We start from the raw sequence: 72,089 nt of genomic DNA on the forward strand, positions 1-72,089 counted from the left end.
TGCTTTCATTTTGTCTTCATTTTTGAAATATTTATATACATATATAGAATGCTAGGTTGACAGTGATTTATTTTTCCCTCTCAGCATTTTCAAGATGGCATATCATTAGGTTTTAACATCCTTTTTTGTACAATTAAATGCCAACCTTCATTATTATTATCATTCTCCTATATATAATATCTCATTTCTTCTCTGGCTTTTAATACTTTTTCCTTTTCTTTCTTTTCTTTTTATTTTTTTTAGACAAATCCTGCCAGTTTCTTCATGGTTTTGACTGCTTTCAAGTGTCCTGAAATCATGATTTTTTTCTAGTTTTTATCATTGTTATCATATGGATAGTTAGTCTTATACAAGGCACTCTGTCATTACCAGAATACAGAACTCAAGTTTTTGTTGTTGTTGTTGTTTGTCTGTTTTTTGTTTGTTTGCTTGTTTGTTTCTAATATTTACCTATTTATTTGTTATTTCTGGTAAGCTTCATTCTTTTGTGTGAACCATGTTTTTGTCATATCATTTTCCTTCTGGCTAAAAAACATCTTTAATATATCTTTTAGAAAATGTTAGCTGATGATAACATGTTCTCAGTTTCCCTTGTTTGAAAAAGGCATTTCACCTTCATTTTGAGAGATGTCCTCATTGGGTATTGAATTCTTCATCAACATATATATTTTCTTTCACACTTCAAAGTCTGTGGGCATTCTTATATTTGTAATGTGTGCTTTTCTCTGGTTAATTTTAAGAATTTTCTTCTCATTGCTGGCTTTCCGAAATTTGGTAATGATTGCCTTGGTGTGGTTTTGTGTCTAACCTTCTAAAGCTTTCAAGCACTTTGAATATGCCATTTTATAGTTTTCTTAAAATTCTGAAAACCTTTATCCATTATTTCTTCAAATATTTTTTTCTGAATCTTTCTCTCTTTCATTTTGATGTGTGTATTAGAGTGTTTGAGGTATTCCAACAGTATTCCAGTGATTTTGACACTGTGCATTTTTACTTGGGTTTTTTCCCCTCTCTGTGCTGAAGTTTTGATGGTTTCTATTCCCTGAATTCAAGTTCTTTGATTTTATTTTGTCTCCTCCTCCCCATAATATTTAATATTTTATTAACCCCATTAGGGATTACATTATTTTTTGTTTTAATTATACTTTATTTTTCATCTCTAGAATTCCCATTTAATTCTTTTTTGTTGTTATTGTTGTTAACTTTAAAAAAAATTAAAGTTCGATTAGCCAATGTATAGTGCATCTTTAGTTTTTTTTTTTTATTTATTTTTTATTTATTTTCAGCATAGCAGTATTCATTATTTTTGCACCACACCCAGTGCTCCATGCAATCGTGCCCTCTCTAATACCCACCACCTGGTACCCGAACCTCCCACCCCCCCGCCACTTCAAACCCCTCAGACTGTTTTTCAGAGTCCATAGTCTCTCATGGTTCACCTTCCCTTCCAATTTCCCCCAACTCCCTTCTCCTCTCTATTTGTTATGCTCCACAAATAAGTGAAACCATATGATAATTGACTCTCTCTGCTTGACTTATTTCACTCAGCATCTTTAGTTTTTGATATAATGTTCAATGATTCTTTAGTTGCATACAACACCCAGAGCTCATCACAACATGTACCCTTCTTATTGCCCATCACTGAGTTGCTACATCCCCCACCTACCTCCCTTTCTGCAAACCTCAGTTTGTTTCTCGGAGTCAAGAGTCTTATATGGTTTGTCTCCCTCTCTTATTTCTTCCCCTTGGGTTTCCCCTCCCTTCCCCTATTGTCCTCTGCACTATTCCTTATGTTCCATATATGAGTGAAACCATAAGATAACTGCCTTTCTCTGACTGACTTATTCACTTAGAATAATTCCTTCCAGTTCCATCCATGTCAATATAAATGGTGGATATTCATCTTTTCTGATGGCTGAGTAATATTTCATTGTATATGAAACACATCTTCTTTAACCATTCATCTGTTGAAAGACTTCTTGGCTCTTTCCACAGTTTCGTTATTGTAAACATTGCTGCTATGAACATTGGGGTGCATGTGCCCTTTTTTTCACTAATCTGTATCTTTGAGGTAAACATCCAGTAGTGCAATTGCTGGGTCATAGAGCAGCTCTATTTTTAATGTCCTGAGGAACCTCCATACTGTTTTTTATATCTTTCATTTCCCTCAAAATTTTGTCCATATTGTCCTTTAAGTCATTGAGCACATAGAATGGATTTATAATAGCTGTTTAAAATCCTGGTCTGTTAATCATTTCATTCATTTGTGGATGTGTTTCTATTTGCTGATCTTTCTCCATTTTAATGTGTCACATTTTCTTGTTTCTTAACCATAATGCATGTTGGGCACTGTGAAGCTTATACCAAAAAATGCTGGATTTTGTAGGGTTCTTTTAAGCAGTACTGGACTTCATTCTTCCAAGAAGTTAAGTTACTCATGGAATAGACAGATTTTTTTGACTGAGGCATTTCTTAAGTTTTGTTTTGTTTTTTTAATTTGGGGATACAATAGCTTTCCACTCTGGGGCTAGTATAGCCACACTACTAATTTGTTTTCTGTCTGGATTATTTAGTAAATGACAATATATTTGATCCTATTATTTATCCTGGCTGTTTAGAATTTAAACATCTCTTATTCTTTTGTAAGCTCCAGGAACTTTTCACCATACAGCACCCATTCATTCTTTGCTTAGACATTTGTAGTTTCACCCTTTGCAGGCATGCCTTACTATTCAACATAAGACTCATGCTCCTATGCAGGTATTTTTTTTTTCCCTCCAAATGGAAAACATGGCTGCACCGCCATATGCTGACGAACACACTTCTTTCTTTCTCTTTTTAAAGCAATAATATGAATACTTAAATCACAATACATGATAGGGTCCGATTTTATAGATTTTTTTTAAGATTTTATTTATTTGACAGAGATCACAAGTAGGCAGAGAGGCAGGCAGAGAGAGAGAGGAAGGGAAGCAGGCTCCCCACTGAGCAGAGAGCCCGATGCGGGGCTCTATCCCAGGACCCTAAGATCATGACCTGAACCAAAGGCAGAGGCTTTAATCCACTGAGCCACCTAGGCACTCTGACATTATAGTTTTTAAATTTCTTTCTCTTTTTGTCTGCCCATATTGTGTTACCAAAAACACATAATTTTTCTTGATGTTGCTCTGAGTTTGTTTTTTGTTTTGTTTTTGTTTCTTAAGCAGGTGCAACCTAGGGCTTGAACTCACAATTCTGAGGTCGAGACCCAAGCCGAGATCAAGAGTCTGACGCTTAACTGACTGAGCTACCCAGGCATCACTGAAATATTTTTAATATCCACAAGATGTAACTCCTTTCTAAGTATTCTAATATTCTTTAAATATTCTAATATTCATTAAAAAATAACAGAATCAGTATTGCAAATTTAATCTTCTCAATGATTTTTAGAATAATTTTATTAAGGCCTTCCCCAATTTCTTTGTAATCAATAGTAAAATCTAAAATCTAGGAAGACTTGACAGTTTTTAAATAGTGTCTTGCCATTCAAAAAGAAGAAGACGGGACGCCTGGGTGGCTCAGTTGGTTGGACGACTGCCTTCGGCTCAGGTCTTGATCCTGGAATCTGGGGATCGAGTCCCGCATCAGGCTCCCAGCTCCACGGGGAGTCTGCTTCTCTCTCTGAACTTCTCCTCGCTCATGCTCTCTCTCACTGTCTCTCCCAAATAAATAAATAAAATTTAAAAAAAAAAAAAAGAAGAAGAAAAAATTTATGTATATCCATTTTTTTTTTTGTTATGCTTGTTCTTCTTTGGTTATTTGTATTATTTAGAGTTTTATTTGTTCTTATATCTTTCAATGTTTATATCACAATTATAAGTGCTATCCTTTCTTTAAGCATATTTCTGTGCTATTAATTTTATATGTGAGTGGTTGATTTTATATGTTAATTTTTATTTCTATAGTTTATCACTTGATTAATATTTATGAATTAATGAATGAATCTAAATTAAATAAAATAATCATCTTGAACCCTATTGAATTTATTGAATGATAATCTACCCAAAATATCAATGGTATATTTTCTCACCTCTCATGACAACAACTGCTTGTTGGCATGATTTTCAAAGTAGAATACTTTTGCATCATTTGCCCCAGCCAATCTGTAATTTCATTTCAGAGAGATGAAATCTGAGACTCAGAGAGGTGACACAACTTACCCAGGAGCAACAGGGGCAGAAAGGATGAACTTGGATGTATACCAAGGTCTCCCAACTCTAAACATAGTGTCCTTCCTAACACATGTCACTGTTTCTCATCAGATGTCTGCCTCCTTTGAAGATTTATCCAAGCATTATCCAACTAAGAATTGTAATAATGCATTTGAGTTCTCTTTGAGATTGTGCCAATGATGTTTTTCAGAGGTGGGACAAAGACAGTCTTGAAAGTGCTGGCTGAGTTGATATTCAGCCTCTAGAGAAGGAAAAAGAAGGATCTGGGAGTATAGTGAGATAGAGTATGACAGACCTACATAAACTGGTGGAGATGAGTTGCATCTCATGTGTCCAGGTGTATTGAAGGAACTGTCACTCATGCATTGGTTTATGAGGTAGAGGTAAGTTAATTCAAGTTAATATGCAGAAATGTTTCTAATAACAACCTGTCAAGAGTGAAGAGGGACATTTCAGGTGAGAGAAATGAAAAGAGAAAAAGAATACTAGAAAAGAACTGAAAAATCAGTCAAGGGAACAGAACATTTCTCCATTATAATCATAAAAGAGATGACTAGAATTACTTTCTCACTAGCTATTCATCTTAGAGTTAATAATGTTCTGTGTTTAAGAAACTGAACTATAAAATCAAATATACCTGGGTTCAGATCCCACTTAAACTACTTAACATTTCCAAGTAGCAATTTCTTTTCCTTTCAGGTGGAAATAATGATATCTAATATAATTGAAAGGGTATGAGGATTACCTGAGATAATATATGCATTGAAAACAAGTATAAAAATACAATATGATCTTTAAAGGGCTAGAGTGGTAGATGTTATCTATATAATCTATAATAATTAAAAAAAACTCAATTATTCTATAAAGAAGTTATTGTGGCCTTAAAATTAGATGGAGAGCCAATGTGATAATAAATAATAATGACGGAGAGGGTATAGGAACATCATTCATTCATTTACTCAACAAACGTATTTTAGTTACCTATCCTATACTATTCACTTCTAGGGATATGTAGAAAAAATTAAGTTTTTGACAAAAATAACTAATAATCTTTAAAGTGTAACACTTAAAGTGAAGTTGGAAGAAGTGGAAGATAAGTATGTGTACAAGAAGACTGAAAGGGAGCAAGTGTTTGGCTTTAAAAACTCAAGGAGGACATGGCTGTTCTCCAAATGTCCCATAGGCATAGAAACCTAAGAACTTTAATTCAGATTCTTCTTTAGATGAGAGCTTTCCAAAAATGAGATAAAACTCAATACTAGTATATATCTACTCCTAACTATATGCCAGATCTGTGCTAGGGAAGAGTCTGTCATTACCTTATTTGATCCTCAAAATACACCCGTGAAATAGATTTTTTTTTCATTAAAACTAATAAATAAACTGAAATTCAAAAATGCTATTTAGATGCTTACTCAATGACACAGAGTTAATTGTAATAGAGCCAGTTCTCATACCTATGTTAAGCAGAGATCGAGCTCTTAATTTCCAAGTTACATATATGTTTTTTGGGAAGATAGCAACATGTCACTCACGTATTCCAAGTATACTTTTGAAATACCTCTTGACCACCTGGGGTGGTGTGGATGACTGAAAGTGACTTAACAGAGTAGACTTTAGAGCTTTTTCCAAACCTAAATCTTAACATGCTATGCCGAAAACACATAATTTATTTTATTTTTTTATTAAAAAAAAAAAACTTTTTTTGGAAGATTTCATTTATTTATTTATTTGAGAGAGAGATAGTGAAAGAGAGACCAGGAGCAGGGGCAGAGGGAAAAGCAGGCCTCCAGCTGAGCAGGGAGCCCGTTGTGGGGTTTGATCCCAGGACCCAGGGATCATGACCTGAGCTGAAGGCAGACACTTAACCAACTGAGCCACCCAGGTGCCCCAACACATAATTTACTAACATTTAGTGCTATACAAACTGAGGGAAATAATTCTATCTTTCTGAGACTGGTCATCCGTTACTAAAGTGAAGGTAATATTGGTAAAATGAGGAATATGTTGATAGGACAGGTAAATGGAATGAGGACTATTATGTGTTCATATGCATTTAAATTGTGAACTTGTGCGGAGGGAGCCCTGGTTCACCCTGAACACCATGTGTTTCCGCACAGTGGAATACTCAGTGAATGTCAGTATTTGTCACTTTTTTTTTTATTATTAGGAAATCCATTTCCTAAGACTAAGGAAAGTACAAAATAAGTCTATTAAAATGTGTAGGAAAAGAATGCAGAAAAGAACCCCAAGTCAATTTTCTGTGGTCTCAATTCTCCATAAATATAAAATGATTGGGTTTGAATGTACATCATCAATGGGATTATAATTAGAATTATTAATCACTCCAGGCTTAGAACCAAGACTCTAACAAAAGAGAAAGACCAATACAGTTGGTGTTATAAATTAATCCATTATCTTATCTAGAAAGAATTTATTTTTAAAAATTATACCCACAAGTATATGGTTATTTGATTTAAAAAAAAAAATACGGCACATTCAATTCAATTAGAAAAAGGTGGTCTTTCCAAAAAGTAGTGTGTGAACAATTAGCTATCTATAAATAATGAGCCCTGACCTCTAATTCACATAATGTATAAAAATTAATTTGAGATAAATCACAGGCCTAAATGTGAAAGGCATAAGCTTCTAGAATTTGTAGATTATTTTTAAACTTATATATTTTAGAGAGAGAAAGAGAAAGAGAGAGTCTTGCAGAAATCAAACTTCAGACAGTTAACCAACTGTGCCACCTAGGTGCCCCAAAGATGTAGATATTTTTAAAATTAATATTATTAGGTAGGCAAAAAGGTCTTAAGTAGGACTTGAACAGCGCTGACCATAAAATTGATTCTTTTTAAAAAAAGGGGAAAAGACTTTTTTTTAAGACTAAAAACCGGTTTATTAGACAGTATCATTAAGGAATTAAAAAGACAAATCACAGACTAGAAGTAACTATTTTCAATAAATATATCTGATGGAGGATATACATCCAAGTTATACAACAGACTCTCAAACTTTTAAATATCAAAAATGAAATTATAAATCCAGTTTAAGAAATAAACAAATGACTCAAGCACTACACAAAAGAAGACGCGTGAAAGGACAATAAACATGAAAAGTCATTTACGACCATTAGCTATCACTAAAATGCAAATTAAACCATCGTGAGGTGTCTCTTTAGATCAGAAAGTTACCTCTTATCAGGCATGATAACTGATTTGAAAAAGATGGGTAATATGAAGTCTGAGCTAGGCTAAAGAATAACTGGAACTCACTTACATTACTGGTGGGAGTGTAAAATGGTAAAACCATCTTGGAAAACTGCACAGCAGTTCCCACTGATGTTCAATATAAATGTGTACCTTAAAACTAAGTATTACCAATCTTTGGCACATCCCTAGAGAAATGAGTACAGATAGTCACACAACCTTGTTCAAAAATCCTTGTATATTTATTTTTTTAGACAATTGTCTAAACAACCCAAATGTCCACTGATAGCAGAATGGACAAATGAACTGTGATATACTTATTTAAATAAATATTACAGAACAGGAAAAAAAAACTATTGATAATAGAGTTAAAACCTCAGACATGTTGAGTGAAAAAAGACAACAGAAGAATATATAATGTACACTTCATGTATCTTTAAAAGACAAATAAAAATAAAGACAGAGGTAATTTATGAAGCCAGAAATCAAAATAATGACTACCTCTTGTGATAGGCAGAATTATGGCTCCCAGCAATAGTCATGTACTAATCCCAAGAACCTGTAAATATGTCAGGTTACATGGCAAAGGGGAATTGAAGTTGTAGATGGAATTAAGCTCTAATTGGAACTAACTTTTAAGGTCACTAATTAGCTGACTTTAAAATAGGGAGATCATCCTAGATGATCCAGCAGGACCCATGGTACCTACAAAGGTCATTATCAATGGAAGAAAAGCAGCAAAGAGTCAGGGAAAGAGAGGACAATGGAAATAGTGCCAGAGAAATGAAATGTTGCTGGTTTTGAAGACAGAAGGAGGCCATGACCCAAGCAACGCTGCAGCCTCTAGAATCTGGAAAAATCAAGGAAACAGATTCTCTACTAAGGCCATCAGAGAGAAATAAAGTTCTGCCAACACCTTTATCACGGTCTAGTGTGACTGGTATGGAAATTCTGACAGTAGGAAAAAAAGGTGTATTGTTTAAGTCACTAAGTTTGAGATAATACGTTATGGCAACAATAAGATACCAGGTGGTTATATGGGTACACTTCCATATAAAAATTGTTAAACTGCACATTATGATCAGTGATATTTATGCCTATACTCTATACATGTCAGCCCTCAGTTAAAGAAATCAGTTATCATTTAGGCATTTTTTAAATAACTGGCATTAACTTATATTGCCAAAAATTTGGGGATATGGTCATTTTAATTCACTACTGAATGGAAGTGTCAATTTGGTGACTCACTTTGGTAGGCAATTGTATAGTAAATGTGAAGATGCACAATCTTTCCCATCTAGCTGATCTATTCCTAGTATTATCACTTATAGAAATTATTTTGCTTACATAAGGAAGACACATACACCTATTACACATAGGCTGCAACAGTGTTTCTAAAGATAAAATAAGGAAAACAAATTACTTAAAAAGAGGGAAATGACTTACTAGAATTTAATGTGTTTAAATGAATAAAACAGAACTGCATGCATCATAACAGAAAAGGGAACTCAGTATATAAAATGTTGAATGAAAAACAAGCAATTTGCAGTATGATATATGTAATTTAGTAGCACTTATAAAACACATAAAGCACACTTTCATTGTTACATACATACTAGTAAAAATATAAAAACTATGTACAGGAAGAAAACATATATATCTAAGATAAAATTGAACTCTGAGGAAGAGAAGAAAATGGGATGAAGGAGGTTAATGAAGAGAACTTCAAGTTTTGTTAGGTTATTTTCTTAAAAACATATTCTTAGGACACCTGGGTGGCTCATTCAGTTAAGCCGCTAACTCTGGATTTCTGCTCAGGTCATGATCTCATAAAGGAGTTTGCTTATCCCTCTCCCTCTGCTCATCCCCCTACTCATGCTCTATCTCTAAAATAAATAAATAAATAAATAAATAAATAAATAAATAAATAAAATATTTAAAAAATATTCTTACATATTTTCTTTAAAATATATAAGGCAGAAGGAGGTAACGACTATGGGAGGGAATAGAGTAGAGAACAATGGAAAAAGATGGACAGGTCTTTCCTTGCAATAGGAAGTATCAAGTCTGAAGACCTCTGTAGGAATGGTTGCCAACCAGAGGGATTTAGTAATATCTGGAAACACAGTAGTATCTGGAGACATTTTTTTATTGACATTTTATTGACTGGAGGAGATGTTATTAACTCCTAGTTGATAGTGACCAGGGATGCTGATAAACATCCTACAATGTAAAAGGACACCTCTACACAGAAAAAAATTATCCAGCCCAAAATAGCAGAAAGGTTTGAAAAAACAGCTCTAAATCTTTTTCTGGTGGTAACCACAGTAGATGAGACAAATTTTGGAGAAGGATACTAGCTTAGCTTTTGTTTGAAGCTAATACTCACTGCTTTTTGGATTGGGGTGGTTGAAATGGATGGGATAAGAATTGGTGGTTGTGGAATAGGGAAAGTATTTGGAATAATTTCTTAAGAAAATGAACCACAGAGTCAATAAGAGGTAAGGAGATGAAGTGACAAGCAGTGGGCAGAGGGCCCAGTCAGCTCAGTCTTGTCATCTAGGTCCATCTAAACTTGTGATTAATTAACCATGCTAAGTGTACAATCAACTCTGAAGACTCAGCACACACGACCAGAATTATGTTGGCTTTAAATTCTCTGAAGGTGAAGTTAAGAAGGGTGAGTAGATCAGTAAGCACTTATTTGGAAGCATGAAGCCCTGGATTCTAGTCCTAGTCTACCCAAGAATTGTTTATTGCTAGATATATCAATTTATATCCAACCTTTATTGTCATACTACAAAGACCAAGACTGGTGAATTGGACAATTCAATGGTATTGCAAAGAGCTGTTCAGATTCCTCCCCTTTGAGGAGAAAAGGAGTTAATCTCTTAGCTTCTGGAGAACAAGATGACTGCCCTCAGCTTCTAGCTACATTTCGACTTTCCTCACCAAAGTCTGTACCCAGCTCCTGGAATTGTCAATATCCAATAACTGGCTGGTTCTTGGGAATATAAAGACCTGGCTCTCTTGTTCCCACTCGAGAAAGATATGAAGACCATGCCATCTTCATAATGTCCTGTAGTATTGGTTAACATGTTCCATTGACACTGAACCACATGTTGACTTTTCCAACTCTTCACAATGCAACCCGATTTTCTTTTCTTCAACAGTTACTGATAAGAGCAACTTTCTAATTGACCTTGCCCATGCTAATCTTCATTTTGGTATCTGCTTCTTGGAAACCCAACCTGTAATAAATGACCTCCTGGTTCTCTTCCATTTATCCCATTTCATTAATTTCATGCCTACATCTCCAGTCTTAGTGTAAAATCTGCATCAGCATGTGTTTGAATATGGGTATGGTGTGTATGCCTAAAAAGTCATCATACATAACCTCTCTTGTCCCTACCGTCTTGAAAATAAAGTGGCCATAATTTTAAACCAAATAAATAATTATGGTATTCTTTGGCAAAAAAAAAAACCACCTACACTACCTAAAATACTAAATAGCCATACTCACCACCAGCACATTCATAGTATTTTCCCCTTAGTTAAGTACTTCTCTGCCATTAATTTATTGCTAGAGAAATGGATATGCTAGATCACGTAATCCTCCATATTTTACAGATGGAGAAACTGAGGCCCCGATACTCTGAGTGGCTGCTGATTTTGCATAGTGAATAACTACAAGAGCTGGGACTAGCCTATGGTTATTCTGCTTTTAATGACATAGTTCCTTCCATGATGTGGTAGAAACAGATTCAAAGCTAATTAGGCAAGTTCATAAATGATCAAATCATCATCGTTATTTCATCTTGGCTTCAGGAAGAACAACCATATCCTTTTTACGTAAGATTCTATTCCTCAAGATGCAAGGAAATTCTGACCCAACCAAATAATTTGGAATTAGAAAAGAATGTGGAGGCTATTTAGCATAGAAAATGCACATAAGCTCTTTCTCACTGCCAACTGTACTCATTTGGCAAGTGCTTGCTGGAACATCATATGGATGATGATATTAATCCCACATCTGTCTCGGTGGTAAAGAAGTGTGTTGATTTAATTCGTGATGTCAGCCATGAGCATGGGAATCAGCATCAGTGACTTTGATACCATGTGTCTACAGACCTAGCACTAGTGAGACTCTTTTATTCTATGAATAGAGATACTTAGTCCCAGACAGAGGAGACATTGCAGGAAGAGTATACAACACACACACACACACACACACACACGCACATGCACATACACACACACATGCACACACACACACCCCATAGTGGTCAACACTAGAATCCAAGTTACTTGACTCTGAGAACAGTTTCTTTTTCCTACTATCTGTGTTATTCAAAACAATGTCTCCTAGCCTAGCCACATGTAGCTATTTAAATTGAACTCAAATAAAATTAAATAAAATGCTAAAATTAATTTTTCAGTTACACAGACTATATTCAGTATGGGACTTACAGAATGCCATCATCAGCAAGAATTCTATTGGACACTACAATACCAATGGGCCTCTGAAATAATTATGTTCATATATTCCCATGACTTAGTGAATACTCAACAAAAATTAATTGAGGGTGATAACTGATGTTAGGAGAAATCTACAAGTTCTTTAGCTTATGCAATAGGCTGCATCAAAATTATATATCCCCTGGGACAAGTTCTGTCCAAAGTTAACATTGTACCTTCTGAAAGTACATAGGTATAAAAGCTAGTTTTGAACTTCATGCATACCATGTGCCTTGAAATACATCCTGTGCCTTTCTATGTTAGACTCATACTGTTAGATTCTGAGGTAAAACCTTCATGGGACATTCCCCACACATAACGTAAGAAAAATGTCAACCAATATGTTACTTGGGGTATAAGAGGAACATATATTTAATGAATTAATTTTTCCTTATTGCTTTCAGTGTTGACCATAACTATCTGTCTAGGAAACATTTCTATATAAAAGAACATACACAAAGGAATTTGAGCAGGTTCAAATCCTCAATGTAAAGCCCACTTTCTTTTGTTGAAGCTACCATGTAGTAAATAAGCACTGTTACCTCCAATTACATGATTAATCCTCACAGTGCCCCCTGAGAGCTAGTATTGTTTTTCTTTCACAGAAGAGAAAATTGAACTTTAAAAGGTAATTTTTTCCCCAAGACACTAAAGTGGTAAATGCCATGGAATTTGATCTCAGCTCTGTGTGTCTCTGTCTTCAAAGCTCATGGTATACGTCACGAGCATATACTTAATGCTGTCTTGTCTGATACGGTCTCTATAAACCAACTCATTTGACCAATTCTTTATCTTCAAATAATTTTGGAGAAAACTATCTTTGAGAATTACTACTAGAGATCTTAGCTGTGATTTGGATGCATTATTGAAACTATAAGGTCCTCATCTTCTAATGCATCCTTTAAATTTGTCTATATTGTCACCAAAACCCATGTAATGGATTAATTATATGATTAGGGAAGCACTTGGACTAAGATGGAAAGAAAACTGGACTTGATGTCGCAGAATCTGATTCAAACCCTCAGTTCTTTCCCCCAGTGGTTATTCACTGCTGTTTTCCCTAAACCTCAGTTATCTTCATATAAGCAAGACTATATCATCAAGCTGCCTTGTGGATTAAGAGTCTGTACTGAAGCACAAAACAGACTATGGCACATTACTGGTGCTCAACATATGTTTACTCATTTGCTGACCTATGAGACAGGTGACGTTTTGCTCTTGCCCCAACTTAAGAACCTATCTGACTTCAAATACCACTGAACTGTGGGTTTTTTGTGTGTAGCATGGTGATGATTCCTATACTGCATCAGCGTGTTTTGTGAGGTTTAAATGGAATGGTGTGAGAGAAACATGTAAATAATTGTGAAGGATTAAACTGTGAAGGTAAAAACCAGCTTCATAGAGGCTTAGTATAAACCAGGTCCTATGGTGAATCACTCTATGGGCATTACCCTGTCAAATGATCACAATGATCCTATCAAATAGGCACTATTGTTATCTCCAATTTTTATAAGAAACAACTGGATAGTACAGTTAGAAAGTAGTGAAGACAAGATTCAAAGCCAGACTGAGTGCACAGCCAGCACTCTAACCATTACACTTGTTCATTCATTCATTCATTCATTCATTCATTACAAGCATTCACTGCATGGGGTGGTATGCGTGAAGGTAAGAATAACAAAGTGTCCTCAATTTTCTGCTGAGAATTTTAAAATATTCTCCAGAGACAATGGGTCAGGCTACTTCAAGCCATGCTCCAACTTCCATGCCAAACCCATACCTCTTTCAGCATGCAGGAGCTTGATGTTCTCATCCATCATTCCCTTTTTAATAACACCCTCCCATTCATCTACCTTTACTTCTTCACACCCCCTGGCATGTTGACAGTGGCTGGAGTTTCCCATTAAAGCAGTCACTCTTGTAGAAAAGGGAGCTGACAAGATTAATGTCAGTCAGTGACTAAAGGCAGCATCATGCATCTCTGCACTCAGGTAATTGGGAGAATGGCATGTCCCAAATATATCTGGAATACTTTCCAAAAGTTTGCTGTAAAACTGAGAGATCAAATTCTATCATTTCAGCATTTCTTTCACATACTTTGATGTTCAGGAAATCTGGAATCCGCAGGTGATAAAATGGATGATGGCACTTGATATTGTCTAGTCATTTAATATGCAGAGAAAAATTAGTTATAGAGAGGTACCATAACCTGCCCAAGGTTGCTCAGATATTTCAGTGCAACAGGCAAGATAAAATGTGTTTCTCATGACTTCAACCATTGCCTTCCAGATTTTTCTTATAAATCTTATCCATCTGCCTCCAACGTCTTATTCTTCCATCTGCCTCCACTGGGGCCAGTAATGAAGCTGAATTGACTTCCGTAAGTGAGTTCCCCATTTTCCCCTAGAGTGAAGCTTTTTAGGTATCTTGCTGACAGAATTTTTAATAAGTATCTTTCCTTTTAAAAAGACCCACTTCTTTCCTTTGCCCATCTTCCTGCTGCTCCCTCAAGAACAGACCATTCCAACTGGCCCTACAGTCTCTCTCTCTGCCTCGTTGCTTCACTGCATTCTTTAACTTCATCCTTCCAAAAGCACACGGCAGCCCTTGTGCCCTGAATTTAGAATGGAAAGTGGGAACTATCTGGACAAAATGACAAGGAGGGGGGGAAAAAAAAGAAAGAAAGGAACTTCTGCCACACATGCCTTTTCAGAGACAAAATGAAAAATCATCCTTGTATTCCCTGGGAATTAAATTCACAAAGTAGGTAGAGTTCTTTAGGATCCCTTCTGTCTAATAATTGTAAATGTAGTCTTATTATATAAAAGTTAAAACAAACAATGGACAGTTTTCAGAACAGAACAAAACCAAGTGTCCGATACTTAACTGAGCCACCTAGACACACCCATCTCCCCTTATGTTCTAATAACTTAGTTTAGCTTAGGCTAACTAAGGACTCAAGTGTTTAAAGGAGGAATAAGAGGAGAAAGGAAAGTTGGGGGAGCATGAAGGAGATGGCAGGGAGAAGGAAAAGCATAACTCCACGTTAATAGGTTAAAAGCCAATATAAAAGAGTAGGCACTTGTCTCCTATGCATTCCTTCACCATTCAAACACAGATTTGTTTTCTCTTATGCAGCCCCAAGAGATTGATCTAGGATAAGGGTTGAGTTGGTTCAAGGGGATATACTTTAGATTAATATATGCATAACTTTTCTAGCTTTCACAGCTATCCAAAGAAAAACTGGATGCCCCAAGAGATAAAATGCATTCTGGTCAAGAAAACATTCAAGTTGAAATAAGTCTGTCTTTTGCCAGCTATATTCAGTGGGAACTTGGTGATTTCAAGAGTTGATTCTTATAGCTATTGAGTGAAGTTGTAACTTAATGGCTTATAAGTTTGTGAGTCTTTGATTCCAAAATATATATGAGTCCCTAAGTCCATGATCCTCTGAATCAATAACTATGGTTCCCATGCTGGTGTCCCATGGAGCGTGTACCCAAACCAAATCAATTTTCATTGTGTTATGTTTTCCTTTTGTTTTCCCCAACCCTTGCCTAAGGAACATTAAAGTGGATTTTCTGAATAGCTGCCTACATCGTATATGCTTGGTTCTGATTTTGTCTTTGAAAATAGAATAATGGTAACAATAACTGTTAACTTTTATTAAATGCTTAATATATACTCAATATATGGCAATGCATTATATATGCATGATGCAACTGATTATAATAACCCATTGAAGATAATGCTACTGTATCATTATCTACATTATAAATGGGGTCTCTGAGCATTATGTAGGTCACAGAGCTCAGCAGAAATAAAGAGAGTTATAGAGGGCTCTATAATAATAAGTTATTTATAACAGTCTTATCAAATCACATTCACATACACATTTATGGGAAGTATTGTGACATGATTTAAAAAAAAAACTTTAGACATAAATGTAAGTCTTGGTTCTGCCACTGAGAATCAGCATTGACATTTACTTTATCTCTCTTAACCTCAGCTTCCCTATTTGTAAAGTGAAAATAATCATATTTTCTCATTTACAATGATTATAATAATAATAAAAGTGAAAGTCAATGAAAAGGTTAGACATATCTAACTTATTATCATATAACATATTAATGGCTTAAAAATGCCTTATTCCATTTAATTTGACACATGTCCTCTGCTCACACTGCTAAGTCTCTTGTTTAAAAATCATATCGATTTTTTAAATGTGGTCAACATGGTATTTTTGAATGCACATTTTGGGGCAGACTATCCAGGTTTAAATCTCTTTGCTACAATTTATCAAATGATTGGTCAAATCTTGGTCAAATGATTTAAAAATATAAAAGCCATAATTTTTGTTCATTTCTAAAAAGAATAATAGTAAAATTACATTAAGAATTTAAATAAAATTAAATTAGTTTACATATGCAACTATTAGTCATGCTATGTGGGATGGAACAAATGTTCAATTGTCTTGATCATAATCATTATAATCACCAACAGCATTTTTCATGCATATATTATAAAAGTAGTTTTGGCCCAATAATACACGATCTGTATCTTTTTGTCTTTGTCTCATATAAAGTATGACTCTTATATAGTGTGATCAGTAACATTTTGCTTAAACTTTTCTTAACACTCCATAAATTCTGTATCATAGAGTCTCAGAATTGGAAGCAATCTTGGTCATTGTTGTTTTGTTTTGTTTTTCCTGATTTTCAATCTAGCACTTGAATTTCTTTACAGAAATATTACCTACAACTTTCTCTCTTAAGGATGACCTTTGAGGGCCTATAGGTCCTGAAAATCCTAAAACAAACTATTTGTTTAACCTGTATATTCCTACATTGAGTAAATGAACTATTTCCATTACTGTTGTTTGTTTGGGTGTGTACTTAAGTGTTGGAAATAGCTCTAGATACTCCAGTGATACAGGAAATTGCAGTTTCACTGAGTCAAGGATGGTGAATTTCTTCTGTATAGTATCCTTACCAATTAGTTGTCACATTGATAATTGAACATATTCAGTGACTAGAATTTCATCACCCTTCAAAGGATGGACCCATTCTCTATTAGTCAAGGGCTCTTAATCTGAATACCATAGACTTTCTAGATCTTTAAATAAAATATTACATGCTACATCATACACACACACACACACACATATATTTATTTCCATTTCATGGTAACATATATAAACATATATATGTGTATGTATGTAAACATATATGTATCTTTATATATGTGAATAGCAGAAGATATATACAGAGATACATGTATAAAGCTACAGAATATATGTATGTGTATGTGTAATTCAGAATGAGAAGATGATATAATTGCTCTATTCTGACTCTTCAAACCACATCTAGATACTTCAATTTGTTTCTGATTATATTTAAGAGAGAAACATGGGATACCTGGGTGGCTCAGTTGGTTAAGTGCCTGCCTTTGGTTCAGGTCACTGGGTCCTGGATCAAACCCTACTTTGGGTTTCTCTGCTTCTCCATCTCCCTATAGGTGTTTTCTCTCTCTTTCTCTAATAAATAAATAAAATTTTAAAAAAATAAGAGAGAAACAAACTAGAATCTGACTATAGAACACTGGTCAAAATATTTAATGGTCTCGAACTGAGCACTATTATAGGTTAGCTAATTTAATTAGCTAACATTTATAATGTATTTACTATGTACCCAGCTCTTTTCATGGATTAAATAACTGAAATAGAAAGAGACAGAGATATAAATAAGAGGGAGACTATATTGGAGATATATATATATATATATATATATATATATATACACACACACACTCATACATATGTATAATGCCTATCTCTCTATATATGTGTGCATGTACATATACAGATACATACATACATACATACTTTGCGTATATATGTATGTTGTGGGTTTTAGAATCATAAACAGTTCCATAACTCCTAAAATAACTAATAGCATTATCTTAAATAATCTAATATTTGTAAGATACATAAAATAAATGCACATATACATCTTTGGGAATGATGGGATATCATTCAATTATTCAGTTAATTGTTTGAGCTTAATTATCCTAACCATCTTTTGGGTTTGCATACTCCATTAACACAGTAATCACACATCACTAAAATTATTTTCTAAGAACAACTCTGAGGCCAAATCACTCAGCTACAGTCCAGCATGTAAGCGTAGGTACCGTTAATAAGATGTGTATGTGTATGTGGGGGAAAGGGGTGGGGCAGCAGGCTACAGGGTCCAAAAATCAAGTGAATCTGGAATATAATAATGGATGCTTGGAAGCATAGAAATTTCTTATTTTAAAACTCTGTATCATAAGCACTATGATAAGTTTAGCTTTGGAACAATTTACATGGATCTCAAGCATGAAGCATAGTAAATAATCAGTAGGTTTTACCATTGTAATTCAACTCAGGAAGAGGCATAACAATGACACGGATCTGAGACTAGAACAAAAGTGAGAAACATATCAAATCTAACCTTTCTAACATAAACATTGTCTATATCATAATAATCCCCGTACCATTAGCTAAGTATTTGGGATAAAATTATTACTTTGCCAAATTTGATTCCATTGTTGAGACTCAGGATCAGTACATCTAAGATTTAAAAAGAACTATATCTAATTGAATATTTTATTAACAGAGTGTATTTGTTAGAGAAGTTTTAGACTTACAGAAAAAACGAGCAGAAAATACAGACAGCTCCCATATACTCCTTTTCCCCCAGTTTCCCCTTATATTTTTTTCTTGCCCTAAGTGATCTGTCCACAGCCTGAAGATGGATTAATCTCCTTTAGGTTTTAATTCCCTATTATTAACATCTTATATTGAGGTGGTGCATTTCTTATCATTGATTAATATTAACACATTTATTATCATTATTGTTTTACATTTTATTTTGATAAATACATATAACATAAATGTGCCATCTTAACCATTTTTTTAAAGACTTTATTTATTTATTTGATAGAGATCACAAGTAGGCAGAGAGACAGGCACAGAGAGAGGAGGAAGCAGGCTCCTTGTTGAGCAGAGAGCCCGATGCGGGGCTCGATCCCAGAACCCTGAGATCATGACCTGAGTCGAAGGCAGAGGCTTTAACCCACTGAGCCACCCAGGTGTCCCCATCTTAACCATTTTTAAGGGTACAATTCACGATGTTGTGCAACCATCACCACTATGTATTTCTAAAACTTCATCACTCCAAACAGAAAAACTCTGTATCTACTGAGCAATAACTTCTCATTCCTCCCTTCCTGGTAACATTTAATATATTTTTCCATCTTTGTGAACTTCCCTATTCTAAATATTTCACATAAATGGAATCATACACTTATGTATTATTTCATTTCTGCTTCTTTCACTTAGTATAACGTTTTCAAAGTTCATCCAAATGTAGCATGTATCAGAAATTCATTCAGTTATATGGTTGTATAAAAATTCTGTTATATAGACACACCACATTTTGCTTATCCATTGATCTATCGAGGGAACTTGAGTTGTTTCCACCTTTTAGCTATTGAAAATCATGCAGAAATTAACACTGGCATATAGGTAAATGTTTGCATCCCTGTTTTCCATTCTTCTTGATGTATACCTAGAAGTGGAATTTCTGAGTCAAATGGCAATCTATATTTAGCTTTTTGAGGAGTAACAAAACTCCTTTTCAAAGTGGCTGCACTAAAAAATAATGATAATAATAATTAAAAAACAAAATGGTGGCACTATTTATATTCCCCCAGAAATGTAAAAGAGATCCAATTCTCCACATTTGCATCAGTACTGTTATTATTTTTGTCATTCCAGGAGGTGTAAAGTAGTATCTCATTGTACTCTGAACCTGCATTTCCCTAATGAATGATGCTGAGGATCTTTCCATGTGTTTATCAGTCATTGGTGTATCTTCATTGGAGAAATGTCTATTCAAGTTCTTTGCCTGTTTTTGAATTGAATTGATTAATTTATTGTTGTTGCGTTACAAGAGTTCTTTATATAGATATTCTGGATACTGGACCCTTAAGAGATCTTCAAAAACTTTTTCCTATTCTGTGAGCTCTTAATTATCTTGTTTGTACCACTGATGTATAAAAGTTTTTCTTTCTGGTGAAATGGCACCATATATGGGACACCAATTTAGAGCATACACAGCCTTCTGGAGAAACTTGCCCCAGTTCTACAAGGTATTACTACCCAACTGGCATTGTAATTAAGTCTTCAAAAGGCCATTCCATGCTTCTATCAGGATAGTGGGAAACATGGTAAGAACAGTGAATTCCATGAGCACGGGCACATTGCCACAGTTCATTTTTTTTTTTAATTAATTTTTTTTTTATTTTTTATAAACATATATTTTTATCCCCAGGGGTACAGGTCTGTGAATCACCAGGTTTACACACTTCACAGCACTCACCAAAGCACATACCCTCCCCAATGTCCATAATCCCACCCCCTTCTCCCAAACCCCCTCCCCCCAGCAACCCTCAGTTTGTTTTGTGAGATTAAGAGTCACTTATGGTTTGTCTCCCTCCCAATCCCATCTTGTTTCATTTACAGTTCATTTTCCGTGAACTGAGTTTCTTTATTAAAAGCAATGCTCTGTAGAAAACCATGGCAGCAGCTAAGATAGTGTATAGTCCACAGATAATAGGTAGGCAGAAGCACTGCCTGCTGGGAAGGCAAATCTCCATCCAAACTAAGTATCTCTTCCATTAAGGACCGAACACTGACCCTTCCATGATGGAAGGGCTCTAGTGTATTAAACCTGTCGCCAGGTAGTTGGCTGATCACCCTAGGGAAAGATGCCGTACTGGGAACTCGGTTTTGGTCTCTGCTGCTATCAGATTGGACTCTCAACAGTTGCCCTAGCAAAGAAGGCCTTGATAAATGGAAGTCCATGTTTATGAGTTCAAGCATACCTCCATTCCTGTCACCATGGCACTTTGTTCATGAGCCAGTTGGGTGAGGATGACAAAAGAGGCCATGAAAAGAGGCTGGCTGGTATCCATAGAATGGGTCATTCTAACTGGTTATCAAAATTCTCCTCTGCTAAGGTCACCCTTTGGTAAACGTTTAACATAAAGCAAAAATATCTTCATAATTTTTTTTCTAGAGAGGTCTATCCATATAACTCTTCCCCAAATTTCCTTGTCACCAATTCTCCAATCAAATTTCTGACCATCCAGCCAAACCACTGACAACCACCCATGAACTGGCATGTAATCACATATTTGGCTGTTTCTCCTTTCAAGCAAATTAAATACCAGGTTGTTCTGTTCAAATATGACCACTGATGGGATTTCTTTTCGCCACTGTCCTTCAGGGATGTCCTCGAGAGAGGCTACAGAGTATAGCTGTCTACTTTCAGATAACACCTGCATATTGTGCATGAATCTCTGTAAATCAGGTCTGAGCCTTCTCTTCCTCTACATACTGATTGTAGACAACACGAGGTCATAGGTGTAGGCTGGGAGAAAATAGTGTGACTGAGTAGAGGGACTATCAACATTTGGGCCACTTCTTTGTGTACCTCACTTTTGCCTTCAGGGACTGCTTGGGCCCAATCAAGTATTTTACACTTTCATTCAATGATTGAGTGCTGCTGTACACACCAAGCTTATGGTTTGATGGGTCAAATAACACCCATCAAGTGATGGGAAGCTCAGGTAGCAGAACTTTGGCCCACAATTAAACACTTAGTCTCCAGTAAGGCCCAGTATTCAGGCCAAGAGCTGTTTTTCAAAAGGAGAGTATATTTGATCCTTGAACCCAGACTTGAAGGTACAAGTCCACTTATATACAGATTTCTTTTTATAAAAAACAGTATAGTTGTTATAGATGTATTTTCCTTATAATTTTCTTTTTTTAAGATTTTATTTATTTATTTGACAGAGTTCACAAGTAGGCAGAGAGGCAGGCAGAGAGAGAGAGAAGAGGAAGCAGGCTCCCTGCCAAACAGAGAGCCCTATGCGGGGCTCGATCCCAGGACCTGGGATCATGACCCGAGCCGAAGGCAGAGGCTTTAACCCACTGAGCCACCCAAGCACCCCCCTTATAATTTTCTTAATAATGCTTTATTTTCTCTAGCTTACTGTATTACAGGAATACAGTATAGAGTACATATAACATACAAAACATGTGTTAATCAACTATATTATCAGTAAGGCCTCCAGTCAACAGTACTGGCTATAATTTTATAGGCTATGTGTCAGGAAGCAAACTGTTTCTTCTGGTAATTTAGAGATATGGAGAAGAAAGCATTTGCCAGATTAATAACTATACACCAGGTCCTAACGAATGTGACAATTTGTTCATACCATGAAACCACATCTGCAGCCCCTGCAATTAGAGTCACCACCTGGTTAATTTTACAATAATCCACTGCAATTTTCCAAAATCCATCTGTCTTATGCACAGGCCAAATAGACAAGTTGAATGGGAATGTGGTGGGAATTACCACCTCCACATTATTCAGGTCATTGACGGTAGCAAAAGGAGGTAGCCACCTTTTGATCCAAGTGATTCTAGGTCTATTCACAATAGTATTATTTATATATAATGGAAAACAATCTCAATGCCCCCAAAGTAGGAAAATTATGTTACATCTATAGAATGGAATACTATAAAATCATTAAATTCATGCTTTCAAAGAACAATTACCATTGTGGAAGAGGCTGATAATGTCAAATGAGAAAAACAGTTGAGGTCAACCTACATATAAAAGCATACACACATATATAAACATAGTATATTTAAATATACATAAAATATCTATGCACAATTTTTTAATTTTTATTTTATTTTTATTTTTTTAGTGCATAGAAAAAGAGTTTTTTTCTCCCAGTGTGGTTTGCTACCCATATATCTCAGAACCACCCAGACGGAGGGTTTGCTAAAAATGCAGATCCTTGGTTTCCACCCCTGACCAACTGAATTAGAGGTTTTGGAATCACAGCCCAAGTATTTTTGCCTACCTACACACCCTTGTCCACCCACGTACTACCTTGTCCGCCTACGTACTACCTTGACTGATACTGACTCACACCTTCATTTGAACACCACTGAGCAAGAAGTAGTTGCTCTCAGGGTGGTGGAATGATGAGTAATCATCTTCTTTCTGGAATCCTTAAAAAAGATTATTTACCAAGCATATGCTGCTTTTTATAGACTAAAGCTCATTAGAAGTATATTAATGAAGCGTGAGTATTAGAAAAATAGAGCAGATCTGGGGTCCACTTGGGCAAGTCTAAACACCTTGAGAATTGGAAATCTAGAGTAAGCAGGTACTTCTAGATTCCTGACAACTGAAGAGCCAGTTTATGATAAGGAAAACACTAAGCACAGATATGGAATTCATTATCTCAATAAATTGTACAGGTAATGATTCTAGGTCTAAAAACAGGTTCAAGTCCAGGAATTATTTAAAGGGCTATGACTCTGATTTTATGATTCAGATTATACTTTTGTTCACTTGACCTAGAACTCTTCTGTTTAAACATATCAGGTAAGAATTTAGCTGGTTTTCTATCCATTTCACATCTAGGAATACCATGATCAATGAGCCAAAATTATAGGTCTGAACAAGTCAGACTGTTCTGATTACTGCCTTGACTCTGTTGTCCACCAAAGTAACCAAATCCACCTTATTTTTGGTGGTTGAGTTGATACTACCTACCCTCGGCAATGCTCCAAGTACACCCATTGCATTTAGATTTCCCAAATCAGTGATCATATCTCCCACTGTAAGATCTCACAAATTTACTTATCAGGCTGAAAGGCATGTCTTCTGTACCCTCCCAAGGTGGGTGAGTAGGTCTTAAATGACAAATCTGCTCTAACACTCCCATCTCTCCAAGTCTTTTGTTCCCTTCCTCTGCATTAAACCAAGGCAGATCCAACATTATTAGTTCACTCACTGTGGGATCTTTTTTATCCATGTTTCAGGAAACTGACAAACTGTGAGAACCTTTTCTAAGTTCTCAAAATGCAATATTATATGCTTAGTAAACCTATATCAAGAACCAACTTTATATACCTTCCACCATTATCCCACACCATCAGTATCCATCCCCAGGTTTCTGTCTAAATAAATTAGAAAACTGAGGTAGTTCTTTTGGAGTGTAGAAAACTTCTTCATGGGTCAAACCTTATATCTCACTTTTAGGGGTCTGATGGAACTTGAGTGTAGTTATAGGTCTAGAAGCCAAGAAAAATGGTTGGATGCGTCCTGAGGAGAATTATCATTTTCTTATATAGTAACTGCTTCAAGGGAGATCTTCACAGTTTTCTTAAGTAATGTAGGGTTAATCCCCTCAGAGATGGAAAGTCCCTTTCCACTGAGAGTGGAGAGGATGATGCTTCCACTGACAAAGAAGACTCATCAAAATTTAGGAGATCAATGTTTCCAGTTCATCATAGTCTTTTCCCACATGTCTCCATTCTAACTTTCAAGAGTCCATCCTTCCGAGTCAATGCCCTCACTTTAATAGGAGACAACCTCTGCAACAGCATCTGTTTAATACAGCTAGTTTAAAGATGAGATTCTGTTTGAACATCAGCAGTCTCAGGAGATAAGTGTCTCCTTTAGGGCACACATAGCAGCCTTCAGGTAATTTATGTAACACTTGAATAGTGAATTTGACTCTCTGGGCTCAGCTCTTCATATCTTTATTTTGTCCAGCAATAATATTAGGAGTAACTAACCAATCTCATCATATTTGTTAGTTTAAAAATTGTTTTTGTTTGTTTTTGTTTGTTTTTTGTTTGTTTTTGAAAATATTGTATGCATAGTCATCCAAGTCCTTGCTTCTTTTAAGTGGTTGATAAGGAGTATCCAGTGGTGACATTTTGAATATCCCTATTGCCAAATCACATAATGGACATTATGCTCTTTACTACTGGAAATAGAGTCATTAACATCTTTAAATCAATCACATTACAGTGGCAATCTAGAAACCTGAGAACCAATTCAGAAAACTTAAAATCCTGTTCCTCCCTCCATACCAAAATCAGGGTATTGCAGAGAAAAAGAATTGATAACAATTGGTTCATGTAATTATAGAGGCTATGTACAAAGAGCTTCAGTTAGCAAGCTGGAGACTGAGGACACTTGATAGTGTAATTCTAGTCCAAATCCAAAGACCTGAGGACCAGAAGAGTCAATGGTGTTCCTGTCTGAAGGAAGGCAGGCTCAACACTCAGGAAGAGCTCATGTTTCAGTTGGTGTCCAAAGGCAAGAAGAAAATAATGTCTGAGTTAGAAGGCAATCAGACAGGAGGAATTCCCTCTTATCTGGTGGAGAGTCAGGCTCCCCCCCCCCCCATCCAGGCCTTCCACTGATTAGATGAGCCGACTCACATTAGGAAGGCAATCTACTTTACTCATTGTACTTATTTAAATGTCAATGGCACCCAGTAACACCCTCATGAAACCACATGGAATAATATTTGACCAAACTTCTGAGTACCACATGGCCCAAATTGACATATACAATTATCACAGTTTATAGGTTTATTCTTATGTCAGTACCATACTGTTTTGATTATTATAACTGAAATATGCTTGAAATTGGAACATATGAGTCCTTCAATTTTGTTCTTCTTTTTGGATTATTGTGGCTCTTAAGGCCCTCATTTTCATTTTTGCAGAAATAGTTATTCGGAATTTAAAATGAATTGCATTAAATCTTTAGATCACTTTGGATAGTTTTGACATATTTAACAATATTAAGGCTTCCTAAACATGAACACAGATATATATACTTTCATTTATGTCTTTAATTTCCTTCAGCAGTGTTTTGTAGTTTTTAGTATAGACATCTTTCACCATTTTGGTAAATTTATTTTTAGGCACTTTATTCTTTTTCATGTTATTGTAAATGGAATTTGTTAAATAATTTCTTTTTTGTATTGTTCATTCCTAAACACAATTGATTCATGCATGTTAATTTTTTACCCTAAAATTCTGTTAAATTTGTTTATTAGTTCTAATAATTTTCTTGTGAGTTATCCGGGATTTTCCGAACACAGAATCATGTCTTCTGTAAATAGAGATAGTTTTCCTTCTTTCTTTCCACCATTTTATTTCTTTTTCTTGCTTAACTGCTTTGTATAGAACCTCTAGTACAATATTATGTAGCAGTGGTAAAGTGGATATCCTTGCCTTATTCCTGATCTTAGGGGAAATATTTTCAATCTTTCACCATTGATAATAGTGTTAGATGTGAACTTATAAAAAATGTCCTTTACCGTGTTGAGGAAAGTGTCCTTATATTCTTAGTTTTCAGATTATTTATTTTTTATTATTTTTTTAGTATTCCAAAATTCATTGTTTATGCACCACACCCAGTGCTCCATGCAATACGTGCCCTCCATAATACCCACCACCCAGGCTCACCCAACCCCCCACCTCCTTCCCCTCCAAAACCCTCAGTTTGTTTCTCAGAGTCCACAGTCTCCCATGGTTTGTCTCCCCCTCTGATTTCCCCCAACTCACTTCTCTTCTCCATCTCCCCATGTCCCCTGTAATTATTCCTTATGCTCCATAAGTAAATGAAACCATATGATAATTGACTCTCTCTGCTTGACTTATTTCACTCAGCATTATCTCTTCCAGTCCCAACAATATTATACAAAAGTTGGGTATTCATTCTTTTTGATGGAGGCATAATACTCCATTGTCTATACAGACCATATCTTCTTTATCCATTCATCTGTTGAAGGGCATCTTGGATCTTTCCAGTTTGGCGACTGTGGCCATTGCTGCTATGAACACTGGGTACAGATGGCCCTTTTTTTAACTACATCTGTATCTTTGAAGTAAATATCCAGCAGTGCAATTGCAGGTGGGGGTAGTTCTATTTTTAATTTCTTAAGGGATTGCCACACTGTTTTCCAAAGTGGCAGCACCAACTTGCATTCCCACCACCAGTGTAGGAGGGCTCCCCTTTCTCCACATCTTCTCCAACACTCGTTGTTTACTGTCTTGTTAATTTTGGCCATTCTAACTGATGTAAGGTGGTATCTCAATGTGGTTTTGATTTTAATCTCCCTGATAGCTAATTTTTATGAACATTTTTTCATGTGTCTGTTAGCCATTTGTATGTCTTCTTTGGAGAAGTGTCTGTTCATGTCTTCTGCCCATTTTTTTTACATGATTATCTGTTTTGTGCATGTTGAGTTTGAGGAGTTCTTTACAGATCTTGGATATCAGCCCTTTGTCTGTACTGTCATTTGTGAATATCTTCTCCCATTCTGTGGGTTGGGATATTTCGGGGGGAATATCTTCTCCCATTCCTTTGTTTTGTTGACTGTTTCCTTTGTGTGCAGAAGCTCTTGATATTGATGAAGTCCCAAAAGTTCATTTTCACTTTTGTTTCCTTTCCCTTTGGAGACGTATCTTGAAAGAAGTTACTGTGGCCCATGTCAAAGAGATTACTGCTCATGTTCTCCTCTGGGATTTTGATAGATTTCTGCCTCATATTGAGATTGTTTACTCATTTCAAGTTTATCTTTGTGTATGGTGTAAGAGAATGGTTGAGTTTCACTCTTCTACACAGAGCTGTCCAATTTTCCCAGCACCATTTACTGAAGAGACTGTCTTTTCTTCCACTGGACATTTTTTCCTACTTTGTTGAAGATTATTTGACCATCGAGTTGAGGGTCCATATCTGGGCTCTCTACTCTGTTCCACTGGTCTATGTGTCTGTTTTTGTGCCAGTACCATGCTGTCTTGGTGATCAATTTTGCAGTAAAGTTTGAAATCAGGCAACGTGATTCCCCCAGTTTTGTTTTTCTTTTTCAACATTTCCTTAGCAATTGGGGGTATTTATAGCATGAAAAAAATGTTTGATTTTGTCAAATATCTTTTATCCACTAATTGAGATGATCATATATTTTTCTTATTTCTCTTTATGTGATGCTATTATGTCAATTTATTTTCTTACATTAAATCATTTTTGCATTCCTACAATAAATCTAAGTTGGTTATGGTAGATAATTCTTTAGATATGCTGTTGGAAATAGTTTGGTAGTATTTTGTTGAGAATTTTTCATCTATATTAGTAAAAGATATTGATTTGTACTTTCCATTTCTTGTTATATCTTTATCTAGCTTTGGTACCAGAGCAATGTTGGTCTTATAATGAGTTAGGAAGTGTTCTCTCTCTCTCTCTCTTTTCTTTTTTCTTTTGGAAAGATTTGGTATTAACTATTATTTTTGTTATAATTTGCCACTGAAGCTATCTGGTCATGGACTTTCCTTTGTTATGAGGTTTCAAATACTGATTCAATCCCTTTAGTTATTATAAGTCTGTTAATCTTTTCTATTTTGGCTACAGTCAGGTTTGATCATTTGCATATGTCTAGAGATTTGTTCATTTCATCTAGGGTATCTGATTGAAGCCTTTATCTTTACTATTATTATTTTAAAATTATTTTTATTATTTTTAATTATTATTTTTAAAAATATTTTAAATATTATTTTTAAAGAGAAAATTATTTACAATAATAATTATTATTCTTTAAAGCTCCATGATAGGCATGGAGCCTACTTTTCAAGCCACCGAGGAGCTTGAACTCATGACCCTGAGATCAAGACCTGAGCTGAGATCAAGAATCAGATGTTTAACCAACTGAGCCACCCAGACACCCCACCTTTATTATTTTTGAAGATAAGTATTTATAGGTTTATATTTTGCTTTGAGCACTACCTTTGTTGAACCCTATAAGTTGATATCTCTTTATCTCTTTATTGACATTTTTATTTTTTAAGCAGTTTTCCTGATTTCTTTTGTCTACATTTCCCTTCAGATCTTTGAGCATACTTATTACAGCAGTTTCTTTGTCTAGTAAACCCCATGTCTTCAGTTTTCTTAGCAATGGTTTCAGTCAATTTATTTTGTTCTTTTTTAATGAGCTATACATTTCTGCTTCTTTTTAATGCTTTGTATTTTGGGGGATTTTTTGAAAACCTAACATTTGAATATTATAAAATGGTAACTCTGGAAATCAGATACATTTTCCCTGAGTTTCCTCCCTTCCTCCTTTCTTTCTACTCCTCCCTCCTTCCTTTCTTATTTTCACTGTGAAAGGCTATAGCAATCCATTATTTAGTGACTCTCCCAAAATATTAAAAAAAAAAAAAAGACTGTATTCATTTTCATTTGTAGTCACTGAAGTCTCTGTTCTTTCAGGTCGCGTTCAGCTCATAATTTGACAGAGATTTCCTTGAAAGCCAGAAGTTTAAACTAAAAAACAAAACCCAAAAAACCCACAATAAACGAATAAGCAAAAACCAAACAAGATCAAATACCTCTCCCAGTCTATGCTGATTAAGCATTCTAACACTTAGCCAGTGGCTCCCATTTAGCCTAGGAATCAGTCCAAGGTGACATCTTTGGGTCTGCTCAGGTCTTTGAGTACACATTTCCCTCAATATGCATGCGGCTTCCTAAATTCCTCCATATAGATAGGTGTTATTGAATATCCTAATTTCCCAACAAATCTCCTTCAGCTTTTCTTTCTGGGCCTTACACAGTCTGTCATATGTATCTACCATAATATTTTGCCCCAGACACCTGTGGATTTTTAGGTCATCTTGCAGCATTCCTGAGTTCCAAGTTAGGCAAAGTAAGGATGAACATCTTAGTGTTAGTCATTCTGTTGCCTCCAGATATTTCATTTTAACCCAGCTCCTATTTCTATTAATGGTCTTATCTTTTTGAATGTTGTGCACATATGTTTCACAAATGTTTAACAGAACATGGGTTGGAGAATATGGTAAGTTTGTCATTAAACGGAAGGCAATATTGAGTTTGTTGATTGGTCATATAATGATTTTGTATCCTTAGCTCATTACTTATAATACAAGAAGATTCTAGCAGTCAGTATTTACAAAGAGTATCTTTGAGAAATTATTTCCTCTCTTAATATGACCAACTAATGTTGAAAACAATGCATACCTTTATCCCATATTGGAAACTTGCAATACATGAGCATATTATAAATTGAGAATCCATATAGTAGATAAATAATTAGAGGTAGCATTTTATAAATGCATTTGCTTATCAAATTTCACCACTTCCTTCACATATCTCAAGGAATATTTATTTAGAACTTCTTGGAATAAAACATGACTAATTCAGTAATGATGTAATCTCAAAATTCTTATACAGAGGTTCAGAAGAAAAAGTTAAGATGAGGGTCTTCTAGAATAGGCCAGCTTCTACTCAGCAAAAAGAAATGTTCAGTAATTCACATACATTACTTTCCCACTGCTTGCGTAGGTCTTTTTCAAAGTGGGTTTTATGGGTTGACCACAAAAGAAGTTTAATTACAACTACTGAGCACCAATACTTGTATCTGGTGCTTTCATACTCTAAGTAGCAAGACTAACCGAACTAAGCTCCTAATAAAGTATGCTGGGAATGAAGGTGGGCTGGTGATAAACTGGGCTTATCATATGCATTCTCCTCATGCAGCCTGTGATGCAACAGCATAAGAGCCATTCTTTACATTCTCCACCCTCATCTGGTGGCTTACTCTGTGATCTCATCCTTGTCACCCATGGGATGAATTATCCAGACTAACTAATTTCACAGCTAGTGAATTACAGACATACCTTACGAATCTCCATCTCATTAGGGAAGGTTAATTTAAGTAGACAATCAACAAAAAGAGAGGAGAAAAAATTTGTCTTGAATAGAAGATTCTCTACATATAGAGCACACAATGAATTTACAACCTCAACATCTGTGATTACCAGAGCAAACAGTTATAGTAGTAGTAGTAGAAGAAGAAAAAGAACAACAAAAGGAAATTGACTCATTGCAGTTTCCTCTGATGAATGGTGAATTTCCAATTAGCATTTTAATTACTCAAACCACTCTCAGCTGTCTTCAAGATAACAATAAAACAAAACAGCAAGTTTTCATACGGGTTCTGAGAAGGGAATATGGCCCCTGACTATAAAGCAGTCACTCAAGCTTGGTTTATCTCCCTCCATAAAGTCTACCTGACCAAGTGTTCAGTGAAAGTTATCACTATTATATTAACTTGCTGGTAACACTATTTTGCATACATGTTCCAGGAGACAGTATCTTCCCTCTTACTTGCCATGAGCCATTGGGCAAGAATTGATAAACATTTAAGTCTCTTACTTCACATGAGTTAGTCATGTGAAATAATAAAAATATTGGGTTAGGCTGTATTGAATGTTTTCTGATTAACTTCCATGGAGGTTTCCAGGACATCTCTAGCTTTTTTCCTCTATTTCAGGATATTGATTTTTCAATAAATAAGAATATTCAAATGTCTTTTATCTTACATTACTTGCATGTCAAGAACTTTTTTTTAAAAAAAGATATTTTATTTCTTCTCTGAAGGTTTTCTGAAACAAAGTCCATGCATATTCATAGAACTAACTCCAGTTCTGAATAACTGGATCCCATCCATTTGGTTCACGTCTAGGAAACATCCAGTGTTAGACTACATTGGGAAAAGGAAGGTGTCCAAATCACTGGACTGCAAAACATCACTATATTCTGTGCCGGTCATACCACAAATGAAGAATTGTGTTCAATTCATTAACTCAACTGAGTTATCAGGGGGAGGGAATACAGGCTAGTGAAGGTTTATAAATTCTGACTCATGAGGAAGAAGGAGTTAGGAATGTTTAGCTTGGACAAGAGAAAAGGAATGAGAAAGGAAAAAGCAGAGATGATGGCTGGGTTTAATAATACAGACATATATTTTAGCATGGGAAAGATACAGAGAGGGAGAAGTTGGCTTAATTCCCATACTATTAGAACTATCATCTTTGGACGACAATATGCAGAAAAATCTGCGTGATTTTTAGCCAGGAAAGTCATATAGAGTATTTCTACACTGGACAGAATGTTGGAGTAGAGTGTCTGACATTTTTTTCCTCTCTAAAATATTGTGATTTCTAATTATGGTGCAATTAAAAATGATGATGCAAATCTATATTTATTGACATGGAAAGATGCCCATGACATATTGCTGAGTGAAACATAAAACAGGTTTTAGAACAGTATGTTCGATATTATTCCATTTATATAAAATCCTGTGCCTATTTCTGTATATATCCATAGAGAAATGTTTAGTGAAATGCTCACCCAAACATTAACTAGTTATATCTGGATGGTGGATTTCAGATGAGGTTACTTTCTTTCTCTTTATATTTAAGTGGTTTGACCATTAATAATAACCATATATTATATTTTCAAATCAATAAAATTATTTTAAAAATTAAAAACATATATTAGATCATTCAACTTCTTGACAACATTTTGAGATTAGAACAAGCTACCAGTGACAGAAATTGATTCGGAATCAGAGTAATCTGATTGCCCAACCTTTTACCCACTGTGTGATTTTTATTTTTATTTCTTTATTTATTTTAAAGATTTTATTTATTTATTTGACAGAGAGAGCGAATGAACACAACCAGGGTGGGTGGCAGGCAGAGGGAGAAGAAGAAACAGGCTCCCCACTGAGCAGGGAGCCTGATGTGGGACTCAATCGCAGGACTCCGGGACCATGACCGGAGCTGAAGATAGGCACTTAACTGACTGAGGCACCCAGGCACCCTGACATTTAGAAGATAATTTTACCTCTCTGAGTTTCAGCCTGTTCCTATGTAAAATGAAGATTAAACACTACCACATGGGCTTATTATGAGGACTGATTAAGGTAAGATATAAAATGACCTCCTGGGACACCCAGGTGGCTCCATTGGTTGGGCCACTGCCTTTGGCTCAGGTCGTGATCCTGGAGTCCCATGATTGAGTCCCACACCCATGCTCATCAGAGAGTCTGCTTCTCCCTATGATCCTCCCTACTCTCATGCTCTTTCTCTCTCATTCTTTCTCAAATAAATACATAAAATCTTTTAAAAAGCAAATAAAATGACCTTCTTTAGTCTGAGTGTAAACAAGTACTTACTTAACAAATGTGAAGTGCCTGATAATTAATAAATGCTCAATTGCTTCATAAATGTTAGCTACCATTGTCATTATCAATGATATCATTTTCTAATTCATTTCATTCAAAACAATTTACTAATAAGCATCTGAGAAGGTTTGGTGTTTGCACTGATGAAAAAATATGTTTTGGATTCTATGGGAATTTTTTTTTCTTTTTTTCTGTTGCTAGGAGCCTTCTTTTATCATATCCTTGCATATTGTTTGGTTCATTAACCCACAGACAAACTTGCCCAATATAGGGTTTCATTCCCCAAAGCCCTGAACTGAAGTATCCCATTCCGTATTTCCTACATGCAAATTTTCAACAGGGATGTAGAGGCAGATTCAGAGGCATAATTATCACCCTTGCATTTCCTTCAGGTCTCAGACTGGTGCCTCTGTCACCTTCAGGTTTGTGTCTGCATGTGACAAACAAAACATTAGCCATGATGAAGTGACAACCTGAAGGCATAAATGGCAACTGGAGAAATAGGGGGTTTGCCGACTCTTTGCATCAAATCTTGGGAGTAGTCTCTCATCTCTCGTTGTCCTGAACTTGGTGTCCTTTCTTCCACTCTACTCTTAAATTTGATCATCACTTCTGCTCATGGTAAGAATTTGGTAGGATTTATCAATAGCTAGCAAGAGGACCTCCTTTACTTCTACTCTCCTAAAAGGGCCAGGGCATAGTAGGTTTTATTACACCATAAATTACAGTTGGAAACATCAATATACTCTACACATTTGTCAAACAACAACAACAACTAGCAGCTCTTTACAGTGAAGTTCCCCATAACAAATCTGTCACCTCAGCAAGTGGGTTTTTGAAATATCAGAAGTATTTACTATCAGATGCAACCCTGGGATAAAATAGCAAAGTGCAGTGCCCCTTGGAGGACTGCCTTAGGACAGACTGAGTTCTCAAAGCAGAGAGCACCAGACTTCTCATAATGCCACCCCATGGTGCAGAGGGAAAATTTCCAAAGGGATGAGTGGGGGCAGAGGGAAGGATCAGAATCAATCTACCTTAAGGTGTTTTAATGTTTCCTAATCCCTGGGAGAGACCAATGTCCCCGTCAAGGAAGAATCTGTAGTGTAGACTCAACTATTTCAGAGTGACTCCACTTGCAGACCAGGCAACATTAGGACACAAGATTATTTTTCATGCCCAGGCTTAAGGTTCAAGGAAAGATTTTGTGATGTAGTTTCATATACAGTGTGTAAATTTTGAATTCTTCCATTTCTGCATCAATATCCTCTGAGAGTCTGTTTGCTTAGAAGTGAGTCAGGCCTGGAAATTCAGACAAATAAGACAAAATTTCTGCCCTCAGCAAGCTCGCATCCTTGTGGGGGATACAGGTATATCACCACCGTGCAATATTTCAAACACTAGTGCTGCTCTTGGGCAGGATGAAATAGGAAACTAGGAATACACACTCTTAATTCCACTTGGGGAAATTAAAGAAACAAGCTTACAGAAAAATTCCTTAAGCTGACATTTGAAGGAGGTACAGAAATCGTCCTAATGCATAAAGAGAAGTCATTCCATAGAAAAGAAACAGCAAATGCAAAAGACCAGAGATAGCAAAAATTTTGGAAAACCATATATTTAGTTCAGCATTGTTACAAAAGAAAAATTATAAAGTAACCCAGATGGAAATGTAGAACAAAAGTGTTCTCCTCACGTCAATCAATCTGTGTTTCTTAAAATGGGCTATGAGAGATAGATTTGGATGAAGATTTAGTTTCACAAAGACAGGTGGTGGAAGAAAGCACTACTTTGTTTAAATCACAGCTATGCTTTTCTGTGACATTGGATAAATCATGTAACCTCTTTAAATCTCAGTTCCCTACTATCAAGTATGGATTATATTACCAACTTCAAAGAGAATTTTGTGAGGATTAAATGAGATAACATGTCTAGCACAATTCCAAACTCAAGTAGGCACTCAGCAGCCATCTGCTATCTGTATTTTCAACGCAAGCTCTTTCCTTAACTTCAGCTCTCATCAAACTATACCTACTTAGCTCTCCAACCCTTTCTTTGAACAAAGGGCATAAAAATAAATCAAAACCAGGGGTGAACCTTTTAAAATTCCTTACATAGTAAAAATGACAAGGAATACACATATCTGAAGGGGTTTAGAGTAAGGAAAGATTCTCATCTTAGAGTAAGAAAAATTCTCATTGAATATTTGTAATCCTGTGCATTAGGTACTGTTAATTTTGTCCTTTAATTTGTTCAGACCAAAAGCTTGGTAGTTATTCTTGACTCCTCTTTTTCTCTAATTCACATCAAATTGATCAGCAAATCTTTTTGGCTCAGGTTTCAAAATTACCCAGAATTCATCCTCTTCTCACCACCTGCACTGGAGCCAACATGGTCCAAGTCACCATTTCCCTTAAAGAAAATAAGTGATGTTTCTGTTCCACACTTGCTTCAGTCTATTTTCAAAAAATAGCTGTGAAAATACAGGAAAGTCATGTCACTTCTGTGCTCATCTCACTCAGAGTAAAAAGCACAATGTTTATCATAACCTCCAAGACTACAAGATCGAACATTTCACCCTTCCTTTCTGATTTCATGTTCTACTGCCCTCACTCAGTTCCAGCCACAATGCTTCTCCTGTTCATCCTCAGAGGGAATGGGCAATTTCCTTCCTCAGAGCCTTTGCCAGGCTCCTCATTTGGGAATACTTGATTGTTCATAGATATACACACATTGTTCTTTCACCTATTTGTATTTTAACTCAAATTACATTCTAAAGAATTGATTCTGTCCCTACCTAAAACTGTAGTGATTCTAGTCCCCAAATTTCCTATTCCTTTTCATTGATTATTTTATTTTAACATTTTATGCTATATAATATACACTTCTTTTTCATTAGTATGTTTAGTTCTTGTTCTAACTCCCACTAGAATTTTAGTTTCATGAAGACAGGGACTTTGGTCTGTCTTTTTTTTTTTTTAAGACTTTATTTATACATGAGAAAGAGAGAGAGAGCACAAGCAGGGGGAGAGGCAGAGAAAGAGGGAGAAGCAGACTCCCCACCAAAGTGGGAGCCCAATGTGGGGCTTGATTCCAGGAACTCGAAATCATGACCTGAGCAGAAGGCAGTTGCTCCGCTATCTAAGCCCCCAGGTGCCCCACTAAGGCAGTCACTCAACCGTCTGAGCCACCCAGGTGCCCCAACACTTGTCTGTCTTATTGTTTATTGTTTATTTTCATCACCAAGAAAAGTTTATTATTGTTTATTTTCATCACCAAGATGAAATTGTTTATTGTTTATTTTCATCACCAAGAAAAGTGTCTCGCACCTCATAGGCAATATACAAGTAATTATTTTTTTTTAAAGATTTTATTTATTTATTTGACAGAGAGAGATCACAAGTAGGCAGAGAGGCAGGCAGAGAGAGAGAGTGATTGGAGGAAGCAGGCTCCCTGCTGAGCAGAGAGCCCGACGTGGGACTCGATCCCAGGACCCTGAGATCATGACCTGAGCCGAAGGCAGCGGCTTAACCCACTGAGCCACCCAGGCGCCCTATACAAGTAATTATTAAGTGGCAAAATTTTGCCAATGAAAAAAGTAATTCAAGAGCAAATGTATAATTTCTTGAGGTTATAAAGCAAATGTCAAAACTTGCTATTTCTAAAGCCCACTCTCATTCTACTATGTTTAGGATGACAATATAACAATGCCTAAACTACGAAACTTTTTAGAAATAAAGAGGGGTTAAATAATTAAAATCATGTGATGTTTTCAATGAAGTACAGTCAAATAAAATGCAACAGTATATAAGAAGAATTATACACCATGACCAGGTGGATTTTCTGAAGTATGCAAGAGTATTTCAACATTCAAAAACAATGCAACATATCACATTAACAGACTAAAGAAGAAAAATAGCATGATCATATTGATTGACACAGAATAAGGAATTAACAAAACCTAATACTAATGCATGATTAACAACTCTCAATAAATGAGTAATAGAAGGGTGCTTCCTCATAATGATACAGAACATGACAAAAAAAAAAAAAAAACCTACAACCAACATCATACTTCATGGTGAGAAACTTGAAGCTTTCCCACTACAAACAGAAATATGGCACTCTCACTCCTCTCACCATGGCTTTTCATCATCATACTGGAAGTCTGAGACACTGCCATAGGATAAGAAAAAGGAATAAGAGGTATACAGATTAAAAATGAACAATTAAAAGTGTCTCTTTTATCAGATGACATGGTTGTCCCAGTAAAAAATGCAAAAGATGTGACCAAAAAACTCCTGGAACTATTAAGCAATTATAGCAAGGTTGCAGAATACTAGATTAATATACAAAAGTCAATCATTTTGCTATATACCAGTAATAAGTGGAATCTGAAATTAAAACATTATCCTTCCCATTTACCACTGAACCAAAGAGAATAAAATACTTGGGAATAAACTTAACTAAAGTGGTAAAAGACTTGTACTCTGAAAACTGTAAGATACTGATGAAAGAAATTGAAGATAACACAAAACAAATGAAAAAATATATTCCATGCTCATGAACTAGAAGAACCAATATTGTAAAAATGCCCTTACTACCCAAAGCAGTTTACAGATTGCATGCAACCCATATCAAAATACTGACATTTTTCATAGAACTAGAACAATAATCCTAAGATCTGTATGGAACCACAGAACACCCCAAATAACTAAAGCAATCTTGAAAAAGAAGACAATGCTGAAGGTATCACAATCCCAGATTTCAAGATATACTACAAAATGGCAGTAATTGAAGCAGTATGGTATAGGCATAAAAACAGACACACAGATCAAAATAACAGAACAGAGAGCCCAGATACAAACCCACACTTTTACAGCCAATTAATCCTCAACAAAGGAGGCAATGATTTACAATGGAGTAAAGACAGTCTCTTCAACAAAGGTTTTGGAAGAACTGGACAGCCGCATGTAAAAGATGAAACTGGACCACTTTCTTACACTGCAACACAAAAAAAACCTCAAAATGGATTAAAGGTCTCAATGTGAGACCTGAAACCACAGGCAGTAACTTCTTTGGCATTGGCTACAGAAACAATTTTCTGGGTATGACTCCTCTGACAAAGCAAACAAAAACAAAACTGGGACCACATCAAAATAAAAAGCTTTTTGCACAGTGAAGGAAACCATTCACAGAACAAAATGGCAACCTACTGAATGGGAGAAGATATTTGCAAGCTATATATCCAGTAAGGTGTTAATACACAAAATATATAAAAATATATAAATCTCAACACCAAAAACAACAATAACAACAAAAACCAAAAAAAGAAAAAGAAATCAGAGAACCCAAAATAAAAATGGACAGAGGACCTGAATAGACATTTTTCCAAATAAGACATACTTATTTGGTCAACTACCTAAAAAGATGCTCAAACTAATCATCAGGAGAATGCAAATTAAAACCTCACTGATATATCACTTAACACCTGTCAGAATGTCTAATCTTAGAACACAAGAAATAACAAGTGTTGGTGAGGATGTGGGGGAAAAAAAAAAGGAACACTCCTGCATTATTGGTGGGAATGCAAATTTGGGCAGCCACATGGAAAACAGTATGGTGTTTTCTCAAAAAAAATTAAAACTAGAATTACCATATGAGTCAGTAATTCCACTACTGGGTATGCACCTAAAGAAAAAAAAAAAAAGACTAATTTGAAAAGCTATATGCATCCCAATGTTTATTGAAGCATTATTTATAATAGCCAGGAAACAGAAGCAACCCAAGTATCCATCCATAGATAAATGGGTAAATATGTGGTATGTGTGTATGTACACACACACACACACAAACACACACACACACACACACACACACACACAGAGGAATATTACTCAGCCATAAAAAAGAATGAAATCGTGTCATTTGCAACAACATGGATGGACCTACAGGGTATAATGCTAAGTGAAATAAGTCGGTCAGAGAAAGATAAATATCACACAAATTTCACTCAAATGTGAAATTTAAGAAACCAAAGGGAAAAAAAAAAGAAAATAGACAAACCAAAAAAACAGACTCTTTAACTATAGAGAACAAACATAGTTGTCAGCGGTGGGCGGGGGGGAGATGAAATAGATAAAGAGGATTAAAAGTATATTTATCTTGATAAATACACTGAGAACTGAGAAATGTATAGAATTATTGAATCATGATATTGTACACCTGAAACTAATATAATACTGTGTGTTTATTACATACACTTGGATTAAAAAAGAAAAAGGAGAGCAGATCTCATGTTAAATGTTTTTAACCACAATAAAATAAAACCAAAACTCAAGACAAAAATAACACATAATCATTTATATTAGCTCCCCTCATTCAATGAAATACTTATGTATAAATCTAACAAAATATATATAAGATCTATATAAGGAAAACTGCAAACCTCTGTTTGAAAGATACCGAAGAATGACTATATAAATGGAGAGATGGTTTCCAAGTTCATGGGTAGGAAGACTCAATTTTGACAAGATATCAAATCTTCCCAACTTGGTCTATAGATTTAATACAATCTCAGAAGGGATGAATACCCAACTTCTGCATTGACATGGATAGAACTGGAGGAGATTATGCTGAGTGAAATAAGTCAAGCAGAGAAAGTCAAGTATCATATGGTTTCACTTATTTGTGGAACGTAAGGAATAGCACAGACGACATTAAGAGAAGGTAGGGAGGGGTGCCTGGGTGGCTCAGTGGGTTAAAGCCTCTGCCTTCAGCTCAGGTCGTGGTCTCAGGGTCCTGGGATCGAGCCCCGCATCGGGCTCTCCGCTCAGCAGGGAGCCTGCTTCCTCCCCTCTCTCTCTGCCTGCGTCTCTGCCTATTTGTGATATCTCTCTCTCTCTCTCTCTCTCTCTCTGTCAAATAAATAAATAAATAAATAATTTTTTGAAAAAAAGAGAAGGAAGGGAAAAATGAAGAGGGGTGAATCAGAAGAGGAGATGAATCAGGAGAGACTATGGACTCTGGGAAACAAATTGAGGGTTTTAGAGGGGGTGGGCATGCGGGGATGGGTAAGGTAAGCCTGGTGATGGGTATTATGGAGGGCACGTGTTACATGGAGCACTTTGTGCTATACGCTAACAATGAATCATGGAACACTGCATCAAAAACTGAGGTACGGTGTGGTGACCAACATAATGTAATAAAAAAATAAAACAAAGTAAAAATTAAATAAAGTGTAAAAAAACAAAGTTCAATAAAGGTTTTACATTGTAATAAGAATAATAATATTAATATTAATATAGTCTCAATAAAAATCTCAGCAAGTTATTTTGTGGATATTGATAAACCAATTCTAAAGTTTATATTGAGAGGTAAAAGACCCAGAATAACCAACTCAGTATTGAAGTTGACTTCAAGACCTACTATAAAGCTATAGTAATCAAGATAGTGTGGCATTTATGAAAAAAATAGATAAATCGGGGGCCAGAGTAGAGAACCCAGAAACAGACATAAATACAATCAAGTGGTCTTGGACAAAGTAATACATGATACAATGGAACATAGATAATCTTTCTCACAAATAATGTGGGAACAATTGCATATCCACATTCAAAAAATGAATCTAGACACAAACCATACCCTTCACAAAATTAATTTAAAAATGGGTCAAAGACTGAAAACAAAACAAAAAGCAATCTGTAAAACCTCCTAGAAAATAACATAGGAGAAAACCTGGATGACTCTGGGTATAGTGATGACGTTTTAGATAAAACACCAGAGGTACAATCTATGAAAGAAAAACATGAGAAACTAGACATCCTTAAAACTAAAAATTCTGCCCACAAAAGCTAATGCTAAGAGAATGACAAGACAAGCTGCAGAGTGGGAAAATAAAGGACTGTTATCCAACCAATATAATGAACTCTTAAAACTCAACAATTAGAAAATAACGATTTAATTTAAAAAATGTGCAAAAGACTTACCAAAAAAGAGGTACACTTAGCAAGTAAACATATAAAAATATGTTCCACATCATATGTCATCACGGAAATAAAAATTTAAAAAAGTGAAATTCCACTACACACCTATTAAAATGGCCAAAATCCAAAACACTGACAACACTAAATAGTGGTGAGCATGTCGAACAAAAAGAACTCTTATTCATTGCTGGTGGGAAGGCAAGGTGGTATACTCACTTTGGAAGATTTAGGCAGTTTCCTATAAAACCAAACATAATCTTACCATATAATCATATAACCCAGCAATCCAGCCAGTTCTTCCTGCTATCAAGCCATAGAATGTGGAAGAAACTCAACTGTGTATTACCAAAATAAGTAATATATGAAAAAAGTGTACCTGAAAAGGCTACATACTACATGATTCCAACTACACGGCATCATGGAAAAGGCAAAACTATGAAGACAGTAAAAAGATGGGTGATTGCTGGGGGGTTGTGGGGCTGGAGGAAGAACTGTAGAACACAGAGGATTTTTAGGAGAGTAAAACTGCTCTGTATACTGCAATTGTGGATACATGTTATCACACATTTGTCCAAACCCATAAAATGTAGAACATGCAGAGTGCACTGTACTGTAAACTGTGGACTTTGGTTGATAATGATGTCAATTTAGGCTCCTCATTTGTAACAAATATGCACTCTGGTGTGGGATGTTGAAAGTGGGGGAAGTTGTGCATGTGTGGGGACAGGATGGCATATGAGAATTCTCTGTACTTTTCACTCAAGTTTGCTATGAATCTACTTGAAAAAATAAGGTTTATTAATTTAAAAAAACAAATGAAGTTTAAAAACTAATGCTATTGTTTGACAAGTTGTTATAATATTAATGTGCACATAATTTAATTCTATTTAAAACTATTTTCAAAAACAAAATACTTTATAAGTATCACATATATATACATATTAAACCAAAATATTAAAACTATTTTTACATTTGATTATCTCAACATTAAAATTGAATAAGCAGCATAATTATTCTTGGCATATGTCCATGTATTTTAAACAGTTTCTTAGCTATATCTCTTTCTAATATTATGTTGCTGTTTGGGGTGCCCCCCACCCCTGATAAAGAATGTACTCTTTTGGGTGCTTGGGTGGCTCGGTGGGTTAGGGCCTCTGCCTTCGGCTCGGGTCATGATCCCAGGGTCCTGGGATCAAGGCCCACATCAGGCCCTCTGCTCAGCGGGGAGCCTGCTTCCCTTCCTCTCTCTCTGCCTGCCTCTCTGCCTACTTGTGATCTCTGTCAAATAAATAAATAAATAATGTTTTTTTTAAAAAAAAGAATGTACTCTTTTCATTATGCTCTTACTAATTTTTTTCATTAAATTATCTGCAATCTTTTAAATTTCATGTTATGGTTAACACATTTAAAGTTTTTGACATCATCTATGGACTCTGGTCTCTATAATTTTAGCTGAGAAAATATTCTCTCTGTGAATGTGAGATAACTCTAAAAGTAAGGGCAAATTCTGCTAACTGGAGTATATTCTTATATGCTGTCTATTAAAATGAATAAATATTTCAGCCCAAATATTTTCACAGCAATTGTCTTTTTCTTTCCATTAATAGAATCTTACTGCGATAAGTACTTTTACAAGACAAAACTTGTCAAAGATAGTGCTCTATACATGATTCTTTTTAATATTTCATTAAATGGAGTTGCTGGAAAATCAAGGGCCTTCTCAATGTCACTGCATTCCTGTACAGAATCTATATGCAATTTTTTGAAAGTTAAAAAGTCTGAAGACATTTTGGCGCTCATATCATTGAATATGTTGTTACAGATTTTGAACAATTATGCAGCCAACATTTGGAGGACTTAGGTAAAAAATGAAATAGTGCACTATCATTCTGAAAACCTCCAATTGATTTAAAAAACACTTCTTCCAAAGCTTAAATATTTCTAAAACCTGCTTTATAATGGGCAACAAGAAGAAAGCAGGCACCGCTTTCCTAATGAATTTCTTAAGCTGCTTGATTGGACATAATTATTGATGATAAAGGCCACCGGCAGCAATTCCATGCCCATTTTCCTCTACTGGTTTAGTGAAAACACAGGTTTCATCATGATGTGCTCCACCAAACTCTGCATTCACATTTTCAGTACAAAAACAACTAATTTTATTTTCAATGTTGTACTTTCACCTGAATTTATAATGCCATGCCTCAAAATGTCAGATGTTTCATATTGTACTAAATGAACTTCCAAAAGCTTTACTTTGATCTTAAGAAATTTTTTTTTAAAAAATCAAATAATTATTAGAATTAATTAATTTTCTATTTATAGCATCTGGTGATACCCATACAGAATTTGCTTAATTTACCTGTCTGTGCAGTTTTCTTATATTAATGGAACCGACATGTTAATAGCTATCACATCACTTTTTATATTTGCAGGATAAAACTTCAAATAAAAATGAGAAGAAATAGAGCAAGCATTTGATCTACATAAATGAAAAGTCATGTTTTGCAGACAGATAGGGAAATATTTTCCACTGTAGTCTCCTGGGCTAATTAGTTCTTTGGGGGAATGATCTTCATAAATTAACTGCTCATTTGAAGCAGATCTGATTTTTCTTTAGCATTCTGTTTTTCCACGGTCAGTGATATTGCTGTACTCTTCATGGTAGGTAGTTAGAGTCATCAACAAATACTTTTTAGGATAACTTTCATCATCAACCTTCTTTAGTAACTGGAATTCAGCACTAGTTTTTAATTAACTGTTCACTTTTTAAAGCTCATGGCATCCAAAAGGATTTTTTTTTTAAAGCAACAAAAAGATTACCAGATATAATGCATAAATACTTGAAAATAATCACTGTCGTGACTGTGGCCAGCCAAATAGTTGCTTAGTCACTATTTCCTGCCCACATTTCATGTACCTACAAGCTGTAATTTTCCAGATTGCTCTCTGACCCTGGTGGCCGGAGCCTGGGCAGTTTCACACACCTTGAGCATGCTGGATGTCATGTGGGGCGCAGCACAAGTAGCCAGCATACCAAATGGTCCACAAGGGCAGTGGTACTACTTCTTCTACCGTACTGAACACTATCACCTAAGCACATTGCTTCAAGTCCTTGAAAACAACTTTGTAATATAACCCCTGGAAATGATCTGATGAAGAGAGGCAGTACATACCGGTCATTCTCCCAAGTACAGGCATTTGTTAAAGTGAAAATTCAATGCGTGGTACATGCATCTCAGATGCTATCCGGTGAGAGACTATGACAGAAACCCTAAGAGCACTGTAGATGTTCCCCAAAACTGCACTGGCTTATTTTAATGCCCAATGAGTAATAGTATTTTGTTATAAATTAAAAGGAAACCAAGAAAAAAAAGTCTGAATCTGATGGGGAAAGAAGGCAACAGGCATAAACCAAGACTATGTCATTTAAAGAGGAATTAAAGATTCCTCAACAACACTCCAATAGATAGTAAGGGGTACAGAAAATGAAAGATGTTGTGTGGCATAAAAGAGAAGAAAAATATTTTATGGGAGATCGCTCTAAGAAGATCCATCCTCAAAAGATAATGAGTGCCTGAATTAGGATGCTTTCAATGATAAAGAACAGAAATGAATAAAATAATAATGAAAATAAGTTTGGTCATACATTGTGATTGCAAAAATGCCTTAAAACTCTTGGGTTTTTGTTTTGTTTTGTTTCGTTTTTAATCTGTGCTCTTTGTTATGACTCTTCCTCGGACCCTGTGACTTGCTTTGGACGATATGACACTGACCTATGTGTCACAAGCAGAGGATTATACAATACTTTCATCTTGGAGCTTACCTTCTTTTTGCTTTTGGGAACCCTATGACTACTATGATTCTTACCTAAGCCACCTTGAAAAATGATGAATGACCATGTGGCCAACTGATCTCCAACACATCGACTACTCCAAGTCAAGTACTAGACACGTATATGAGGCTCCCACTGACGGAGCCAGCCCAGCTAAGCCAGTCCAGATCAGAAAAGTCACTAAGCAAATGCATAAAATCAGGAAAAGACTGAATGTTTGTTTTATATGGTTTAGTTTGGGGTGCTTTGTTACACAGCAGTAGGTAAATGGATATATAACAGGCTTTTTGTAAAAAGTGAAACAATACAGTACAAAGATGTATGAAGACCAGTAACTCTTCCTTGCCACCCATCTCTACTCCTTAGCACCATCAATTTCACCCTTGTCACCCTCGGTAAGCCTGACAGATACCTTTATAGACCTTTCCTCTTTAAACATATGCATTTATTTATTTTTTTTGTTATGTTAGGTTAGTCACCATACAGTACATCACTGGTTTTTGATGTAGTGTTCCATGATTCATTGTTTACATATAACACCCAGTGCTCCATGCAATCTGTGCCCTCCTTAACACGTTTTTTAAAATACATATAGAACTTCGCTTCACACACAGAAAGTGATTATGTGTGTTAGTTGGAAATTTGATTTTTTTTCAACTTGATTATCCATTACAAATGTACGAGTCAGTCAATGTAAATTTATACTTTCCAGTTTTTTAATTTTTTTGGTAATGACTTTATATACACACACACAGATGTTATTTTTCTTAAGTAAGATGATATCAGGCATTTTGTGCAGTTTTTTTCCTTTATCTACCTTTGCTTGCCCCCCACCCCATTCCCTCTCACAAAACAGCATACATAACAACATGGCAGGGATCTTTCCATACTGCGTCCCTGCTGAAGTACCATGTATCAATATACCTAAACTAATACACATTTGTGTGCATGCGTGTAAAACTAGGAGATTTTTGCCAATTTTACTTTCTAAATGGGACCTTATAAAATATTTTTCTTAGTACACATATTTCCTACTTCTAAGTTTTCTAATCAATAACACCTATGGAATTCCCTTTGTCAGTTAGCATGGTTCTGATCCATTATTTTTGATAGCTGTAAAATAGTCTCTTGGTCTAAATGTGCTATAATTTATTTCCCTATTTCCCCTATTTTGTTTGTCACTTTGGTACTACCTTCTGCCTCTATGAATAATGTGGCAATAAACACATGTATCCATAGATCTCTATATCCTCAGTTTTTATTATCGGGAGAAAGACCCCAGGAATGCTGTCAAAGGTTAAGTATATCTTTAATTTTAATAGTTGTTTCTATACCGTTTTCACAAAAGATTGTAACAATTTATGCTATTAGCTGCACAGGCATCTAATGAGCATGAAATGATCTCTCACTTCTACATATTAATTTGTTTTAGCCTGACTTCCAGTGAGCTTGTGCATATTTTTGTGTGTTTTTAACCATCTGCTTTGGTCTTACGGGAAACACTTGTGTATATGCCATTTTCCTCTTGGCTACTTTCAACTTTTTTTCAGTTTGAAGTAAATCTTTCTGTTAAATAAATACTAGCCACCTCTCATTTCTGTTGCATTTCTTTTTCAATTTAATTGCTTGTCATCAACTTCAATTATGGCACTTGATCATTGAATTAATTATCACTAAGAAGATTTTTACTGACCCCAGGACATGCAAACAATATTGTCACAATTCTAAGATGTAGCTTTTTTACATTTTATTCTTTGATTATATAGAACTAATTTTGGAGCATCTGAGATAATGATTTTTTCCTTACTTTACACCAATAACCAGTTATGCCAGTACAATTCATTAAATAACTCATCATTTTATCAATGAATTAAACTACCACATTTATTCTACATTAAGTTCATACAAAACATAAAACATGTATATTCTTCTCTACTGAACTGTTTATTTATATATTGATTTATTAACACTGACTTTATGTGATTTTCCCCCATCAGGTAAGCACATCACTCTGATCTACTCTCTGTTGATACATTTTTTTAGCTCTCCTGCACCGCTTTTGTCTTTAAACATATACTTAATCTATATCATGAAATGCATTTTATATAAAAAACTGTATAAAATATATATGCAGTACAACAAATGTAGTAAATTAGTACTTGTATATACAACAGTTTAAGAAATAGAACATTACCATTGGTTTCGATTCTCCACGATTCCTTCCCCAGCAAAAATTTAAGTCTTAGCCCTAGCACAAGGATCCACTAAATTTCTTGTTAATTGGCCACTTTTCCCCCCCAGTGTTAGTAAAATTGCTAGATTTTAGGGTGTGTGTATGTTTGGTTTTATTAGGCAAAGTCAAACTGTTTTCCAAAACTGAAAGGCGAATTCACACACCCAGTAGTGGTCAATGAAAACTTTGGTTCTTCTTCCTTTCTCATGTTTCATATTGATGGACTTCTTGGATTTCTGTTCATTTTGAGGGTATGAGAAAGTTCACTACACACGCACCCTATTCCTGAGATGGAGACTATCTCAAATGCCATGAGCCAGCTACATTTCCTTCATAGTAAAAAGGAGGATCATGTCTTTTCCCTTTTTAAAATGTGTGGTTTGTCTTTTTCATATTGATTCGTGAGAAATATTTAAACATTCTGCAAGATAAGTCTTTGTCATTTGTGTGATTACGAATGTCTTCTCCTACATTGTGTCTTGTCATTTCAATCTCTGTATGGGGTCTTTCAATGGATAGATGTCCCTACTCTTAAAGAAATCATATTTATGCTTTATTTATGCTTTTTATTATTTTGGGTTCAGGAAAACTTTTCTCCCATTGAAGGCATAAAAAGATTATCAATTTTTTGAAGTTTTGAGCTAGTTATCACTAAATTATCCAGAAATGATTTTTATTTATGATGCAGGATGCACATCCCTTTTCATTTTTCCCATGTGGAGAATTGCTTTTCACCACAGCACTGATTGTTAAACAGGCTTATAATTTTCCTAATAATCTGTTTGCCATCTGTTTATGTAGTAGGTTTCCTTATCTCTATAGGTCTCTTTCTATTTGGTTTCTCTGGAAGAATTTTTTGGTCTCTCCTTTATCCAGTGAAGGCAGTTCCCCTTTATTAACAATTCAGTAAGAATTTTCATTAAAAATGATTACCATGTTTTATTGCATCCATTGAAATTTATTCTTCTTATTTGGTCAGTCAAAATGATAGAATAAATTTATAGATTTTTCTAAAATTAGTCATTCCTAGAACAATCTTATATTAGTTATGACATATTTTTAAACTCAGTGTTGAATATAATTTGCTAATATTTTATTGAGAAGTTTTGCATGTTCAGGAGTGGTAGTGGTTTTATGGTATAACTTATTGTATACTATTCTACACTCTTTTGTTAAGTACTTATTGTATACTCTTTCACTGTAGTTTTGTATGTAAGATTGCACTACTAAAAAAAAAAAATGGGAAGTGACCTTTCCACTTTATTCTCTAAGAGACATTTTGTAAGATTGGAATAATTGCTCTCTGAGATATTTTATAGAAATTACCTCTTTAGGGGCACCGGGGTGGCTCAGTGGGTAAAGCCTCTGCCTTTAGCTCAGGTCATGATCCCAGGGTCCTGGGATCAAGCTCTGCATCGGGCTCTCTGCTCAGTGGGGAGCCCGCTTCTTCCTTTCTCTCTGTCTGCCTCTCTGCCTACTTGTGATCTCTGTCAAATAAATAAATAAATAAAATTTAAAAAAAAATTACCTCTTTAATTAACTGGGCCAGTTGTTTTGTTTGTGGGGATAGATTAAAACATTGTTTTAATATCATTAATGTTTATAAAGATGATTCAGATTTTCTACCCATTTTCTCTCATTCACTCAAGTTCATTAAATTATATTTTTGAGGATATGATTCATGTAAATGCTTCCCCATTTATAGGAATGTTTATTATGCATATTGCCTCTTACTTCTATTAACCATTGTTGAGACTCCACTTTTGTCTCCTTTCCTTTTTTATCATTATTATCTATGCCTTCCTGTTCTCTCTCCCTCCCCACTTCTCTTTCCTACACACACACACACACACACACACACACACACACACACACATATCTTTGTCTTTATCATTAAACCCTATTTAAAAAAAAAATTCCTGCTTTTCTTTTATTATTTTTCTAGTTAATTTTTTACCCTTTTGGCCTTTGAATATAAGGATTTTGGAACTGTAAATTTCTTCAGCTACAACACAACTTTTCCATTGCTTTACAGATCTAAATATTTTCTAGTGTCCATATAATTTCTTCCTTGATCCATGGGTAAAGAATATTAGAGATATTAGATAAGATATTTGAATATCTTATTCAATATAAGTTTATTTAATAGTTTATTTAAATTTTGAAAGACAAGTATATGATTTTTTTCCTAATGTATGCACATTAGCACACAGCTACACATATTTGTTTATTTATATTTACTTTCATTACCTTTTTTATACTGACATCTAATCTTTTCAGCTTGTCTGGAAAATTTAGTGACATGATACCAATTTAGTGAAACTTAGTGAAAAAATTTTTTGAAATAGAAAATGATCAGTTATTTAAAATTGTCGAGAAAAAAACTTTGGGGGGCAATATTCCACTTTATCTATCTATCTATCTATCTATCTATCTATATACACACACACACACATATATATTTTGTTTGGGTCATCTGTATTCTCTCTCAATTGCTGAGACATATTTAACAATATCTTGCCATGATGGAGATTTGTTGTTTTTTTTCCTTGCAGATTCATAATGCTTTCACTTACATAACTAGAAGTATATTATCGGATGATTACAAGTTTGAAATTATACTGTTTTCTTAGTAAATTGAATCTGTCTTCTCTACAGGACAGCCCTCTAGGGGTACCTGGGTGTCCCAGTTGGTTAAGTGTCTGCCTTGGGCTCAGGGTCCCGGGATAGAATCCCACATCCAGCTCTCCTAGTGGAGTCTGCTTCTGCCTTTGCTCCCCCCCACCCCTGCTCGTGCTCTCTCTCTCTCAAATAAATAAAACCTTGGAGGGGGGTGAAGAACAGCCCTCTACCTCTTCCAAAGCTCTTCAAACCTTGCTGTCCATGATATCTGAAATCTCAACAGCCATGCCAGCTCCAAGGTATTTTCCTGTTACATTTTTCTATTGTGGTTTTGCAGTCTGTGGGTACATTTGTGGTTTTTTCCTCTGGTAAATAATCTATATGTGTATTGTTTTAAAATATTTTATTTACTTATTTGACAGACAGACATCACATATAGGCAGAGAGGCAGGCAGAGAAGAGGGGGGAAGCAGGCTCCCCGCTGAGCATAGAGAGCTCAATGTGGGATTCGATCCCAGGACCCTGAGATCATGATTTGAGCCGAAGGCAGAGGCTTTAACCAACTGAGCCACCCAGGCGCCCCTGTAAGTGTATTTTTTAAATACATTTAAATCTTTTAAATGCAGAGAATATTCTATTTGCATTACTATGGTTATGGGTATACTTGGATTTGTACCTTTTATATTGTGTGCTTCCTATTTATTCCAGCTTTTTAAAAAAGGTTTTAGTTATTTATTGGACAGAGAGAGAGGGAGCACAAGCAGGGGGAGCGGCAGGCAGAGGGAGAGGGAGAAGCAGGCTCCCAGATGAGCAGAGAGCCCGATGTGGGCCTGGGATCATGACCTGTGGCAAAGGCAGATGCTTAACTAACTGAGCCACAAAGGAGCCCCTATTCCAGTTTTTTTTTATATTTTCTTTTTTTTTTCCTTTTTTCTCTTTTATTTTGGAATGAGTTCATGTTTCTTCTTTACTAATTTGGAAATTATACACTGTCCTGTTCTTTTAGTGGTTACCTAAGAAATTATAATACAAGTTAATTTGTTAATAAAGTATAAAGGAGACACCTGGGTGGCTCAGTGGGTTAAAGCCTCTGCCTTCAGCTCAGGTCATGATCCCAGGGTCCTGGGATCAAGCCCTGCATCGGGCTTTCTGTTCAGCGGGGAGCCTACTTTCCCCTCTCTCTGCTTGCTTGTCTGCCTGCCTACTTGTGATCTCTCTCTCTCTGTCAAATAAATAAAGAAAATCTTTAAAAAAAAAAAAAAAAAGAATAAAGTTGTTCTTAGAAAAATTGCCATCTTTCATCATCTTATTCTAGATAATTATTTCACTGAAATAGTGAAATCCTTAATTTCTTATTTCTTCAGAATTAAATCTGCCTTTCCAGTCTTCCTACAAAGACCCTACAAAGAGTGTCTTATAATGAGAAAATCTGGAGTTTGATAAGCAATTTTTAGCAATCATTATGACTATAATATATGTAGTGATGCCTAACATTTCATATTTAAACACAGCCAACCTTATAAAGATAATCAATATAGTCACTCCTCCACTGAAAATGAAAAAAGAAGAAAAAAAATAAAATCCATGATATACACTGATAAACTTTAATTTAGGTCATATCCTTTCAGATTTATGAACTTTCAATGAATAGGGTTCAGACATCATATAGGTCTTGTGCTTCTCAGCCTCACCAAGGTCCCTATGGGCATTGTTTCTCTCAGTTCAACCAGTGATAGTGAAGTCTTGCCCTAGTATAGATGATCTGTCTAATCTCACATTATAGGTCCTAGGCTTTGGCTTTCTTCTTTCCTTTGGCTCAAAAGTTTCCTTAAAACTGGGTTTAGGCCTGGGGCTCCTGGGTGGCTCAGTTGGTTGGGTGTCAGCCTTGCACTCAAGTCATGATCCCAGGGTCCTGAGATCGAGCCCTACATCAGGCTCCTTGCTCAGCAGGAGCCTGCTTCTCCTTCCTCCTCTGCCTGACATTCCCCCTACTTTGTGCTCTCTCCCACTCTCGCTCTCTCTCTGCCAAGTGGATGAATAAAATCTGAAAGAAAGAAAGAAAGAAAGAAAGAAAGAAAGAAAGAAAGAAAGAAAGAAAGAAAGAAAGAAAGGGAAGGAAAGAAAAAAGGAACAACTGGGTTTAGGCCTCCACTAACTGACAGATTCCAGCAGCAGAACATTGTCTGGAAAACTCTCATTTATCCTTTGTGATCACACTTTGATATAGTCTCTGGCTCCTGATTTTTTTTGCTCTGATTTTTTTTTTTTTTAGGTGCATTAATATTTTTTAAAAAGGGGATACTGGATGGCTCAATTGGTTAAGCATCTGCCTTCAGCTCAGGTCTTGATTTTAGGGTCCTGGGATTGAGCCCCACACTGGGCTCCCCACTTAGCTAGAGTCTCCTCCTTCTGCCTCTGCCCACCACCCCAACTCATGCTCTTTCTCAAATAAGCAACTAAAATCTTTTTAAATTTCTGAAGATTTTATTTACTTATTTTAATTCAGCGTTTTAAATATTGTGTACTGGCTAAGGTTTCACTGCTCTCTAGGCTGCCATATTGCCAAAAATATATGTCTTTGGCCTTTCACACTTCATGAGAACTCTAAGATCATTGATTCCAGTTCTAAAAAAAAAAAAAAAAAACAAAATATAATTAAACAAAGTGAAATACATTAACTTTAGGGATTTTAATCAATGGTCAATAAATACATCATTAAGTCTGGATTGAAGTGACAAACTCATAATATTATTTCCCCAGTTTTCTGGTTCCATGTCTGGAATTGACAGACAACTGACTTAATATTAAGTTACTAGGATGGGTAGATTAATAAGCACCTTAATGAATTCATCTACATTAAATCCCTGAACTCTAAGGATCTTTCCTTGCTGGGAAATATAGAAGCCTTCACAAATAAGCACAAGCAAATGAAATTAGTCTTTCAATCACTGGGCAGATAATTAAGTATTAGGATCCTTGGCTTTTCTCCTCATGTTTATTAGATGTTCTTCATTACTCAGACATGGAGCTGAAGAGTTCCGTCACTGCCAGCTGGTGTGACTTTGTGACTTTGAAGTCTTTGCTTCTGGTGTGGCAATTTCAGCAGGGAGCTATAACCTCGGAAGCCTCTTGTTTGGGTTCCCTCATAGAAACCATATCAAGCACTACTCTTCAGATACTCTCTGTAGCAGTGGTTTTAGTCCAACATGAGTTTCAGTTCCAATCCTGCCATTTTGAGCAATGTGATCATGGCTTATTCTTCTCCCCTCTACACATGTTTTTCCTTTGCCTTAAGGTGAGTGCTTCCCAAGTTAGACCTTCTAGGAGTCTGAAAGGTTTGAATGATTGTGGTCAGTGTTGATCTGCGCTTCATGTTGTTTTCTATCCAGTAGTGAGAGAGTTGTGACAGCCACGAGACAGCAAAGGCAAGTCCTTCGATTCATGGATAAACATGATTTTCCTTGTTTGTCTCCTTGGTAGATGAGCAAAGTGCAGTAGTGAGATAAGAAGGCCCAGCCTCATGTATATGTTCTGAAGACCTCCCTACTCAGATTCTTTGAGGGGCTTACCTGGTCACAGTATCTCTCATGAGCCTGAGGAGGAAGACCAAATGCATAATGTGGGTCATAGTCTACCAGATAAAATATCTAGTGACATTTTTGCCTGAATCCAGTGAGATAGGCATTCTCATCTTTATTTTACAGATGGGAAAAATCAGGGCTCAAAGGAGCTAACCAGCCTAAATCTTGTGACATGATTAGCACATAGAACTTCAGGGATAGAAAGATACAACTAACCTCTATATTCATTTCCTTTGAATCACCTGGCGCTGCTCATGGAGTTGAGTTCCAGGCCTGCATCTGTCCTTTGCAAGGTACTGAATGTGGGAAGGGCCATAATCCCCTCTTGTTCTCATTCCTTCCAAAAATCAAAGATGAGAAGGACAGTATTTTATCCCATACCATTGTTTTAATCATATTTAGATTAAATAACACATGAGCAAAGTGTTTGGAAGGTTTAAATACATAATAATCAAGCTGGTCCTTGGGAGATATGTCCTACGACCGCAGTACTACCATGATGTAAAGATTAAGGATCCACACTCTGGAGTGAGACCACCTCCGTTAGAATCCTGGCTTGCCCATTTATTCCCTCCCTGCAGACTGAACACAGTAAGAGCAAGTGCAGGACAGGTTGTGTTGAGGCTTCGAAGAGCAAATGAATACCGTACATGGTACATGGATACTGTACATGGTCAGTAATGTTAGCTGTTAGAAGTCCCAATATATGCCTGGTTATGGGGAGTATTTTAATAGTGCTCTATGCCTGTGCCCTTATGTATAAAGTACATACCCATGCTTGCAATACATACCCATGTACATATCCATGCTTGTGAGCACTTGACTCGTGAGAACATCACGAACACTCTGTGGGAAAGCTACGTGGCCCACAAATCTTCCTTTTATCCTCCCGCTTCCTACTTTAATGCACTTATTCACCGCATCTTTCAACAAATAGTATCATGTGCCTGCCCACTGTGTGCAGGAATCTCAGCTGGTATCCGAGGACAGTGAAGAGGAGGAGGGGGCAGGAATGGGAGGGTGGAGATGGACAGCTCCCCAAGGAGGAAAAGGGAGTCTGCCCACACAAGACACTCCTTAGAGTGCGGGTGGGGTAGTCAGCAGCAAAGGATTATGTTCTTGGCAGAAGCAAAGCCCTCAGGGCATTCCAAAGAAGCTTCTCTTTTTCTTTCATTGGAGTTCTGTGCTGGAGCTATAAACCCTCCAAATGAGTTGAGATCATTAGGGAAGCTCCACTGATCACTGGTGAAAAAACGTAACAATTGAAACCAGAAGCCTCAGAGTGGGAAGCTTGAGGAGGGTTACAAGGGAGAGGATGGGAACAGGGATGGCTCTTAATACTTAATAACAAATACTAATAATGGCAGAGAGTCAGAGACTAATTAAAAGTTTCTAAAAAGAGAGATTGAAAGAGATAGAGAAAGGAATTCATCCGTAATATTTTGCCTGACTGGAATCAGGAAGTACTATGGCCTAGGGAAGGGAATAAAAAAGACAAGGAGCCTGGCATTTGGAGACAAGTCCTGACTTGGGTGACTTGAGCCACCTTCGCAAGCACTTTCATCTCTCTAAAACTTAACGTTTCTCATGTGCAGAGTGGCGCCTGGCTTTCTATCTCATTGGGTTTAGTAAGTAACAAATGTGCACTGAATCACACTACATAACATGAGCAAACTGCTTTCTTTCCTCCAAGGAGAAGCACTGCCCAAGAGTTGTTAAAAATGACCTCTAAGTCCTTTGCAACTTGACAATTTTATGTTATAAACAAATAAATAAATAAATAAATAATAAATAAAATTTCTGAACTGGTATTTCAAATAGAGAAGGTAATGGAACTTGGAAATTAAATGATATTCTTAAAGGACTTTTGCTCCTAATATTCCTATTACTAATCTATAACAGTCTCTGATACTTTTTTCCCATTAGACATTCATTTCTTTGGTGTAATTCTACATGACTTCATCCTCTTCTAATGAAAGCGCAAGTAGATAAGTCATCACCTACCACTAACAGTGAACTTCAAATTAAGAGGCAGACAGTTTCCTAAGCAGACAGTTTCATGGTCTGTAGGAAAGGAAGTAATTGACAAACTGGACATTTGTAATAGCTAGTATAATGCAGGCTTGAGTAGGGAGAGAGTTGGCAAATGAATCTGCCTCAAAAATGTAACTTGTGAAGCACTATAAGCAAAGATAAATGAGATTATTGAATACCTACTGTGTGTCAACTATGTAGCTCACTCAATTTGCATAAGAATTAACGAGGCAAATCTTTTACAGAGAGAATTTTAAGTGCAGAATGAATTCATAACTCACCCAAAGTTAAAGGACAAACAAGAGAGGTAGGAATTGACTCCAGTGTCATGTTCCTTGCCCACTCTCCTGCTTCCCATGCTCAAGGCCTCAAGAGGTTTCCAGAATTGCTTGTCAATCACAGCCCTGCAAATGACTCTAGAAACAAATGATTTATAGAATTACCTGATTTTCCAATCTGTATTTTTGGAGGTGTTTCATTCTTTGTGAGTCCACACTCAATACATTTCCATCTTCTTTCTCCTTTTAAATTCCTTAATTGGTTGATTGGTACCTCGTCCTCACAAGAGGTTCTTGGAGGCAGCATATGGCATTCAGTCTTAAGAGTCAAAATTCAGTTGATGATTGTGAAAGTGAAGAACCTAAAGCCCCTCCTTAGAGAGGCTGATTCAGTGGTTATGGGAGGGTGGTTGGAAATCTGGATCTCATTTTTTTTTTTTTAATTGCACTACTGGGTATTTACCCCAAAGATACAGATGTAGTGAAAAGAAGGGCCAGCTGTACCCCAATGTTTATAGCAGCAATGGCCACGGTCGCCAAACTGTGGAAAGAACCAAGATGCCCTTCAACGGACAAATAGATAAGGAAGATGTGGTCCATATACACTATGGAGTATTATGCCTCCATCAGAAAGGATGAATACCCAACTTTTGTAGCAACATGGACGGGACTGGAAGAGATTATGCTGAGTGAAATCAGTCAAGCAGAAAGAGTCAATTATCATATGGTTTCACTTATTTGTGGAGCATAACAAATAGCATGGAGGACATGGGGAGTTAGAGAGGAGAAGGGAGTTGGGGGAAACTGAATCTCTTTTTTTATCCAGCATAGCTTCACCACCCCACTGTGGGCAATACCAAGGTACTTAATACAGAAGCCATTCTTGGAGCACAGAATGGCCTGAGGCAGGTGTTGGATGAAATCTGAGTTCAAATCTACATCCTGCCATTCACAAGTTCTATGAATGTAATACATTTCCTCAAACAGCCTCTGAGAGCCAGTGGCATCACCTATAAAACTACCAGAAGAATTTCTGCCTCATGGTGTAGGCTTGAGAACAAAATGAGGCAGTGTATTAATGCACGGCTACGAGTAAATGGTTTCCAGCAGTAGGGTAGAGAAGCAGAGATCAGTAGAAGTTCGTTATAAAAATGCTGGAGCCCTTTGCCTGGGTGCGAATCCCGGCTGACACATTTGCCAGCTCTTTAGCATTGAATGAATTCCTTAACCTCACTCTGTCTTAGCTTCCTCATCTTCAAAATGAGAATATCATAAGGGAAAATGAGAATATCAAGGTACAAAGTCAAAATATTAAGTTAGCTTTCTCATTAGGTCACTGTAAATATTAAATACACTGATATCTACAAGGAGTTTAGGACCCTGACTGACAGTAAATTCTATTATTGATAATCAGTAATAGTTCCATAGAGTATCGGAAACCCATCTGGCTCTCTCCAGTGCTGTGGGCAAAGTAATTACTACCAAACACTGTTAAATAAAAGAATAATAAGAAAAATTAAAAAAAAAAAAAACAGCCAGTGTTGGGAATACCAGTGATGGAAAACCAGAGTAAGACTTTTAGATGATGTCCAATGTTCCAGAAATTAAGCATATGCCTGGCAGAGAGTTCCTCTACCAACTTTTGCCCTCTTCTAAAACCAAAGCACATTCCAAGGGGAAATTTCATCCATATGCTTCCCATTTACTCATTTACTCCTAAACCATCCAAATATTATTGGATAAATATTTGGTGCTTAAAGAGAAATATGAAAGAATCACAACATGATTTCTTAAAACATTTTTTTCCCTGCCAGACAAGAAATCACATGTTGGTAAACAAACTTGTCAACCAAAGTGAAGTGACAGATATTATCATCCTGACTTTTTTCCACTACTCCAGTGTTACTGTGGATTTCAACTGCTTTCACTTGCTTCACATTTGCCTTCCTCTGGTCTGTGTGTTTCATTTCCTCACCCCTATTTCAACTATATCTTGAGGGTGGGTAGATTTTACTCTCCAGTTGTGCGGCAAAGAAAATCAGGTCTGACACTTATTTCTACATATATTTGTATAGAATGAAAAAAATACCAGGAAGAATTCCTATGCTTATAGGCAAATAATTGGATATTTAAAAATCTGAATTAATCAATCTACTTTTGTGGTTTTTATTAGGAGGTTTTACCAGAAGTGCGACAAAAAAGGAAAACCCCTTGACTGGTGGATATATGCATTCATCTGCTCACGTCAATGTCCCCTCTACAGTATTTTGAATTGATAATAAGTCAGATTGGCAACTAACTCTATAATATATGGCAGAAAATGGTAAGGGCATAGAGAGGAATGAATATTCTACAGAAATGCAGAGGAAGAAGGGATTCATTTTGGTAAATTTGTTCATAAATTTTTTTTTAAGATTTTATTTATTTATTTGACAGAGAGAAATCACAAGTAGTCGGAGAGGCAGGCAGAGAGAGAGAGAGGGAAGCAGGCTCTGCTGAGCAGAGAGCCCGATGCGGGACTCGATCCCAGGACCCTGAGATCATGACCTGAGCCGAAGGCAGTGGCTTAACCCACTGAGCCACCCAGGCGCCCATATTTTTTTTAAGATTTTATTCATTTATTTGACAGAGAGAGAGATCACAATCAGGCAGAGAAAGAAGGGGAAGCAGACTCCCCGCTGAGCAGAAAGCCTGATGTGGGACTCAATCCCAGGACCCTGAGATCATGACCTGAGCCAAGGGCAGAGGCTCAACCCAGTGAGCCACCTAGGTGCTCCTGTTCATGAAATGTTTTAAGCAAAAACCAAATGTGGAAGGCTTTACAAAGGATGAGTAGGATTTTATACACCGTATTTGGATGAGCTATGGACTGGCCAAACAGTAAGACTAAAGACCAGGATGCACAAAATGACAGACAATACTCAAGAAATAACCTGTCATTCTGTTAGATCAGAGCAAAACTTGTAGAACAAACCACTGAATCAAAATCAAATTTCAAGGAACATAAAAGTCATCCAAGGCAAACAGAATATGTGAACTGGGTCTGGTTTATAGTGGTTTCAGCCAATGGTCCTCCAAATGCCAAATTTGGCTTGATAGCTACCAGTGATGGGAAACTCAGTATCTGTCCAATAGTCCTTGGCATGTTTGGAAATCTATGATTATTATGTGGAATAAATATTTACCTGCAAGTAATACTTTTACGTATCTACTGGATTACAAAGAATAAGCATAGTCTTTCCTTACAACACTAAAGATATTTAAGGAAAATAATAATTTATTTACTTACTCACCATCTCGTTGAGTCTATGCTCCAGATTCTGAACTAATAATGGGATGGATGGCAGTGATCAAACAGATCCAAACTCTGCTTTTTTATAGCCTCTGGCCCCATGAAGGACACACGCAGGCAAAGAAAATACACTCTGAGAGGTGAATGAGGAGAGAGATTCAGGTACTGAGGAATTACATCAGAGAGGCACAGAATCCAGATTAGTGAAAGTGGAAAAATCCTGGTATCCAAAATTATGCTGTTTTTTCTGACAAAATCTCAATTCCTTCAATTCTCTTGCTCACTACTTTGTTCACTTTTCTGTGATCATGTTCTAATCTGCCTTCCCTTCTTAAAAATTGGAAGTAATACTGTGATTCCCATCTTAATAGGGAATATTAATTATATATTTTTATATGTTAGATTTCTAAATATGAAGTTTCAATACGTAACAAACATTCATGTTAGGATGACCATCTTTCATTATTTTATTATTTTATTTTATTATTACACTTGCAATAAAATCCCCCCAAAGTTATCGAGGCACACGTGTATACATACAACACCCAAACACACACACACATGCTTACATACACATTTTTGTTATTATAAATTTTTGCAATTGCTTCTTTCTCTTGGACTTCCTTTTGTAGTACTACACCCCCCATTTTAGATACAGCACATTTCTCCAGCTTCTTCAGGACACTTTGAATTCTAATTCTGTCATCCAACATATTCCTACCATCATGTCACCTGTATATTTGATGATCATGAGCCTTTACTTCTCATCCAAGACATTGATAGAAATGTTAAACAAAGTAGGACAAAGTCCAGAGCCTGAGGGCTATCACCATTCTGTGTCCTCGGTGTTGGCATTGATCCATTAATCAGCACTCATGGGGACCATCTTTCAACCAGTTACAAAACCAGTCCATCATACCTCCATCAAGCCCCCGTTCCTCACTTCTATCTACAAAGACATTAGGGAAGACTTTGTGAAATGGCTCATAGAAAGCTAGATATGCTGTATCAACTTCCTTTCCCTGATCTACCGTGCTAGGCTATAAATACTCTAGAGTGAAATGAGGTCAGTCTGATTTGACTTACTCTTGGAGAGCTCATGCCATGACCAAAGTGAAAGTGGTACTCTTTCTGTATGATGAGAACTTCAGAATTTGGGAGCTGTAAAGGATTGTAGAGATTATCTCATCCAGGCTCATCATTCCACAAGTGAGTCTCAAGCTTGAAATAACTTTGCCCATGGTCACACAGCTAGTCAGAGCTTGAAATGTAGTTATAACTTATATTCCCCTCTTCACACTTAGGAGGAGTGGAATTGACTTTAGAAAAGCATTTCTCAAAATATATTCCATGGAATATTACTTCTAGGCTGAAAAAAAAAAATGTCCCCATGTTCAAATGCATTTGAAAAACCCTGTGCATTGCTGTGTTAGTGATTCACAATTTATTCAGTGATTCACAATTTATTCAGTCACTTACTGATTGTCCCCTATGCATCAGACCCAATGCTAGGCACAGGGATAGGACAGTGAATAAGATCTCTTACAGATTTTCTTCTGGGGGAAAGACAAACATTAAATAATTACTCGAATAGAAAGATTACTATGAATTGTAACTTGCTCTGAAAGAAATTTAGAGGGTGTTTTGAGAGATGGGGGGAGTGCGAGAATCATCCTGAGAAAATGACATTTGAGTACATAGAAAGCTCAGATTAGAAATATCTTGGCATACCCAACATGATGACGGAATAGGGGAGGTTGTCAACCATGACCTGAGAAGAACACATAAGAGCTAAAGAAAAAGTTTGCTGGGGATGTCAGAGGAAAAAATAAAAATATGAATATAAAGTACTTTGATACATTTTGAGGAAGAGGACGACCCAACTTCATTCACATTTTGAAAATATTACACTGGCTGCTCTGTGGTGAAAGTAGTGTGTGGCGGTGAGAGGATGAACGCAGGAGGCTGTCAGAGAAATTTCAGCAAAAAGATCTGGAATGGGGAAATTGGCCTCTTCAATACTGACCTACTGTTTAAAAAAAAAAAAATGAGTGAACCTATTAACCTCTTTATCATTTTTTCCCCATGATTTTCCAAACTTGACCACAGATTCATTATTACAGTAATACCTATTTTACTCCATAAAATTCTGATGAACACATTTTAAGAAATGTTGCTTTGGGATATCTCAGGCTAAAGTCACATTCCAGGCCCTTCAAAAATGGTAACAGAACTTGCCATTTGCTTGGTTTGGAGAGTGTTCTTTGTTTCTTATCTTCCCAGCAGATGATGCTTTTGTTTAGGAGGGTTACCCTGGTGCCTGCTGGTTTACTTTCATTCAAGTTTCATGTGTCAGGCTTAAGAGAAATGCAAGCCCTCAAAGTAATCCTGATATATCACTGTGTTTACTTATGTATCCTTTCATTCCTTACCTTTCTCTACTCACCCTCAACTCACAATGCCATCTGTTTTCAGAATGGAATTCTAATAGCTCATTAAGATTTAGCAAAACTGGGTGCCTGGGTGGCTCAGTGGGTTAAAGCCTCTGCCTTCGGCTCAGGTCATGATCCCAGGGTCCTGGGATCGAGCCCCGCATCGGGCTCTCTGCTCAGCAAGGAGCCTTCTTCCTCCTCTCTCTCTGCCTGCCTCTCTGCCTACTTGTGATCTCTGTCAAATAAATAAATAAATAAAATATTTAAAAAAAAAAGATTTAGCAAAACTAACTCCTACATTAAAAAAAAAAAAAAAAACAAAAAAAACCTACTTCCCAGACTAATTAACCAGCAATGAACTTCACATTTGGGTACATTTCCGTAGGCTGATTTAATCTCTTTTTTAAATAAATATTGAGGAATAACAGGACCAGAAGGAGGGGCACCAAGGTGTCAATATAAAACAATAATCAAATTCTACATAGCGTAGTGTGATTTCTGTACATCATCAGCTCTTTTAATCTGTAAGGAAGGACTTCTCATCTTTGGATGTGTGCATGGATTACCTCTGGGCCAGGATGAAGGCAGATCCCAATTTAGTGGGTCTGAGGCAGCCTGAAATTCTGCTCCCAGCGAGGCTTGTAGACCTGGGACCACATTCTGAGCGGTAGGAGTGTGAAGCACCATTTCAACCTTGCATTTCAGGGAATCTTCTGATGGAGTATTTCAGCAATCAGTAACAGAAAATCCCAATCCCAAAAAGCCTTAATGATGACACTGTTATATCTCACACAATAAATCCAGTGATGGGGCGGCTCCAGCCATGATATGTGAGCATCCCAATGATGTCATCAAAGATGCAGGTTGCTTCACTCTCCCCACTCTGCTCTTCTCAGCAGTGCCTCCATCCTAAGACCACGTCTTCTGGTCGGGATATGGATACAGCCATTTCAATGTCCTATTCAGATGTGACAACATCCCGAGGAAAGTATTTCTCTTCTACAGTTTTCTTCTTAAGAACAGTGCTACCCTGGGGCACCTGGGTGTGTTGGTGCACTGGACAGCTGCCTTTGGCTCAGGTCATGATCCCAGAGTCCCAGGACTGAGCCCCACATTGAGCTCCCTGCTCATCAGCAGTGTGTCTGCTTCTCCTTCTGCCCCTCACCCTGCTCATGCTCTCTCTCTCTCTCAATAAAATAAAATAAAATCTTTTAAAAAAGGAAAAGAAAGGAAAGAAGGAAGGAGGGAGGTGGGAGGAAGGAAGGAAGGAAGGAAGAAAGAGGGAGAGAGAGAGAAAGAAAGAGGATCAGTGCAACCCTGGATGACAGTCCCCAAGCAGATATCCGTCACATTTCACTGGCCAGATCTGCACCACGTGCTTGCTCATCAGTAGGGCAAAGGTGCACAGGTGCACAGGTGCACAGGGCAGGTACTCCACCTTATGTCCTCTGCCCACACCCAGATCACCTGCTATTTATTGGGCAAAATGCATCTAAACCCTGATTCTTCCTCAAGAAACTGCATCGCTAAGTCTGAAGTTCACCTCCGGAATGCACATAGGCTGGAAATACTGAGGCACTGAAGTCCTAAGTTAACAAGCTGAAACAAGTGAGGGTGGGAACTAAAAATCTGGCCTCCTCACTTCCTAGCAGGTAAATTTCCAGTCCTGCAGAAGGTCTGCAGCAGCACTAGCCCCGGGGCGCAAGAGGAAGCCGGCTAATTCATCCTGGGTGGCTTCTCACAGAGTGACTCCTTTACAGAGATTCCCAGGAACATGTCCCAGGACTCTAATGAACCCATACTGGGCTCTGTTCTTGGAAGGACAACTTAAAGCAAGTTAAACTATCAGAACCCGACCGACTGGGGAATGGGAATACCTCAAACAACATAGATGGATGGTTTGAAAAACATGAGCCCCCGAGCAGTAGCATCAACTTTACCAGGGAACTTGTAAGAAACCAGGGCCCCTCCCTAGACCTCTAGGATCAGGATCTCTGGGGCAGGAGTTCAACAATCTGTGGTCTCACAAGCCTTCCAGGTGATTTTGATGCAAGCCAGCTTAAAAAACCCCGGGTTTAATCAACACATCCCTGGTTCTGAGGGAAGACTCTCCTCCCATGAATCATCTGATCATGAAGAGAATGGATAAATATCTGAATAAAATCGTGGTTTTTTAAGGAGTGTGAGGTGTGGTGGGTGGAAAAACAGATCCTTCAAAACAAGCACATCTGCTTCCCTGCAGTCAAGAGTAGAAGCAAGGTGCCTATAACCTCAGAACTGGAAAACAGGAGAGGTGGGTTCCGAATCCTAGCTTACGACAACAGACACAACACTCCTGCCCCAGTTTCCGCAACTCTGCGGTCACTGCGGGACTGTGGGCAAGGCTGGAGAGGGAAGGCCCCCAAGAACAAGATTTCCCTTGCCACAAGCCGCAGCATGTGTTCCTTCAGTGGCAATAAATCCCATGAAAATGCAGATAGATAAAGTGTTCTGACATTTATATTCCAGCATGAAATACACGAAAATAATAAGAGGGAAGGATAATAGTGCAACATGAAGCTTTTATTAATGTTAGACTAACTCTGTAGGGGAAATGGCTCATTTTATTGCTTTAATGTCAGGCTTTCTCCTTTCCTCCAATGGGCATAAAACTGGGGCTGCCTCTGATTTTCAATCAGTAAATGAGAAAGCAGTTATTGAATGGCTCAGTCTGTCTAGCAGGACTGTATAAGCCACGGGGATGTACCGAAATGCAGGAGATATGGCCTCTCCCAGGAGTTCATGATCTGGTCGGGAAAACCACACAAATGGACATGTTCAGATTTCACATTTGCTGAATGAAAATGAAATGTTTCAGAGATGATGTTGATTGATTTTATACCTATTACTTCATTTAAAAATATGAACAAATTAATAAATACCACATTAAGACAGAGTATAACCAGGTACTAACTTGTATTCAAGATGCATTCTGAGACGAGAAAGACTATGAGAAGTGTAGCTCTATCATTAATTTGCTACATGATCATAGCTAACTCATTTCCCTCATCAGATGTTTCCTATTTAAAATGAGGGCACTGAACCAGATGAATGCATCCCAAAATTATGTTCTGTGGAAAATTCCTCTTTAGGATATTAATAGGTTTGCAACATTAAAAAAAAAAAAAAGGTTGAGGGTTGGAGTGAGTGGTATAAGACAAAAAACATTTAGAGATATTTTAGAAACATGTTCAACACAATTGAGCAGGTTTGTTTCCCCAAAGACCTCTCAGAACCTTGAAGATGCCTCTGTGTTTTGGGAATCTCTAAGAGGAAAATCGTATTTGTACCCTATTGTAAAATTGCTTTATTATAAAACCTACTATTATATGGTACCAGGTAACATCCTTTATTGTGCCCCAGAACTAGAGTGGAAAATGCTAGAAACCATGTCTAAGGACGCTTTCAGGGACATGGTCCTGAGACATGGCAGCTCAGGTCAGCTCCCTTGGCCAATCTTTAAAGGATAACTCAAGTTCAATTCAGGGAACAGCAAGGACATTCATCAAGGGGATACCGCATAAAGAAGAAGAAGGAGAGGAAGAGGGAGGGAAAGTGGCAGAAGGAGAAGAAAAGGCTCAAGCTTGGCGTCATGTTTTCCTTTACTAAGACCATAGACAGTAATAAACCTTACATTTGTCCAATAAGTTCACAATGCATTTTCAGACAGGTTCCCAAATTTAAAGCCCCTTGCGATCTAGGTTTAGCTTTTCTGTTCTCGACCTTTTTTCCCCCAGTGAGAAAACTGAAGCTTGTAAAGGTAGCATCTACCTTTCTCAACATCACCTTCTGTGTTCCCTCTCCCCTGATCCCTTCATTTTTTGCCAAGCTTATTTGCTTATTAAGTTTTCTGCATTTCAGAGTGTGCTGGGTTTTTGGCTTTTAGTTTTTCTACAGCATCCTGCTACGTACTTTAGAGCCCAGCCCTGATCATCAAGGACCCCGTACACCTTTAGCATGTATTGGCAATAAAGGTAATCTCACAGGGCAGAGAGGCTATTTATAGGGAAACCTGACTGGGTTGTGCTAGTTTTCAACATATACCACCTGGGTCCAGTCCTGGTGATACCACCAGCCCTCAGCTTGGTGTCTGTAATTAAATACCCCTGATATTGCATGAGTTAATTGCTACATGTTTATAAAGGTCTTTGAGAAATCAAAGTTCCGCTTGGTAGGGAGGGTGCTCTGAAGGCAGATGTCTAATGGGAGAAGCAGGAAGTTTGGGGTTGGGAGACCAGCTGGCTGGGCTCAGTCCCAGGCTCTGCACCCTCTTCCTGGATGATGTTGGGCAAGTCACGCCTCTTCTTCTAGCCTTTTTATCTCTTTGTATTTTTTTTTAAAGGAGCTTTCTAAGGCTCCTTTCAGATCTCACATACATTTATTTTTTAATGTGAATTGACCAAGTCAAACTCAGCAATCAATGAGGTGACCGGTGTCACATCAGATAGCCCTTGTGGCCATTATTTGAATCGGGGCACTTGAAACCTTCCCAACCCCCTTCTCCTGCCAGAGAAGATGAAAGCGTCATTTCTGACCTCAGCACTGGCCTTTGCCTTGAACTTGGCAGTGCCTTTCACATTACCATTTCCAGCTGGTTCTTTGCCCCCTGGCAAGACCAGACTTTTCTGAAAGAGTGTAAACTTCTCTGAACGATATTTGAAAATAAAATATAATTGATTTCACAGCTCCTTGAACCTCTCCTATCAGGAATTGATTTTTTTTTTTCCCCTCTTCTGTTTTACACTCTTGAAAATGATTTGAGTGATGGCAGGTAGAAACTTCAATACATAAACATCCCTCATCCTTTCTCCCTTTCTCTTTAAATTCATCCCTGATAAAGAGTGTGTGCGGGTATGCGTACAAGTGCACGCATGTGTACAACTCTCCTTCCACATACGTTCATATCTGTGTCTGTGAGTTCATCAGTCTGCATTCTCTGTATATGTACTTTTGTATATCAGTGTCTCTGTTTTTGTGTGCACACACACATGCAGAAAATACATTTATGTACACGGGTGTGTTTTCTGTATGTGTGCATCCGGATGCAAGTCTGCATGTGTACTTATGAGCATACAATTAGCACATGAGTTTTTGCAGACATATATGTTTGCATACATGCTTGTAGTTTGTGCATAAATTAGCCTATATGTGAACAGATAATTTTGTGTCTAGGTAATTGTGCAAGTCTGTTATATCCATAGGAATAGATATATGTAAGTGCCAATGTAGTTAGATTCACATTTCAAAGAATACCTAGCCTCGCTATTCCCTCTTCTCCCCAAAGAAAAAAATAAATAAAACTCAACTTTTCTTGGATGCACCAGACAGCTCCTGCCGATTTGGACAGTCATTATGAACTACGGAGTGCTCTCCTCTGCCAGCCCAGTATTAGCTGTCACTTCCTTGGGTAGGATAAAGTCACCCAACTGGACTGTATCCTAATTATCTGGCAAGAAAAGAGGTGTGGCAGATGCTGCTGAGGGACCTGGTAACCCCTTCCTCTGAAGCAGCCCAGGGTATCAGTTGGCTCCCTAGAAGCCACCCCTGGAGCTAGTGCTAGACGATTTTTGAGTGACACAAGGGCTAGCTTAACACGGTACTGATTGAAACGTTGGTGTGGCAGAAGCTGTCGGTGCCAGACAGGCCAAGCATACCTCTTTCCCCATCCCTGGCCTGCCTAGATTGGTGTGAGCGGCAGATCTGTGCTTCCTGTCAGTCAACCTGTCCACTCGTAGCTGCCAACACTGCCAGAGTGGTCATTCTGTGACAGTGATGGCTGGTTGGGGAGAAATGGAACTCATGTTCACATAGGCCCTTGGCTTCCTTTAGCAGGGAGAGAGAGCTCCCACATGGGACCTGCATCGTGACCAGGAGGAAAAAAATGAACACCTCTACCAGCTGCAAGTAGAGTAAGACATAGAGACTCATGGAGACTGAGGATAGGTGGGTTTGCCTGATCTGGGGGTGGAGCTGAGGAGCCGGACTAAAGGAAAGCATACCAGGTTGTTAGTATGGAGACTTAGGCTCAGGTTTCCACTCATCTATCCACTAGTGGCTGCGAGACTCTGTACAAGTTACTTCAGACAGATCTCAGGACAAGGTCGGGTGTATTCTCAAAATAATGACAAGACAGAGTGGGGTCTGGCCATACTCTGCTAGGATGGGAAGAGTCCCAGCATCAATTTTGAATGAAATGTAGTCAAATAAGTGCAATGTGTAGGGTATTGCTTTGCCAACCACGGAAGTTACAGTCCAAGATCAACAAGACTCTGAAAAGATCCAGGTCTGGCCTATTCCTGTCTCCCAGGCTCCTGCTCCACTGCTCACTGATTATCTGCATGTGGATATTCACATTCCAGATCTCCAAAGTCAAGTATACCCTTCTCTTCCCCAAACAACTGTGGCAACCACATGCAAACTGTTACCCATCCCAGACCTTTCACCTTTATGCCTTTGACCCATCTCTCACCATGCAACAAATCCTCTGGACTTTCCTCCTAAATACCATGTTAGTCCATCTTCACTAACAACACAGGAGTCCAGGCTGACCAGTGTCTTCTTTTGTCTGGATTTTATAATAACCTCTTAAATCATCTCCCTGCTTTCACTCTGTCCCTTTCAAGTCCATTTTCCACACTGAAGCCAGAGTAACCATTTAAAAACCATAACTTTGGTTATGTCTTGCCCTCACTTGAAACCCTTCTGTCATCCTTAGGACAACACACAAATCCACTTGCATGTCCGGTGAGGCTCTCCATGATCAGATCTGTGTCCACAGCCTCAAGTTTTCACATTCTGTTCCCCACAGCACATTCTAGCCATTATCAATATCTTTCTAGCCAATATCAGTATCAATGCCCTTCAGTAAAGAGACATTCCCTCTCACCTTCTCTCCTGCTCCCACTTTACCTGAAATACACAGTTCTCCACTCTGTCCATCTGACCGATTCCTATCCTTCTGTCCAATTTAAACGTATTTCTTTTGAGAGGACAGTTACATATCTCAGTGCAGATGTCTTGCCAAATCATTCTGTACCAAATTCTGTGTCACTTGCAAAGAACTCGTCACATAGAATTAGAACTGATTGCTTAACTGATGGTCTTCTTTATTAAAATTCAAGTTGTTTTAGGGCAGAGGACAGGTCTGAAATATCCACTTCTATATCTCTCCTGCCTACTACAGTGTTTAGCACAGAAAGTGTCCCATAAATATGTGCAAAGTGAACTAATAAATGAACACAAATTAATAATACTTTACGTAAGACTATGTTAGATCACTGTATGGGAAGGATTCCATAAATATGACAGACACTTGGAATGCAAGTTCCTGAGAGTAGGGACTTGTTTTGTACATCAGTGTACCTCTCTCCTTGTCAATAGAAGGGTCTAGTACAGGGCAGGCTCTCCACTAATAAATTAAGGATTTTTAAAATAATTATTTCATATCATGCTATGCACATATTTGGAATGCACCAAGTTTCTTAGCTTCTTCCACCCAGATACCTGTAACATCGAGGAAGAATATATATGTTCCTGCAGAACACCTGAAGAGGTAAGTCAAGATGGTGCACTTGAAGGAAGAAATCTCTTTCAAGTCTTAAGGTATAGCTCAAAAAGGCTGCAGTTTCTTCATCACGTACACAGTGTGTCTGTGTCCGTTTAGATGTAGGTTTACCTTATTTGCCATGAGCAAAGCTAATCACTGAGAAATATATGCTGTACACATTGTCTGGCTTTGCAAACTTTCTGGCATTTAGCCATATACCATTTCCAATAAGCTTATTTTACTTGGAGAATGAATGAAACCCCTCTGGTTAACTCGGGAGCCGTGTTGTAGCCAGAGATATGATGTGGACTCAGTGGTCTGCCAAACATCAAAACCTCATTTGGGGATGAGGTTTTGGAAGTTTCTCTCTAGAATTACACACACAGGAGGTCTCCTATAAATGAATCCAGGAGCTAGCCAGGACAGGAGTAATTGTTCACCGATGTCTCACAGCTATTAGAGTCCACCTCTTGCTCCGCCCACAATGTCCTCTCACTGCTCTCCAGCAGTTCTCTCTTCCAGGAGCCTCCCTTCTGCCTTTTTTTTTTCTGTCTGCCAGTGGTAATTGCACAAAATGACTCATGCCCTTCCATTCTCTCATGCATAGAACACAAGGCTTTTGAGGCCTCTTACATTATCCCCTTATCCTCACATACCCTCACTACTGAATATCATCTGCAAATTTAATTAGCCAGCAATTTATTCCCTTTGCCTAATCATTAATGAATTTGAATAACTTGATGAAAATGGGAAAGAAGAAAGTTTCTCAAATGCTGTGTACAGAATAGAGAACTTCATTTTTCCCCCCTCTCCTCCTTACTGTGATGGGGGGTGGGGGGGCAGGTGATGGAAGCCAGAGCCAATCAGAAGTCAGACATAAAAATACAATGAGGTTCAGTGGGGGTTTGTTAAGTAGTTCTAAATAAAGAATACCAAGGAGCTTATCTAGCATAATACAGTTGTTTGTGACACAAAGCTGTTCCATTCATTTTTAAATGTTGTTTTCTCTTCTAAATACTAGGTAAGCAATTTCCAAAACTATTAAGCCATTTTGGGGACATCATGTTGCTTATGTAGTATTGTCATTCTTTGGGAGGCCTCCTTGAAGAATCTGGATTCCTACTTTGATTGCCCTGACCTCAAATCACTTCTCTTTCACTGATAGGAGGACTTTTGTTTCCCCCTTCTAAATTAACAAAACAATTAGGTAAGCTCGTCTTCTTTCCAGCATCAACTCCCTGGAAAATTTCTTCTGACCTTTGGGAACAATCCAATCCATGGCACCAAAGAGAAGGTTACTCTTGTCTCATTTTCAGATATTGGTCTGGAAAGTTTGAAGCAACAAAGATGGCCATACAGCACACTGGCCATCATTGGATGCTTCCTTGATTGGATGCAATGACTTTCAGGCAGCATCCATAAAGAAACCAGTGCATGCATCTTCCCATTCAGTGTTGTCTTTCCTACAATGTGTCTTCACCTTAAAGTATTATTCTAAAGCACAAATGCTTTGTACATGAATTACTTGAATGTTATCCTCACTAAAATATACAATGATACGAAGCAGTAGGAAGACAGCTGGCTATAAGGTTAGAGCAAGCAATCTCTTCTATTTACGCACTGTGTGGTTTCCACCCACCAGTTCCCTTCTCTGAGTCTTGTTTCCCTTCTTAAACGAAATAACATGATCTATATATTTCACTTAATTATACTTTGAGCTAGGTGAGGAAAAAGGCTGCAGTTCGCTGATTTTTATATACACAAGGCCTACCACAATACAAATAGTTGAGGATAAATTAGTGTTTATTGAATAGACTTCAAGAATTGTTTTGAGCTAGTGTGAGAGAATGTATGAATGCAGACTACCACTCATCATCATCATCACTATTATTATTAATTGTTACAGTTGTGTGATTGACTTTTATGGTTAACCGAGAAGAATTTGGAATATCTCGAAAATTTAAATTCATTAAACCTTTCTAAAGTGTGTGACAAGTTTCTCGTTCTGTTAGTTTACTCTGATGGGTACAAAATGAATCTTTATTTCTGTTGGTTAAGTATGGGACAAAACTCACAGTTATGGTTAAAAATGTCCATAAACTTCGTATAAGAATGCAGATGATAGTTCATGATTCCAGAGTCACGCCCCTACATAAAAATTTCATTAGCCAAAGAGAATTAGATGTGTGCCATTACTGGGGCAAAACAGCATATTGGAAAATAACATCAAAACTGAGGTCAGAAGATATAAAGTATAGTACTTGCTCCACCAAGAGTGATTGTGTTAACTGAAGAGGTAGGCAGAGTTCTAAGATGGCCCTCAAGATTTCTACTATATTGAACATACACCCTGTGTAATTCCCTGTCTCCCTACATGTGGGTAGCATTTATAATTCTTATGAAATATGATTCCCATGATAGGTTACATTAGATGGCAAAGGTGAAGAAATTTTTCAGATGTAATCAATGCCCCTAAGCAGCTGACTTTAAGTTAATAAAAAGGGAGATTATTCTGGGTGGGCCTGATCTAATCAGTTGAGTGCTCTAAAAAACGGTCTAGACATTAGAGACATTCAAAGCAGCACAGATACTCTCCTTCTGGCTTTGAAGTAGCAAAGTGCCTTGTTACGGAGAGGGCCTCATCGCAGGAAATCATGGGCAGCCTCTAAGAGCTGAGGACCTCAGCCCTAAAAACTCAAGCAACTGAAATCTGCCAATAGCCAGTAAACATGAGAGAGGATCCTGAACTTCAAATGTGATCATGCCCTTGAGCTGATTTTAGCCTGGTGGATTCTGAACAGAGGACTCCTCACTGACCAAAGCTGTGAGATAAATGCCTATTGTTAGAAGCTACTGAGTTTGTGGGCATTTATTATGTGGCAACAGAAAACTCATACACCTTGGATAACTGATTACCCTTGTGACCTCAATTAAGAGTCAAGATTATAACCTCTTCTAAAGTTCTGAAATGTGAAAGAACTAGTCCAATGCAAGATATACTCATCATTTGTAGTCCTCAAAATTTTGCTTCAATTCCATTTTCCCTAGTCAACTTAACATCTATTAAATTAAACTTTTCAGCTGCTTCCTCCTTCTACTAACTCCCAATCAGCTTTGCCACATATGGTTCACCTCTTGGTTAATAGCTTCACCAACTATTCCATGCCCAAAGTCAGAAACACTGGGATCTTTCCCTATCCCTTTCTCTCTTGATTCTCACACAGAGGATAAACTGCCATCTCATCTGAGAAACTTCCTGTAGCTCTGGCCTCTCTCATGCTTCCCT

This window comes from Mustela erminea, chromosome 12 (assembly GCF_009829155.1).
Source record: "Mustela erminea isolate mMusErm1 chromosome 12, mMusErm1.Pri, whole genome shotgun sequence".
NCBI lineage: Eukaryota > Metazoa > Chordata > Mammalia > Carnivora > Mustelidae > Mustela > Mustela erminea.